The sequence below is a fragment of the Hetaerina americana genome, unplaced genomic scaffold, assembly GCF_022747635.1.
Source record: "Hetaerina americana unplaced genomic scaffold, ioHetAmer1.1.p SCAF_161, whole genome shotgun sequence".
In the NCBI taxonomy this organism is placed as follows: Eukaryota; Metazoa; Arthropoda; class Insecta; order Odonata; family Calopterygidae; genus Hetaerina; species Hetaerina americana.
In genome coordinates, this window is record NW_027286721.1 from 65,001 (window position 1) to 125,087 (window position 60,087).

General features: G+C 40.0%; 1 protein-coding gene across 4 annotated transcripts; it reads left to right on the top strand.

Moving 5' to 3' along the window:
* The first annotated feature begins 9,684 nt into the window (after positions 1-9,684).
* Positions 9,685-59,846, top strand: LOC139687080 (lysosomal-associated transmembrane protein 4A). 4 transcript variants are annotated; one of them, XM_071584184.1, is made up of 10 exons: positions 9,685-9,849; positions 21,721-21,833; positions 26,325-26,443; positions 32,822-32,930; positions 34,304-34,493; positions 40,541-40,679; positions 42,271-42,427; positions 43,563-43,908; positions 48,838-49,026; positions 58,209-59,846. In XM_071584184.1, the coding sequence occupies exons 2-9, from the start codon at positions 21,735-21,737 to the stop codon at positions 48,963-48,965; spliced, it is 1,287 nt and encodes a 428-aa protein (XP_071440285.1). In that variant the 5' UTR covers positions 9,685-9,849; positions 21,721-21,734; the 3' UTR covers positions 48,966-49,026; positions 58,209-59,846. The 4 variants fall into 4 exon arrangements, with proteins under 4 accessions (XP_071440285.1, XP_071440284.1, XP_071440283.1 ...); XM_071584183.1 differs by lacking the exon at positions 9,685-9,849 and adding an exon at positions 10,454-10,569 and having other exon boundaries at positions 34,304-34,472; XM_071584182.1 differs by lacking the exon at positions 9,685-9,849 and adding an exon at positions 10,455-10,569.
* The last annotated feature ends 241 nt before the right edge of the window (positions 59,847-60,087 follow it).

Below are 60,087 nucleotides of genomic sequence, written 5' to 3' on the forward strand. Positions count from 1 at the left end.
GAAGGGTAGTAAAATTTCATGGTTGTGAGCCTTGGAAATGACATAATTGTTGATAAAACACACAGCGGACATCTGATCATAATTCTCTTCAAGTATTTCATTCAAAATGACCGGAAAATCAACTAGAAGCAGATCGCAAACCATATTTGTCTAGTTTGCCATGTTAAAGGTAGCCTGGGGCCAATAATCTTGCAACATGCATTACAATGCTCATCCAAAAACCCCTTGCTCGCAACTCGAGAGGCTATGTCAACATGAGGAGTTTAAACAACATGCTGTAATCAAATTTCTGCCTTAAACTTATTGTCCGAGGTGTAATGATTACCCTTTGAGTTGTCTCTTGAGTTGAGAGGAAATAAATGAAAACCACAAGGCACAAGACCAAAAGGAAATAAGGAGGAGGGTGTGGAATTGGTTAAAATTATTTATTGGTTTTACAGAGCCTATCCAGTTGCGTGCGAATTTTGTGTGAGGAAAAGTGTTGTCATGTGGCTATATAATTGACGCCAGGCTGTCTTTAACATGATAAACTTAACCAATATGATTTGCGATACTTTTTTAAGTGTTTTGCCAGTCATTTTGAATCAAATCTTTGATGAATTTGCGATGTTTATCGTCTGTGGCAGTGATTGGATGTCCCTGCGTTTTTTTATCAACAATTCTCGCTTCCCCAGGCTCGCAACCACGAAATTTTACTACCCAATGATTCACAGTAGACCTATCAACAGAAACATCACCATAATATACAGCCTTAAACCTATGATGGATCTCACTTTTTAATAGTGACGCTATTTTACTAGTGTTGACAGAGCACTAGAACACATCTCCATGCTTCCTCCGCTTCTCAAAATACTACACTGGATGAATGTAATGACCTCAAACCTGAGCATGCATGTTGAGGGGGGAATGTTACTTCCACATGCCACCTGGAGTGCTTGTGAAGTTCATTTTTTATGTAATACTGGAACACGTCTCCATACTTCCGCCACTCCTCAAAATACTACACTGGATGAATGTAACGACCTCAAACCTATGCATGAGTGTTGGGGGGGAATGTTACTTCCACTTGCTACCTAGAGTGCTTGTGAAGTTCATTTTTTATGTAATACTGGAACACGTCTCCATACTTCTGCCACTCCTCAAAATACTACACTGGATGAATGTAACGACCTCAAACCTATGCATGAGTGTTGAGGGGGGAATGTTACTTCCACTTGCCACCTGGAGTGCTTGTGAAGTTCATTTTTTTATGTAATACTGGAACACGTCTCCATACTTCTGCCACTCCTCAAAATACTACACTGGATGAATGTAACGACCTCAAATCTGTTAATGTGTGTTGAGAGGGAATGTTACTTCCACAAACCAACAAATCTGATGATTTTGTTGTTGTTAATCAGATAACAGTGAAAAAGTTTCAAATGTGTTTCGTGGACGTCTGACTTTGTGGACTTGGATCGGAGGAAATGTTTTGATTATGTGCCAAAAACATGATTTTAACATAAGGGTTCTTCGATCTCACCCCTGAAAAAAAAGTGAACACTGCCATTTTGTGAACTAAACGCCATTTTGTGATAAGCTTTAGTGATGAAGTTGATATGTGAAGTTGATTATGATTTTAAATCAATGTTAAATGGATTTTTTCATTCGAATATCTGAGAAGATTCACCCAAAATGTATATTATAAGTGCTATTTTAATAAATGTTATGAAAATTTAATTTTTACATCACTTCATGCAAATTAACGGTAATTTTGATGTAAAATACCAAGTCTGTGAATTAACTAGATAGGAAAATAACATAGGAAAAGTAACTACCATCAAATACAGTTAGTTTTTTCCTGATTTGGTATTAGAATCAGTTATTATTTAAGCAACTAGTTTTCATAATTATATTTTAAAGTGGTTTTAGGATGAGTAAAGTTCAAATTTGAAATAGTTAACCCAAGCAATGTGTTATGTATGAGACTAGATTGCTGTATTCAATTTATATGGAGAGTTACCATATTAACTGAGCAGATAATGTTTAGTCTTCAAGATCTGTGCGATTAGTTCTATTATAAAACTCTTCAGAAGATATCTACAGCAGATTCAATACTGGAATCAAAAGAGTAAAACTAGTTAGCCAATCAAATATCACGCTCTAAGCCAACTGTGTGAGATTAAATTGAATTTTGAAAGAATTAACTCAAATTAAAAATATATTTTCACTCTATTGAACAATGTTCAAATTTTCCCAAATGGACATCTTAATGACCTTGGTCCTAATGGCTTTAGGGTATTTTATTACTTTGACTAAACACTTCTTCCAAATCATTCAAACGAGTGCGAATATAGATAAGAATATTTCAGAGGACTTCTTGAACCTAAAGGAGAATAGAAAAATATCCCTGTTCAAAAACAATAGAATAAATCATATATACAAGTTTGATTATGACTCAATATTAAGTATTGAGACTGATTTTTTTCTAAATATTTTCATTCTAAAAATTACAATTTTATATATTGTCACATCTTCAAAATGACTTCCTTCTGGAGTCAAACAGTGCTGGAAACGTTTCTTCCACTCCTTATAGGAGTGCTGGAACTCCGACATTGCTGAAATAGCCTCCAGCTGGTCAGTTACAGCCATTTGAATGTTTTCGACTGTCCCAAAAATGAGTTCCGTTGAGGTGATTTCTCAACTTTGGAAAGAGGGAAAAGTCACAAGGATTCAAGTCAGGTGAAGAAGGAGGCTTATGAGCAATCAGGAATGTTTTATTCTGGCCAAAACAAACTTCTACTGGTCCTTCTGGTCTTTATCGAAAGGTTTTTGGAACCATTTTTGCAAAGATTTCATCTCATCTCCAATTTATTGGTCAAAATCTGATGAACGGTGGTGGTTTGGGTCAAAATCAACTCTTTCCCGATCATTCGGACTGTCTACCGACAATCTGTAAGCACAAGATCCCGGATTCAGTCGACGTTTTCATCGGTTCTTGAAGATGAAGGCCTTCCGCTTTTTAGTTCATCTTCAATCGACTCTCTTTCCTTCTGAAAATGTCTCAAACCACCTGGACTCTTCAGACAAAACACCTTCTCTCCGTAGGCCTGCTGAAGTTTAGCAAGAATATCCATTGCACTGTGCCATCCAAGTCCGAAGCAACAAAACCTGATGTCATAACGTTAAATTGATATCACTCATTTGAAGAACGCAGTAGAAATAACTGTTTCACAAAAAAGATCACTAAGGGCAACCAAATGACTTGAGTGAGTTGAAACCCATACTGAAGGCAGATCACATGTTCCCTTGCCCCCCCATCCAAGGCCAGCACCTCCAGTGTTGCCAGATCGAACTCTACCTTGCCAGTCTCATTACTTAATTTACATACCTCGTGTTTCTCACAAAAACAAAAAAAAATCCATGCATAAATTTTGAGAAATGGTTTTAATTGAATTGCCGCTTGTCGTACCTCGACGAAAAATATTAATTAAGGTCTTAAAAACAATCCTTGATTTAAAAAGAGATTTTAAAGTAGATATAAAATTTTGGTCATCCATGATTCCCGCTGGAAAATGAGTACATGATTATGAATTTGAATCCCCATGAAGGCCTTCTGCTTCGTGATTCATCTTCAAGGGACTCTATTCCTTCTGAAAATGCCTTAAACCAACAAAAAACCTGGGCTCTTCGGACAAAATACTATTTCTCTAGGCCTGCTGAAGTTTAGCAAGAATTTCCGTTGAACTGATCCACCCAAGTCCGAAGCAAAACCTGATCTATTCTATTGTTTCAGGCTTCACTTCGTGGAAGTATTTAATATCCATACTAGAAGTACAAGTCATTCCTTTTAGTATGAATACAAAACCTGATCGATGGCACTGTTGCTTGAAATTGATGTCCCTCATTTTGGAGAACACGATGGAAAAAACTATAACAAAAAAATCAATACCAACAACCAGATATTTTTTACTCTTCCTTATGGTTTTGGAAGTCCTCCAAAAATATTCTAAACTATTTCCGCCCATTGGAATGATGAAAATTTGAACGTTGTTCGATAAAGTGAAGATATTTCATTGCCCCTGGTGTAATTTTATGGAATTTCAATAACATATTGGAATGAAATGAAATAATTGACTTTGTATTTCGCACACACTTTATTTTAAAGACACGACCAAGGATTTGACATTGAACGTCATCATCAGGTGGTCCCAGAAGCAAACTTGGTATATATATATATATATATATTTTTTTTTTTTTAAGGTAATCTACCGGTTAAGGTAGGTTTTTCGATGGACACAACTACCAAACAAATATTTTGTGACTACTAACAAAACACAACCCTAAATTCTACTCTACACCAGGTCCCTCTTCATCTCTGAGTACTTTCTTCCGCCCTTCATTCCGTCCAACATCCCTATCCTGTTCCTTCCCTTTCCTCTTTTGCCCAACATTCTACCCTCTATCACAGTCTTCAACATCCCACTGCCGGTCAACACCCCCTTCATCCACTTTTCCTGCCTCCATAGGATTGCTCCCAACAAACCCCTCTCTTCGCCCACCATACCAAGTACTTCCTCATTTGTTTTCTTCTCTGTCCATTTCACCTTCTCCATTCTTCTCCACACCCACATTTCAAAAGCCTCCAGTCTACGTCTATCCTCTTGCTTCAAAGACCACGTTTCCGCGCCGTACATAGCTACGCTCCATATCAAAGTTTTTACGAGTCTTTTCTTAACATCCTTACTCAAAGTCCCCGTCATCAACTCCCTCCTCCTCGTGAAAGCCTCTTTGCCTAGCGCAATTCTTCTCCTTACGTCCCTACTACTTTGACCGTGTTGGTCCAAAACACTACCGAGATACGTAAACTGTTCTACCTGCTCTAGTTTTTGCCCTCCTATTTTGATGTTAAGCTTGCCCTTTTTCTTTCTAGAAAATCGCATAACCTTTGTTTTATTAATGTTGATTCTCATCCCATACCTGTCGCACTGAATTTCCAATTCACTCAGCAATGCTTGCAGCCCCTTGGCTGACTGACAAACTAAAGCTTGGTCATCAGCAAACCTAACTGATTTTACGAATTCCCCGCCCACTTTCATTCCTACCTCGAGTTCTTCCCATGCCTCTTTGATCATTTCCTCAGCATACAGGTTGAACAGCAACGGTGATAATGGGCAACCCTGCCTTACACCCCTTCCTAACACTGCCCATCCTGACTCCCCGTTTCCCACCCGCACCTGAGCAGTCTGAGACATGTACAGGTTGCGGATTAGCCTCCTTTCCCTCCAATCTATTCCTATTTTCTGCAATATACTCATTAGTTTTTCCCAATTCACTCTATCAAACGCTTTTTCGAAATCTACGAAACAGGCAAATACCTCCTGGTTGTGTTCTATATTCCTCTCGATTAATAATCTCATTACTGCAATGGCATCACGCGTACCTCTCCCCTTCCTAAACCCAAACTGATCCTCCCCTAAGTAATCATTTGCCCTACTCTCTATCCGTTTGTTTATGATCCTGAGAACAACTTTAGCTGCGTGGGATATCAAACTAATTGTCCTATAGTCCTCACATGACGTGGCCTTTACCTTTTTCGGAATCGGAACTAAAACTGATCTCACAAAGTCTTCCGGCCAGATTCCCTCCTCATAAATGCTACGGATCAGCCCATATAGCCTCTTCCTCCCACATTTTCCTAAGCATTTTAAAAGTTCCACGGGAATGTTATCTACCCCCACGGCCTTATTTAGTTTCATCTCCCTTAATGCCCTTTCTATCTCATTGTCTAGTATGCCTGGACCTAAGCTGTCTTCCTCTACGTCATTTTCTTTTTCAATGTCTAACTGTGTTGGTCTGAGTTCTTTACTATACAGTTCTTCTATATACTCCTTCCATCTCTCTTGGATCTTTCCTGCGTCAACTATTACCTTACCCGCCTTATCTCTAACTATTAGCATAGCTCTTCCTTTCTTACTTCCCGATAACGATTTAACTTTGCTGTACAGCGCACCGATTTCACCCTTCCTCTGCAGACTTATATATATATATATATATATATATATATATATATATATATATATATATATATATATATAATTTTATATATATATATATACCTATAAATACATGTGTATATATATAATTATATATAAATATATAAATATATATATATGTATATATAAATATATAAATATATATATATGTATATATAAATATATAAATATATATATATGTATATATAAATATATATATATGTATATATAAATATATTTTTATATATATATATATATATATACACACACACACATTCAAACACGATATCCCACCAAACGGCGAACAAATATAAGGAAAAGGGATAGGAACACATATAAAGGACGAACACAGGAGAGGTGGGGAAGACGGAATCAAGCAGATCACGAATGCAAAAATAATTCCTAGACCGGGATTTGAACTCCGGATCTTTCGACTTGCCATTGGGCCGATGCTCTCTAAACCATTTGAGCTATCCACTGAGATCTGCGATGCTTTATGCAACCTAGTGCCCCGATTCACTTTGGCCAAGAAATGGCGCTAGGGAGCTAGGTAGGAAGATATATATATATATATATATATATATATATATATATATATATATATATATATATATATATATATATATATATATATATATATATATTGTGACATAATAACATATTGTGAGTGTCCTTTCTTTGTGTCTCTATATTCTACAAATCTACATCCGTGTTCATATATATATATATACCACGATTGTACGGAAAAACTTACATGAGCGGCACAATAATGGGCTGACACATTATAACACAAATAGAATAGAATAGCAACATTTAAAAGGACACTCACACGGTAAATTGTTCGAGCTTTTGGCCCTCTCAGAGGCCTTCTTCAAGAGAGACTGAAAGAAGGCCTCTGTCTCTCTTGAAGAAGGCCTCTGAGAGGGCTGAAAGCTCGAACAATTTACCGTGTGAGAGTCCTTTTAAATGTTGCTATTCTATTCTAATTGTGTTATATTGTGTCAGCCTATATATATATATATATATATATATATATATATATATATATATATATATATATATATATATATATACAGGTATATATATATATATACACACACCTTCTGATCAAAGGAGGGTGGGATGGTCCGAGAGGGAGGGAGGGTGGAGGGGTCAAAAGGTTACAATGTAGCTGGGAAGAAAAGAGAGTTACATCTTTCTGTGTCGATCGTTGACTTGGAAGAGTGATAGGTCTAGGAGTGGGAGGGATACGAAATTTTGTTGATAAGTTCATCTTTCCAACGGACGCATTTCAAAGTATCAAACTGCTCCAAAGCATCGAGCCTTTGACCTTCATTTTCAAAATGAATAATTTTAGTCACAAAGTCAATTTTGTGCTCACTTTTGATGAGGTTCTTTGCAAAGAGGGATGTTATGTCCTGATTCTTTATACAAGTTTGGTGTTCTTTTATCCTTTATATAAAAATTTCTATCCTGTTCGCCCGATATATACTTCGTGTTGCATTCTGAGTATTTTTATTCATACACTCCACTCCTCTCGTTCTTGGGGACTTTGTCGTTAGGCTGAGAGATATCAGGTTCTTAAGGCATGAATCACTGTTAAAGGGACATTTAATTATTTCTTTATGCAAAATTTTAATGGTTTTTTGAGGAATAATCCCTAGATAAAGTATTCTTTACCATTTGGCAGTGGAATCTTTTAAATGTTCGGGGTTGTAAATGTGGCTTAAGGCTATTTTTGTAAGTTTATACCCGGAAAAGTTTATTAATTAGATCTTCTGAATAACCATTGTTTCCATTTCAATTACATTAAGTTCCTTATTTTCATTGTATTTTGAAATAGGGATAGCAGTTATACGGTGGATCATTGCATGAAATGCTGGAAGCTTTTGTGTGAAGCAATGCCTTGAGGAGGAATCAGTTAATTGGTCCATATACATTTCTTTCCTAAAAATGGAATACTGTAACCCGCCTTTGTCTTTACAAATGGATAGGTCGAGGACATTTAGGGGAACCTTTTTCCTCTTATTCACCCATAAATTGTACATTAGAATTAGTAGAATCCAAATGTGCTAGAAACTTATCCAGTTGCCTATTGAAACCTGTTCATAGATAGAAGACATCGTCTGCATTTCTAAACTAACAAAATACATTATTAATGAGAGGGTGAGCTGAGGAGAACAAAACTTTTTTCAAAATTGTTCATATTAAAATCGGCCAGGAGTCGGGACAAAGGTGAGCCCATGGCTAAAGCATTGGGTTGTTGGAAATATATTTCGGTTACTTCTGTTTGCTTTGGTTAATGAATAAATATTTTTGTTTTCCACATATTCTTTCATAATTCAATTTAATCTCACACAGTTTGCTTTGCGTTTGATGTTTAATTGGCACAAAACTTTAATTTTTTGATTCCAGTATTGCATTCGCTGGAGATATCTTTTGAAGAGTTTCAATATAGTACTAATCGCAAAGATCTTGAAGACAAAACAGTATATACGGAGTTAATATGGTAACTCTCCGTATAAAATGAATATAGCAATCTAGTCTCATATGTAACTCATTGCCTGGGTTGACTCTTTCAAATTTGACCTCAAATCAATCTAAAGCCACTTGCAAACATAGTAATAACAGCTAGGTGCTTCTTAAATAATAACTGATTCTAATACAAAATTATAAAACTAATTATATTTGACGGTAGTTACTTCTATTATGTAATTTTCCTATATTTTTCCTTATCGATCACGTCTTGTTGTATTTAAAGTTCTTTTACTTATCCCTAGAATCTATGTTAAGAGAGCAGTGTTAATACACGTCAAAAACTCTCGTTTCAGTAGAAATGCAGGCTTAATGCAAATTATATAATTCAAATACTTTACTTAAAGATACAACTTTCCGAGGTATGTCCACAAACGTAAACTGAAGCCACAAAAACTTTATTTTGCTTTAATTCAGTCTAAATTGATTTTGTTCCCTTCTTCAAAGTACTCTACAATCGTAGGGTACATTTCCATCTTCTTTTCCTCCATTTAAAGCACCCTTTGGAAGTCCTCTTGGCAGTTAGGCTTCTTAGTTTTCTCGTCGTTTCTTGCTCTATTGTGTGTCTTCTACATCTTGTGCCCAATAATACAATGTCCCCTCATCACATTTTTGTATTTTTTGAATAGAGAAAGTCGCAGGGGGGCGAGATCTGGTGAAAAAGGAGGATGACCAAGGAGCAAGATGCTTGAATTTTTTGCGAGAAACTGGAGAACATTCAATGCTGAATGTGCAGGTGCATTATCATGAAGAATCCATCAATCATGTTCGGTTAAAATAGTAGTGCGGACTGTTATGACCTTTATCCCTTATTTTAGGGGCACTGTCCATATTATTTCATCACGTAAGTCTAAAGCTCACCTTTTTCAAACACAAATAATGTGCGGGAAAGTATTGTCAACCTTGTATAAGATAAATATATATTTAAGGAGAGCCATAATGATACTTTTCAATGGATAGTTGTAGGGAAAGAAATCAATAATTGTTTTATGTAATGATTTAAGTGTATTACAGAAGCACATCCTCGTTGTTTTTGTCAAAATCTTTAATTTACCGAGATACAAGGGAAATGTTAATTTTTTATTTTGTGTTGGCCAAAGTGCTCATTTCGCTCCTCAATTGTTCAAAGAAAGAAACGTCGTTAGAGTGGTTGGTATCGTAGTGATGCAGTTATCGGTCTGGGCGGAGGACGTAAAGATTTTCGACTAAGTGGGCAGTCTTATTTGGTTAATTTAGGAATCCAACTCAAAATTTTACACTGCCGTGTGCTGTCAACCTTTACTCTACAATCGGCGTTCAGGTAGGTAAATAATTGTCTTTCTATAAATGTATGATGAGAGTAGCCTTGAGAAGTGTTGTTTTCAATGCATAGTCGGGTGCTTACTGCCCATTTCCCGTGTATCTATTCCATAAGCTAAACATACAGACGGATATTTCATTACCTCTCGTTACAGGTTATTAACATGTTCTATCGGCATTTTCCTCCGCATTATAAATAAGCATTCCGCCATCTTAGTTCATCTTCGATCGGTTCATTTCATCAGGCAAAGGTCTATTTGAAATGCCTTTTTAATCGTATAACAGCCCGTTCTCTGAATTATTACAAATGTCTATGTACTTTAAACGAGTCTGAATGAAGTGATGTGTATGGTGAAGTGCATTTGGTGCGAATTTTTTGTTGTATTTAGTCCGTCGCTTGTATTTATTGATTGCAATGTCAATGTTTATTCCTGAGTGGGCGATAACATTCAGGCGATCCGGAAGTGTTTGTACGAATTATGTATTTTGTGAATTCAGATGTATGTTTCTTTATGTTACGTAGAGTATCGATTATGTGATGTGCCGCATTAGTGGTCAGTTCAGTTAGTATATTCTCACTCGATCGCTAGTCTGAATCAGTGAGTGTCTTATCGCAGTTTTATTGTCTTCGTAAGTCACGAGTCTGACCTGGCTGAATTGTTCGGGACGAACAAAGCTCGCCCTGTCGTCAAGTAATCAATAATGTCGTTTCCTTTGCGGGGTAAGTTATGTCAGTGCGTTTTATCTTACCGTATTCCTTGGACGTTTTATCAAATAGCATTAAATTTATCGGCAGCTTAGCGTGACGTTTAATTAGGTGTGTTTTTTGGTTACGTAATCTTATTTTTCATTCCCTGGGACGAATTCGGAGGAGAACTTCAGCACTCGTGATAATTAGTCGACGTATGATTCATTTTGTTACGACTTTCAATTTAATGTTTCATCGGGAAGTATTCAGTTTATTCTTGCGTTATCTCCGATATGAGTCACCGAATAAGGTAAAGTCAGATGGTTGTTTTTGAATGCATTTGGTTTAGTATTTGTCTTTCGTTGCAGTGACTCATGAGGCGTACTGATGTTGACACTTTATTAAAGCCTTCAGTGGTTTTGCACAACATTTCTCTCTGGACAAGGCATAGTTTTTGTTTCGCGATCTAGGACGACGATATGGCAAGTCAAGGTCATTTGGACGGACGATGTCGCGAATATTCTGAGTGAGGTTGTAACTTATTTGGGAAGAACCGAAGGGCTTTTTAGGGTGCTTGAATGGTTGGATTGACGCGTATTTTTTGTGCTATTTTATTGTGAATCACCAGTGCGTCCATTTTGTCGATATAACATTTCAAAAAGAAACTTAAACCTTTTCTCGAATGCACACCTAATTGGTTTGTTCTATGCGAATTTCGTTCTGTGTGATTCTGTTCTTATGTAATTTAATTGGCTGTGCTACGATATGAAAATGCAATGATCAAAGGTGGAACTTTCTTTTTTATTCGCTCGAATAATTCAAGTAGAGCAATTAATCTATTTTTTTAGCAGTCCCTACCCTTTGTAATTTCTCGTTTAATCGTAAACATTTCGACTTAGACCGATTATTTACTGTTTGCTTCGCAAATATTGAGAACTTAAGTCTCCGAATTACGACTTGATTGCTTTAATTCGGGACATTGCATTATTTTACTGGTCAACACTATAACATAACGTAACATCATAAGGTTGTACGTGGTCAGCATGTCATTGGAAATAAAATTAATTGCATTTGTGTGTTAATGTAATGACTGGCCCTCCTAGAACTTAATGATATTCATAAAATCGTATATTTATAAAGTAACCTTGTGAAGAAAATAAATACCGGTTCGTTAGTACTTAAAATATGACGCAATCAAGGTCGTTAAACATGGAAAAGGGAAATGAAGACAAAGCAATATTAAAAGTTGTTTTCTTCCTCGCTCATCATGGCAGACACAATACTGCAGTGAAAGTTTGCAAGCCAGGCCGATATAGTAATTATACTTAGTATCTTTGTGATTATCCGGTTAATTATGGCGAACTAGACGATAGCGTTTTAAGCTTGACTGCCGGATTTTTATCTTCGTAGAGATTAAGGTCTGTTGTGGGGTGATTACTTCCGCGGAAGGAATATATTTCATCTTTAAATCTTCGAAGTGTACTTCTTCACCTACTTTCCCGGAAATGAGTTCTTGTGAAATATTACTAAACGAATATTACGTAGACGATTCGGCCATTAACCATTTGGATTTCACGCAATAAGCTAGGACGTTTTATACTGTGCATACGTATAGGTAATTATTGATCGGGACATGTTTATTCATTGCGCATTTTGCTTTTCAAACTTTGTACCTTTTGTTATCTCTCCCACGATCGTGTTTTAATCCGCGAAAACAACATGGCAGCCATTAGCTTAGAATATTTTAACAATGTACCAGTTTAATGTTTTGGATATTAACCCTCTTAGTGCGGCGGGCCGATATATCGGCTCTTGCGTCGGCTATTGTTTAAATCGTTGTAACTTATGGTTTTTTCTTTAATAATTTACGGTTTTTGTGCTATCGATAGGTTGAATTCCATAGAATTACCTAACTAATTTTTTAATTTTTTATTTGCAATTTTAAATGCTTTTCTAAAAGTATAATTCTTACTATAATTTTTCGTTCAGTTTTGTACATGTCGGGAAGCTCAGCCTAATTGTTTGCTCGTTTTTTTTCTGAGTGGTCTTTCCACTATGAAAAGCCATTGAAAGGCTACTAATCTGTTTTTATCTCTAATCTCTTGAATGTGTTATGGTGTGGTGGTGTTGATATATAGCCGCTTATTCAGACTTTGTTGAGACGATGGAAATGAGAGCACTGCTTTGTAATTATTTTGGTTTCATTGCCGTTCATCCTATCTAATCAATTGTGCCCTGTGTATTGGATTACATTGTCAGCAGTTCTCTGTGAGTTAGAACTTTGTTTTTTTCTGCCTTTAGATTGTAAGCACATTGCCGCAGTCTCAAGGAAAGGGGAAAAGTCCCAAAAGTTGACCTAGGTGAGATCAGCCTTTTTCAACAAAATCGAACTATGCAGAGGCTGACAAAAAAATTTGCATTTCACTGGTTTTTCTTTATTTATTTATAATATTTTCTACATGTCTTTTTGATTCTTTATTATATATAAATAATGTAGTTTTATTGAAAAATGTTTGAACAAAATATTAGTATTGTCTAAAAATTGAAATATTATTGCTAAAAAAATATTCTTCAAGTTTATAATACTGATATAATTACATTTATTTTTCAGATGATGTAAATGTATTACATCATTATTAACTACAATATTATATTTTAAAATAAAAAAACTGCATATGGATATCCAAACAAATAACTTCATAATGTTTTTTTTTCCTAAGGTGATACATTTTCTTAAATTACCCTTCGCACTTCTCCCTAGTACCCCTGGAATCCCCACTGCACTAAGAGGGTTAACTGGAAATATAATAGCTCCTGCGGTTTTTGAGGAAACATGATTATAGGTTACTCGTTCAAGTTTTCGCTCAGTTGACAGATATCTGATGGTGAAGTAATGCGATTCTTGAGTCATGATAACATTTGTACGTATCCGGGAAATGTCGGAAGGAAGGCGGAATTAGTATCGGGGGCAGTATTTTGAAGGAAATTAAATTGGGAATGATGATATAATTAATAATTTATACCGAGCATGACCTGTTCCTTCGGCCTGTTGCTTAGTAATCTAGATTCAATCTATTTTTGCAATTTTCTGGCATGTTGTGTGGAACGTATTTCACCTGATAATTAAAAAAATAATCGACGACCGTTATTTAAACGGTACCCACTTTTGGGAAATTGTAAGTATTGTCCTTTTTCATTGAAAAAGATGAAATATTATTCTTTTGTTGACCTAAACATAAACTGGTCACCATGTACAGGTTGCGGTCCGATTGTTATGCAATTATTTTTTTATTGCAAGTAATTTATTGGACAGATTTGCACAGGAACTTAAAATTCTTTAAAGTGGGGCAATGGGGCAGCTTTGGGACCTGGTTTTTGGTCAGGAACTCGCGGGCAAAAGGCGTGTTGTCGTGATGGGAGGGGCCAGGTAGCGGAGATGTCTTTTCTCGTCCCGATGACACATTTTCGGTGTCTTTCAAAGCACATCCGCGTAGTGGGGAGCGTCAAATGTCGGTCATTGAGGCACAAACTCCTTACGGACCACTCCTTTACTGTCGAAGACGACAATGAGCATTGTTTTCACTTTAGATTTGATCATTCTTGTGTTTTTGGGCTTGGGAGGCGTGTCAGGTGTGCCACTCGGAGAGCTTTTGGGCATTTTGTTTCCAGGTCGTATGAAAAAAACCCAGGTTTCATCACCAGTGATTGCGCTGTCCAAATAATCAGGTTTATTCTCAATACGTTGCAAAAGTTCACATTGAAATTTCATCTCGGTTGGTCCTTTGGATGTCTGACAACACCTTAAGGCACGAGCTTGGCGCCAACTCTCCTCATCGCTTAATTTTCAGTAGCAATGCAAAAAACACGACAGTAGATGACAAGTTCAGTTCTTCATCAACGATCTTGATACTCAAACGACGGTCTGAGTCCGACAGTTGTCGAACACAAGTGGTATTGTTGTCGGTTTTGCTGTTTGACGGCCACCCAGATTATTGTCTGTCTTGTGAACCTCTTCCCAGCCCTCCTTAAAGGTCTTTAACCACCTCAAACCTCACGAGTTGAACAGAGAAGAGTCCCCCCAAAGTAAGCCTCACCATTCATTCTGTTAGTCTCCTATCGAGAGATTTTATTTCAGTCTAGCACATAACTTGGTCATTGCATAACATGGCTCAATCATCTATTCCATTTTTTCATAACACATTCGGAACGCGGAGTTTTATAATAACTGATGTATTTACACACATTGTAACACAGTTTGAGACATAGTGGACATATTTTGAGAGATGGGGTAGGTTGATATTTTGTGAAAATCCATAGGTAAATCCCAAAGAAAGAAAGTCAACACTTAATACATTCCCATGAGAAAGAACCCGGCAAGTTGAAAGACCCACTGTTCAAATCCCGGTCTAGGAAATGATTTTACACTTGTGATCCGTTCGATTCCGCTTTCCCCACCTCTATTGTGTTCGTCATTTATATGTGTTCCTATCCCTTTTCCTTTTATCTATTTCTATGTGAATGAGTATTTATTTGCCGTTCGGCGGGATTTCCTGTTTGAATGTGTATTAGGCCAATGTGGCTCGTCTCTTTCTTCTGGCTATGCGTGCCAGGAAATGCACTGTTCCTATCCTTTATATGGTGTTGTATGATTGCTATACTACTATCATTTCCTCTTGTGTGTTGTCTGTTTCTCCTTTGGTGGGTCAATCAGCTCCCTAACTCCATCTCTTCGCCAAAGAATCGAGGCACTAGGTTGCATAAAATCTGCAGATCTCAGTGCAAATTATGTTTCATCGACCGCTCAAGTGGTTAGAACATTGGCCCAATGGCAAGTCGAAAGATATGGTGTTTTCAAATCCCGGTCTAGGAAATATTTTTGCATTCGTGATTCGTTCGATTCCGCCTTCCCCACCCCTACTGTGTTCGTACTTTATGTGTGTGTTCCTATCCCTTTTCCTTATATCTATTTCCATATGGAGTATGATGTTCTATTACTGATTTACACATTTCCATGAGAAAGAACCCAGCAAGTCAAAAGACCCACTGTTCAAATCCCGGTCTAGGAAATATTTTTGCATTCGTGATCTGCTCTCGATTCCGCCTTCCCCACCTCTCCTGCATGCATGATTGCTATACTACTATCATTTCCTCTTGTGTGTTGTCTGTTTCTCCTTTGGTGGGTGAAACAGCTCCCTAACGCCATCTCTTGACCAAAGAATCGGGGCACTTGGTTGCATAAAACCCACAGATCTGAGTGTAAATTACGTTCTAGGAAATATTTTTACACTTGTGATCTTCTCTCGATTACAACCTTACCCACCTCTCCTGTGTTGGCCTCTTAGCGTACACTTTCATCTTTGCTAAATCATCAGGAACAATGCGAATTATGGAAGTACGCAACTAGTCCAGTTCATTGCCAACCATCTTGATACTCAATCCACGGTCAGAGTCCAACAACTGTCGAACCCGAGCCAAGTTGTTGTCAGGTTTGCTGGTTGACGTTTGCCCAGAGCATTTTTCATCGTGAACATGTTTCTGGCCTTCCTTAAAGGCCTTAAACCACGTCAAAACTACTGAGTAGGACAGAGCAGTCTCTCCGCAAGCCTCACGAATCATTTTGCTTGTCTACTCAACAGATTTTTTCAGTTTAGCACAAAATTTAATGGCATGAGGTTGCTTGATGGTAGACTCCATTTTTTCCTGACACGGCCAGTGAGCAGAGGTTTGCAATAACTGTTGTCATGCCACTTCCACAGCTTGGAGAGCACTGAGACTGGTTCCGAGGCAAAGCTTAGTGTTCCCCTCACTTGCTCCAAGTGGTTCGATCAAGCTCCGATCAATGGGAGCGTCATGGGAAACTCAGTTGCAATGCTATTGAGAAGCACCCTGTATGAGTGCAGTTCAATAAGCACCCGTGTTATAAATGAAGAAATCATTTTTTCAAAAATATTTTTTTTTCAGCATAGTTCCCTTTTAGAAAGATACACTTCTCCTAACGTTCCAGCCATTTTTTTAACCCCTCCGAAAAATAGGATTTGTCAAACTCTCTCCAAAATACGACTCTGTCTCTTGGCGATAACTTCCTTATTTGAGCTGAATTTTTATCCCCGCGAGCCATTTCTTCATTTTAGGGAATGAGAAAAAGTCGCAGTCAGCCAGATCGGGTGAATACGGGTGACAATTGTCTCATTTTGCCAATCTATTCATGTAAAATATTAATTGGCGTTCCGGTCGACACACCCCCCACGGCCTCTGCTACTTCATGCACTTTTGTTCGTCGATCAGCGAGAATCATGGCGTGGATTTTTAGAATGATTTCCTCGGTATAACCACGTCTGCCTTGGGCATCCTGGTCGCTCCTCATCAAAAACAGACGTTCGCCCACGTTTAAATTTGTCGAACCAATATCTAACCGTGGTCATAGATGGCAAGAAGTGTCCCCATCCAACAGCATCCAACTTTGCTTCCATCTCCTCACATTTCTTCCCATCCAAAAAGAAAACAAAAATAGCAAATTACCAAAAGATACTGCTCTTTTTTTCCATCTTCAAGCGAAAATCACAAAAAAACACGTCTTACACTTGAATGGCTACCAAATCCAAACTAACCTTTTTAAATCATTCTGAAATTAGTTACACCGTCGTTTGATAGATGGCAGCACACGTTGATAGCATAAACTTCCCTAAGGAAAACGCCCTTTGTCGTCAAACACGGGTACTTATTGAACTTCCCTCGTATATCAGATTAAGAGTTAGGTCACGTTGAAAGATATGTTTGATAGCCTTTAAGTTAATAAAACGAAAGAGAGATGGTAATTTTTTCCACACTTTATTTTTAAGTCGACCGGTTTGGTCGCATAGGCGACATCATCACGTCTGATGCAATGTCTTTGATTGCCTTGATTTCCTTGGCGAAGTTCTCGGTGGACATGGGGATGTTGAGAGATCTGTCTACCATGGAATAGAAAGCGGCCATCTTATGGGAGGGTTGGTGCCGGGAGTCGGAGGGGATGACTTGGTCTGTGGTAGTTTCTTTCCTGTAGATTGCGAAGTCGTAGCCTTTTTCCGTGGTTGTAATTGTTAAGTCGAAAAAGTTAATACTATGCTTGGTTTCTTTTTCACAAGAGAACTTAATATTTTTGGATTGGGAATTTAACTTATTCAAAAATATGTCCAGTTGTCTCATCGTACCAATCCACACTGCAAACACGTCGTCAACGTATCTGTACCAACAACAGGGTTCGTCCGGAAAATAAGTGTCCTGAGCTCAGGAAAACAAATTTATTGCACTTTTACATATCTTAAGCTAATATTCCTCAAAATAGGACCCTTGTGAGTCGATACACTTGTTCCAGCGGCGTTCCCATTCCTGGAACGCTCCCGCGAAGGCATCATCGGGAACCTCGAAGACACGTCGTCACGGCCTCTTCTCTGCCCTCCACGAACATCTTGTGCCACCGAAAGATCATGTTTCTGGACATGGCTGACTCCTCGTAAGCCTGGTTAATCATACCGACAGTTTCGGTAGACGATTTCCCAAGCTTTACCGCAGATTTGATGGAATAACGCTGCTCCAAAAACTTCGGCATCGCGTTCCGTGACGTGGGTCGAGGGTGGAGGCTCGCGTTAACAGAGCTCCTCACTACACCACAGCTCAGAGCCGACTGCCTTTTTCAGCGAAGCTTGCCAACATACCCCCCTTCAATCGCAGCCCGTCAGAGCGGTGCTGGGTGCGCCTGGAGCGGCGCGCCCAGCCCAGGAGTCAGTACACTTAGTTTCCGGACGAACCCTGAATGTATAAAACTGGTGTTCACTGAATGATCACTGAATATAACCTTTCCTGAAAGTCATTCTTGTATAAGCCCGCCAAAAGTGGTGAAAGAGGTGACCCCATTGCTAAGCCGTCCTTTTGTTGGAAGAATTTGCCATTGAATTTGAAGTAATTCTCTTCCACACACCCTCTTAGTAGTGCCAGAAACTCGTCGAGGAAGGGTGGTTCAGCTCTGGCGTTCTTCAATGTTTCTTCGGTTACTTTAACGGTTTCGGAAATTGGAATGTTGGTGAACAGGTCTTTCACGTCGAAAGACACTAGGATGTGCTTGGAAGACGGGAGCTCTCTCTGGGTAAGATGTTGGCATAGTTCCGTTGAGTTCTTAACCCCGTATCTTGGTTTGAAACCTGTGACTTCTCTGAAGAGTGAATTTAGATGGGAGGCTAGTTTCCTTGACGGAGGGGCAACACTGGAGACTATTGGTCTTATTGGCACATTTGTTTGATGTATCTTTGGGAGACCAAAGAATCGTGGAGTTTGCAGGTTCATCACTGTCACTGTGTACGTCTTACTTGGTTTGATGATACTTGGGGCAGAAGTGAGGGCCTTTTTCACTAATTTTTGGAATTTGTTTGTAGGGTCACATGGTAGCTCCACTATCGGGTTGTTGTCAATAAAAAATTCGTTGCACTTATTAACATATTCGGTCTTTTCCATCACTACGACTGCATTGTCTTTATCCGCTTTTTCTAAAATTAAATTTTCTTCCTTTAACAGCTTTTGAACAGACTTTAAGGATTTTTAAATAGTTCGAAAAATGTTTTTCGTAGTGGTTACTTCGCTTGATTAATATGGAAATATTATGGGAAAGGACAGTTTTCTATCTTCTATCACTTTTAAAAAGGACTGCGTCACAGTCCACGATTAAATTTTCCAGCTCTTTTATGCCTAAGGGGAAGGTTGGGGATGTACTTTAATCCTTTCTGCAAGAAATGGATGTCTTGCTCTTTAAATTGAACGTTGGATAAGTTCACCACTCTACAGGGTTCATCTGGAAAATAAGTGTACTGAGCTCAGGAAAAAAAATGTATTACACTTTTACATATCTTAAGCTAATATTCCTCAAAATAGGACCCTTGTGAGTCGATACACTTGTTCCAGCGGCGTTCCCATTCCTGGAACGCTCCCGCAAAGGCATCATCGGGAACCTCTCGAAGACTCGTCGTCGACCTCTTCTCTGCCCTCCACGAACATCTTGTGCCACCGAAAGATCATGTTTCTGGACATGGCTGACTCCCCGTAAGCCTGGTTAATCATACCGACAGTTTCGGTAGACGATTTCCCAAGCCCTACCGCAAATTTGATGGGATAACGCTGCTCCAAAAACTTCGGCATCGCGTTCCGTGACGTGGGTCGAGCGTGGAGTTTCGCGTTAACAGAGCTCCTCACTACACCACAGCTCAGAGCCGACTGCCTTTTTCAGCGTCTCTTGCCAACATACCCCCCTCCAATCGCAGCCCGTCAGAGCGGTGCTGGGCGCGCCTGGAGCGGCGCGCCCAGCCCAGGAGTCAGTACACTTATTTTCCGGACGAACCCTGTATATTGGCTGCCCATATACAACTCTCTCAGCGTTAGTTATAGCTTTCGAATGCTGCCTTGAGCACTTCTTTCAGAATAGACTCTTTAGTCGTATGCCGTGGTGTGATACGGTTGGATTTCTTTTCTGATTGTTTCAAATCTGGGTTCTTTCATGGTGGGTTTTAACTTAGGGGGATATAGGGAAGAGCTTGCTGGAGAATGACCGTGGAGGGAGTGGTGTGGTTGTGTTGTTTTTGATCAAAACCCCTGTATCAATCAATCATCTGTTTATCGCCAGTACGTTGTCGTGAAGAAAGCACAATAATCTGTGGAAAAGTACGAGTCTTTCTTTTTAGTATGGATATTAAATACTTCCACGAAGTGAAGCCTGAAACAAAGTATGTAGCAAGACCTGGCAAAAAGTACATCAAATAGCAATTATTTAAGTTTCAAAACCATGTATTTATTTGGCAACATACTCACCGTTGTTAAGGCTAACTCACATTTTATCTCCCAACGTGTATAAAAAGTTTTATTCATTCTGTCACTGAAAAACGAACTCTTCCGGACTTTTCTCGGATTCAGGACTTGACATCTGCGCCTTCGCCTCGTCGTCTGGATGTGTTACGATTGACCCTTTGAGGTTGACCCTTTGAAGGTTGAAGGTGACCCTTTGAGTTGAGAGGAAATAAATAAAAATCGTGAGGTCAGGGGAACTAAAGAGGGTGTTGAATTGGTTCTAAGTTCAGGTTTCGCAGAGCCTCTTCCAGTTGCGCGCAAGGTGTGTGGCAGCAAGCATTGTAGTCATGTTGCAAAGATTATTGGCTCCAGGCTGCTGCCTTTTGATTCGTGTTGAGGTGGGGAATGTTACTTCCACGTGCCACCAGACCAGGAGTACTTCTGAAGATCATTTTGTTTGTAGTACTAGAACACGTCTCCATACTTCTGCTTGTCAAAATACACTGGATGAATGTAACAACCTCAAACCTGCACATGTGTGTTGAGGGGGAATGTTACTTCCACATGCCCACACTAGGATGGCTTATGAAGGTCATTTTGTTTGTAGTACTAGAACACGTTTCCATACTTCTGCTTCTCAAAATGCACTGGATGAATTTAACGACCTCAAAACTGTTGTTGAGGGGGAATGTTACTTCCACATGCCCAGACCAGGAGTGCTTGTGAAGGTCATTTTGTTTGTATAGTCTACAAGCATTTGATTGCATTAGTTTTCAACCTACCCCTTGTATATAACTCATGCAGTCCTATACTTGTGGGGGAATGTTACTTCCTCTTGCGACTATGTGGCATGTGTAAGTAACATTCACCTTTTCCATCTTCTAAAGGTAAATTTGTTTGTGGTCTACAAGCATGTGTGCATTAGTTTTCGACATGCCCCGTGTGTTAAACTCATGCAGTGCTATACTTATGGGGAAAGTTACTTCCGCATGCGACTATGTGGCACGTGGAAATAACATTCCCCTTACTCCCCCCTTCTAAAGGTCATTTCGTTTGTGGTCTACAAGCATGTGTGCGTTAGTTCTCAACCTACCCCATGTATAGAACTCGTGCAGTGCTATACTTGTGGGGGAATGTTACTTCCGAATGCGACTATGTGGCCTGTGGAAGTAGCATTCCCCTTACTACCCCTTCTAAACATCTTTTAGTGTGTGGTCCACAAGCATGTTTGCATTAGTGTTCAGTCTTCCCTGTGTGTATAACTCTTGCAGTGCTCTACTTAAAGGGGAATGTTACTTCCACTTGCGACTATGTGGAGTGCCACTTAAAACGAAAGCAGTCGTTAAATCCCCTCTCTCTCTCCTCTTTTCATTCCAGTGAGCGATTCCAGGATGAGGTTTAAGTTTGGGAGCGATCGACGGAATGATTGGCGTTGCTGTTTCTGCTGCCACGTCCGTACCGGGACTATATTCCTCGGTTTGTGGCACCTGGTATGTATAATCAATCCTGTGCGCAAAAGCAAACGTCGGTATTTTTGGACGTATGGGACAATCCTGAAAGAGTTCTGTGATTTGTTTCAGAATGCAATCAACCTTGTCTTAATAACATTAGTAGTAATGATAATTTTTTTATATTTCCTGATAAGAGTATTGTATGGGTTGTACAAGGTTACAAGGGGTTTGTACAAGGTTACAAGGGGTTTGTACATGGTTACAAGGGGTTTTTACAAGGTTACAAGGGGTTTGTACATGGTTACAAGGGGTTTGTACATGGTTACAAGGGGTTTGTACATGGTTACAAGGTATGTACAAGGTTACAAGAGGTTTGTACATGGTTAAAAGGGGTTTGTACATGGTTACAAGGGGTATGTACAAGGTTACAAGGGGTTTCTGCATGGTTACAAGGGGTTTGTGCATGGTTACAAGGGGTTTGTACAAGGTTACAATGGGTGTGTACATGGTTACAAGGGGTTGGAACAAGGTTACAAGGGCTTTCTACATGATTACAAGGGGTTTGTACATGGTTACAAGGGCTTTGTACAAGGTTACAAGGGGTTTGTACATGGTTACAAGGTATGTACAAGGTTACAAGGGGTTTGAACATGGTTACAAGATTACAAGGGGTTTGTACATGGTTACAAGGGGTTTGTACAAGGTTACAATGGGTTTGTACAAGGTTACAATGGGTTTGTACATGGTTACAAGGGTTTTGTACATGGTTACAAGGGGTATGTACATGGTTACAAGGGGTTGGAACAAGGTTACAAGGGCTTTGTCCATGGTTACAAGGGGTTTGTACATGGTTACAAGGGGTTGGAACAAGGTTACAAGGGCTTTATACATGATTACAAGGGGTTTGTGCATGGTTACAAGGGGTTTGTACATGGTTACAAGGTATGTACAAGGTTACAAGGGGTTTGTACATGGTTACAAGGTTACAAGGGGTTTGTACATGGTTACAAGGGGTTTGTACGTGGTTACAAGGTATGTACAAGGTTACAGTGGGTTTGTACATGGTTACAAGGGGTATGTACATGGTTACAAGGGGTTGGAACAAGGTTACAAGGGCTTTGTGCATGGTTACAAGGGGTTGGAACAAGGTTACAAGGGCTTTGTACATGGTTAAAAGGGGTTTGTACATGGTTACAAGGGGTATGTACAAGGTTACAAGGGGTTTGTGCATGGTTACAAGGGGTTTGTGCATGGTTACAAGGGGTTTGTACAAGGTTACAATGGGTTTGTACATGGTTACAAGGGGTTTGTACATGGTTACAAGGGGTTTGTACATGGTTACAAGGGGTTTGTACATGGTTACAAGGGGTATGTACATGGTTACAAGGGGTTGGAACAAGGTTACAAGGGCTTTCTACATGATAACAAGGGGTTTGTACATGGTTACAAGGGGTTGGAACAAGGTTACAAGGGCTTTATACATGATTACAAGGGGTTTATGCATGGTTACAAGGGGTTTGTACATGGTTACAAGGTATGTACAAGGTTACAAGGGGTTTGTACATGGTTACAAGGTTACAAGGGGTTTGTACATGGTTACAAGGGGTTTGTACGTGGTTACAAGGTATGTACAAGGTTACAGTGGGTTTGTACATGGTTACAAGGGGTATGTACATGGTTACAAGGGGTTGGAACAAGGTTACAAGGGCTTTGTGCATGGTTACAAGGGGTTGGAACAAGGTTACAAGGGCTTTGTACATGATTACAAGGGCTTTGTACATGATTACAAGGGGTTTGTACATGGTTACAAGGGGTTGGAACAAGGTTACAAGGGCTTTGTACATGCTTACAAGGTATGTACAAGGTTACAAGGGGTTTGTACAAGGTTGCAAGGGGTTTGTACATGGTTACAAGGGGTTTTTACAAGGTTACAAGGGGTTTGTACATGGTTACAAGGGGTTTGTACATGGTTACAAGGGGTTTGTACATGGTTAAAAGGTATGTACAAGGTTACAAGAGGTTTGTACATGGTTAAAAGGGGTTTGTACATGGTTACAAGGGGTATGTACAAGGTTACAAGGGGTTTGTGCATGGTTACAAGGGGTTTGTGCATGGTTACAAGGGGTTTGTACAAGGTTACAATGGGTTTGTACATGGTTACAAGGGGTTTGTACATGGTTACAAGGGGTTTGTACATGGTTACAAGGTATGTACAAGGTTACAAGGGGTTTGTACATGGTTACAAGGTTACAAGGGGTTTGTACATGGTTACAAGGGGTTTGTACGTGGTGACAAGGTATGTACAAGGTTACAGTGGGTTTGTACATGGTTACAAGGGGTATGTACATGGTTACAAGGGGTTGGAACAAGGTTACAAGGGCTTTGTGCATGGTTACAAGGGGTTGGAACAAGGTTACAAGGGCTTTGTACATGATTACAAGGGCTTTGTACATGATTACAAGGGGTTTGTACATGGTTACAAGGGGTTGGAACAAGGTTACAAGGGCTTTGTACATGGTTACAAGGTATGTACAAGGTTACAAGGGGTTGGAACAAGGTTACAAGGGCTTTGTGCATGGTTACAAGGGGTTGGAACAAGGTTACAAGGGCTTTGTACATGATTACAAGGGCTTTGTACATGATTACAAGGGGTTTGTACATGGTTACAAGGGGTTGGAACAAGGTTACAAGGGCTTTGTACATGGTTACAAGGTATGTACAAGGTTACAAGGGCTTTGTACATGGTTACAGGGGTTGGTACAATGTACAAGGTTTGTTTTAAATGATGAGGTCTCCCAATTGTTTTAATGACAGACAACTTGTGTGAGATAGTTTGAATTTTATCGTTACTTCTCTCGAAATAATCTCTGTTGCTGTTAGAGAGGTTCTTTCCCCTCGCTGGAAGAATGTTGTCGTTTGTAGGCAAGGCTCCCCTAGGTTTATCGTCGGCTTTCTTTAAACTATTGAAGAATGGTCAAATGTATTGTTTTTTCGAAGAGTACCCAAATATTTTGGGCATGACCAAATACTTCTGTCTTCTCCCTGTGGCGTTAAAAGAATTTTTTGACTTAAAAAACAAGAACTCTCTGAATAATCCTTAGTTATTCAACCAAGGCAAAGGGCATTTAGATTACAGGCCCTGAAGCAAGTGTGTCTAGTCTGCTGTCGGAAGCACAAATGCCCAAAAATGCAAAAGTATCGAGTAGGTAGGAGAATAATACTTCGCTGAGTGGATGCCAGGAATAAGTGTAGCTGACTGTAAGAAGTTTTTGGTGACATGTGTGTAGTTGTGTGGTGGAAGAAATAGGAGTAGATTGGAATAGGGATAGGGGGCTAATCCCCAACACGCATGTATCTATCAGACTACTATCAGGTGTTACCTCATGTTCGTTAAAACACGTCTAACCTTAGCGTCTGCCACGGACAAATAAACAGTGAACACTGCTGAAAATTTTGTCATACTTAAGGGGCATGTATTGTAATGTACAGGAAAAGTGGATGAAGGGGGTATTGATTGGCAATAGTGGGATGTTGAAGACTGTAATAGAGGGGAGAGTGTTAAGCAAATGAGGAAAGGGAAGGAACAGGATAGGGATGTCTTGGATAGGGGATGAAGGGAGGAAGAGAGTACTCGGAGATGAAAAGGGACCTGATGTAGAGTAGGATGCTGTGTTTTTGTGTATTGTTAGGAGTAACTAAATATTTATTTAGTTGCGGTGTCCATCGAAAACCTACCTTAAAAGTCAAAGTAGTAGGGACGTAAGGAGAAGAATTGCGCTAGGCAAAGAGGCTTTCACAGAAGGAGAAGGGAGTTAAGATGAGAGGGACATTGAGTAAGGATGTTAAGAAAAGACTCCTTAGAAAACTTTGATATTGAGCGTATTTATGTGTGTGGCTATGGAAACGTGGTCATTGAAGCAGTAGGATAGACGTAGACTGGAGGCTATTGTAGATATGTGGGTGTGGAGATGAATGGAGAAGGTGAAATGGACAGAGAAGAAAACAAACGAGGAAGTACTTGGTATGGTGGGCGAAGAGAGGGGTTTGTTGGGAGAAATCCTATGGAAGCAGGAAAAGTGGATGAAGGGGGTATTGACTAGCAGGGGGATGTTGAAGACTGTAATAGAGGGGGGAATGTTTGGCAAAGGAGGAAAGGGAAGGAACAGGATAGGGATGTTGGATGGGATGAAGGAAGTACTCAGAGATGAAGGGGGACCTGATGTAGAGTAGGATGTTGTGTTTTGCTAGGGGTCACAAATTATTTAATTAGTAATTACGTCCATCCAAAAACCTACCTTAACCGGTAGATTACCTCACAATAATACCAACGTAACAAAACAAAATTTGGACAATCAGACTGTCCAACCCTGCAAAATTTAAAAAGTCCCCTTATTTTTTTAACACACCTCATGGGTGTGGTTAGTCTGTGTACGTCAGATACCCGCTAGAATATCTCGTTGAAGAAACCGGTGTCGTGCGATGAGTTTCCCCTGAGCTGGTGCAGGAAGTAATGTTTTGTTCTCTTTCCAGATGCTGCACATATTGGCGCTGTTGGTGATTGCCGTCATCTTGAGGAATCCGGAAGTGGTGATTGACTACGGGGATGACTCTTATGCCGGAGAGGAGAACTCGGTCAGCAGTCAGAACAAGTAAGGGAAGCTTGCTACCCTGTCCGATAAATAAGCTGAGGCCATAAATAGGTTAATTTGCATAATTTAGTCTAGTTCACATTTTGTTCCCTTCAAAGTACCCTCCATTCGTGTGCCTATGCCTTCTTATTCCATCTTCTTCTGTTCATTCGCTGCTTGAAGCACTCTCAGGAAGTCCTTTAAGGCAGTTAGGCTTAATTGTTACGAGACCATACAAGCTGTCAAGACGAGTGTCACATTGGTCGATCAAATGAGGTGAAAACTCAAGAAACGGTGAAGAATATCCACAAAGTGATACTGGATGACCTTCTACTGGGAGTCCACGAGCTAGTGGACATAGTAGGCATTTCAAAAAGTCCGGGACATCGCATACGAGGGCGGTTCAATAAGTACCCGTGTTATAAATGGAGAAATCATTATTTCATTAATATTTATTTTTATATTTCAACAGAGTACCCTTTATTAGAAAGATACACTTCTCCAAACGTTCCGGCCATTTTTTTAAACCCTCCAAAAAATAGGATTTGTCGAACTCTCTCCGAAATAGACTCTGTCTCGGAGATAACTTACTCATTTGAGCAGAATTTTTATCCCGCAAGCCATTTCTTCACGTTATGGGGAATAAGAAAAAGTCACAGGCAGCCAGATCGGGAGAATACGGGGGGTGCGGCAGCAATTCATACCGTGGTTCGTGCAGTTTGGTGGCGACAACTCCGGGATCAGTTTGTTGTCCACCGTGAGCAATGGCAACACCCATCGGGCCTATAGTTTTCTCATTTTGCCAACTTATCATGCAATAAAATATTAATTGCCATTCCGGTCGACACACCTCCCACGGCCTCTGCTACTTGGCTCACTTTCCGGGACATCGCATACGAGGGCAGTTCAATAAGTACCCGTGTTATAAATGGAGAAATCAGTTTTTCAGAAATATTTATTTTTATTTTTGAAGATAGTCCCCTTTATTAGAAAGATATACACTTCTCCCAACATTCCATCCATTTTTTTAACCCTTACAAAAAATAGGATTTGTTGAACTCTCTCTCCAAAATACGACTCTTTCTTGGCGATAACTTCCTTGTTTGAGCTAAATTTTGTTCCGGCGAGCCATTTCTTCATGTTAAGGGGAATAAGAAAAAGTCACAGGCAGCCAGATCGGGAGAATACGGGGGGTGCGGCAGAAATTCGTGCCGTGGTTCGTGCAGTTTGGTGGTGACAACTCCGGGATCAGCTTGTTGTCCACCGTGAGCAATCACGGCACCCATCGGGCCGACAATTTTCTCATTTTGCCAACTTATCATGTCGAATATTAATTGCCGTTCCGGTCGACACACCTCCCACGGCCTCTGCTACTTTGCACACTTTTGTTCGTCGATCAGCGAGAATCATGGCATTGGACTTTTTGAATGATTTCCTCGGTATAACCACGTCTGCCGTCTGGCGTCCTGGTCGCTCCTCATCAAAAACAGATGTTCGCCCACGTTTAAATTCGTTGAACCAATATCTAACTGTGGTCATAGATGGAGAAGTGTCCCCATCCAACAGCATCCAACTTAGCTTTCATCTCCTCGCATTTCTTCCCATCCAAAAACAAAACAAAAAGTGAATTACCGAACAATACTGCTCTCTTTTTCCATCTTAGCATAAAATCACAAAAAACACATCTTACACTCGAATGGCTGACAAATCCAAACTAACCTTTTTAAATCAGTCTGAAATTTGTGGTTTCACGGTCGTTTGATAGATGGCAGCACACGGTGATAGCATAAACTTCCCTCAGGAAAATGTCCTTTGTCATCAAACACGGGTACTTATTGAACCGCCCTCGTATTAACTGAAAATTTGCAAACTGAAAACGAGCAAAACCAGTGTTGTGAAGATGTTTCAATTGAGTGTTTGGCGAAGATTCACAGCAGCAAATTGGAATTTTTTTGTGATGTTTCATAGCAATGGATGAAACATGGGTACATTACTTCGTACCCGAGACAAAAGAACAATGGAAAGAATGGATTCAAAAGGGAGAACTGACTCCAAAGAAGGCAAAGACCGTTTCATCTGCAGACAAGGTCAAGGTGTTGGTTAATATGGATGTGTGTGGGATAATTTTCATTGACTACTATCTAGAAAAAGGAAAAACTATCCCTGGAGAGTATTATGCAAATTTATTGCAATATTTGAGCGAAAAAATCAAGCAAAAGTGGCCACATTTGGCTGTGCAAATCTGCTCTGTATATTACTTTAAAATAATAAATGCATTACTTTGAGAAAACACGGAAAAATAGAAATATTTCATCTCTCTAATCTTATATTTGCGATCTCTCTGCCCGTAATACGTTGGGGTTTGTATTAATGTCCTTGATGTCATCGGAAAAGGACCCATCTTCTAAGTGTACTTAATAAGTTTAATCTATATTGTAAACGCCACTGTGTAAAGGGAATCCCAGCCTAAATATTCTAGCCAAAGTACTCGTTGAAGACGACCATCGCTCCGGACGGCAAGAACCGACATGAATGTGGACAGAGTGAGGACACTGCTGAACACAGACTGATGCTTAACCAGTCCAGAAGAAATTGCAGGCCAGTTGGGTCTGTCTGCATCCAACGCATTATTTCACAGGATTTGGCCATGCGCAAGGTGTGCGCCAAGATGGTGCCGAAAATTCTGCCATGGCGCGCTTGTCATCAGACAGCTCCTGGCCATATACGGCATTGCCACATAGCCGTACCCGCCCTATTCTCTCGATCTGGCACCACCAGACTACTTCTTCTTCCCCATGATGAAAAGACAGCTCAAGGGACGACGTTTTGACTCGATAAAGGCCGTTCAAGAGGCTTCGGCGAGGGTCATCAATGGCATCCCCAAAGAAAATATCCAGCGGGCATACGGGGAATGGGAGCAAAGGTTATACTAAGTGTGTAGCAGCTCAAGGAGCATACTTTGCAGATTATTAAGTCCATGTAAGTATATCGTCAATAGAATTCTTGTAAAAAAGTCAGTCATACTACTTTTGGGTGCGATCCTGTATGTCCTTGATGTCATCGGAAAAGGACCCATCTTCTAAGTGTATTTAATAAGTTCAATCTATATTGTATACACCTCTGTGTAAAGGGAATCCCAGCCTAAATATTCTAGCCAAAGTAGTTATGCTACTGCGTTGGTCATAGCGATGTTTTTGACAAATCTAACCCCACAATCCCAGAAATATTATTTATTATTTATTTATTTTATTTACACAATTACGTTGCAATTAGGCGAATTTCCTGGTGGCAACGGTCAGGTTAAGTCAAAGATAACTCTTATGACGAAAATTACAAACGTACACATATAAAAACAGATAAGAGACAAAATATTTTTACATACAATGACACTTCCACATCACATACAAACAAACTTCCACGTCTAAGATTTGATTCAAAATGACCAGCAAAACAGTCAAAGGCATGCCGCAAACCATATTGGTGGATTTTGTCTTGTTAAAGGTGGGTTAGCATCAATAATTATCTTGCAGGATGACTATACAATGCTTGTCTATACACAAAATTTGCACACAACTTGAGAGGCTATTGCGAAACTTATAGAAATTTGAACGGGTTCCAAAACACCCTCCTCCTTACTCCCATATGCGATCTTGCGATGCCTTGAGATTTTTATTTATTTATTTATTTACACAATTACGTTGCAATTCGGCGAATTTTCTGGAAGCAATGGTCAAGTTAGGCCAAGATAACTCTTACAACAAAAATTACATACGAGCACATATAAAAACAGATAAGAGACAAAATATTTTTACATACAATCACACTTCCACATCACATACAAACAAACTTCCACATCACATACAAAACACCGTCCACATCACATACAAACAATATTTTTACAACTACAATGAAGTTTATTACCCAGTGGATGCTTTACATTTCAACTTAAAACTTCTAAAATTGGATGGAAAGGGCTCAAACAAACCTCCAGGCAGCTGGCTCCAATCAAACAATAGTTCTATTTAAATAAAGAGTATTTTCTCTTATTTGTTTTTTGCGTCCTCATTTTTATTTTGAAGCTATGGTCGTTTTTTCCCCTTTTAGAGCTAGGCTTTTCTATCTCTTTCCCCATAAATCTTCCCACGTTTCGTCCTCTTTAACAATTCTATACATCGCACTTAACCTACTCCTTTTTCTTCAATTTTGTTCAAACTCTCCCATCTCGGTGTATCAAACATTTCTGTGACACTATCCGTTCTTTTGTACCTTCCGAGTACACACATATCTTTCGCTGCCTTTCTTTGAACTTTTCCTATCTTTTTAATAGGTCCCATCTCATATGGATCCCTTATACTATGGTGGAAAATCCACTTAACTCGATCTAATTCCTGAAATGAAATTTATCTCTTAAAGGATCCCATATACAGGCGGCATACTCTAGGCGGGGCCTGACTGGGGCAAGAAAACATTGCCTTCCATTCCTTCACTTTTTCATCGCATTTACCCAACACTCTTTATACAAATCCCAATTTTTTATTAGCACGACGGTATATTTCTTGTATGTGGAATGTGGAAGTAACATTCCCCTCCTCTCCCCCCTTCTAAAGATCATTTTGTTTGTGGTCTACAAGCATGTGTGCATTAGTTTTCTACCTACCCCATATATTTAAGTATTGCAGTGTTCTACTTAAAGTGGAATGTTACTTCCACATGCGACTCCTCGTAAAGATAATTTTGTTAGTGGTCCATAAGCATGTGTGCATGAGTTCTCAAACTCATGCAGTGCTATACTTGTGGAGGAATGTTACTTCTGCATTCGACTATGTTGCATGTGGAAGTAACATTCCCCTTTTACACCTAGACCCATGACAAAGGTCATTTTGCTTGTGGTCTACAAGCATGTGTGCATTAGTTTTCTACCTACCCCGTATATTTAAGTATTGCAGTGTTCTACTTAAAGGGGAATGTTACTTCCACATGCGACTCCTTCTAAAGATAATTTTGTTAGTGGTCCATAAGCATGTGTGCATTAGTTCTCAACCTACCCTATGTATAGAACTCATGCAGTGCTATACTTGTGGAGGAATGTTACTTCCGCATGCGACTATGTTGCATGTGGAAGTAACATTCCCCTTTTACACCTAGACCCATGACAAAGGTCATTTTGCTTGTGGTTTACAAGCATGTGTGCATTAGTTTTCAACCTAACCTGTATATTTAACTCTGGCAGTGTTCTACTTAAAGGGGAATGTTACTTCCACATTATATTTCTCGTATGTGCTTCCCCCGGGACAGATCGTGAGAAGTAATTGTTATGCCCCAAGTATTTAAAAGAAATCTACCCTCGCGATATCTTACTTAGGTGTAAATTTAACCACGAATTTATGGTGGGGCCTAACCGTGGATTACATTGTCAAGAAAGCTTCCAAAACTCTTCATTGGGTGATGAGGAACCTGAAAGGGAGCGTTAGAGCCACTAAGGAATAGGCGTATAAGACCCTGGTAAGACCGATTTTAGAGTACTCATCGCTTGTATTGGAACCCCATGAAAAATCCATCCACTTCACATTCTAACCATCCTTTTCCACACCCACATCCCCACAAAAGCCTCCAATCTAGTCTCTTCTCATCCTGTTCCTTCAATCAACATGTTTCCAATACTTAAATAACTACACTTGATATAAAAGCTTTTACGAGCTTCTTAACAGCCTTTCTCAACGTACCTCTCATCTTAATTCCCTCTCCCTCCTAGTGCGAATGCTTCTCCACCTTCAGGGTCACACCCAAAAGTGGTAGGACTGATTTTCCCTGGCGCGAACGGAGCAGTGGAGGGGGGTCTGCCTGGCAGGGTAAGGTGGAGGGGGCTCTTAGCAACAGACCGACACCAACCTCAGTCACCTGCTGGCTGTTGTTGAGTGAGGACACAGTTTTTAGTGAAGCAAGTTTTTGTCCGCGTCGAAAAAACAAAATGAATCTGAATTTAGAGCAACGTTATCCCGTGAAGTTTTGTGCAAAACTCGGGAAGACGGCAACCGAGACCCTCGATATGATCAAGCAGGCTTATGGGGACACTGCCTTACAGGGTTCGTCCGGAAAATAAGTGTACGGAAAATAAGTTTCATAGAGTTTGTTTTTTGTTTGTTTTTTCAAGAGCGGTTTCTGTTTGTTTCCGTTTGGAACTAAACGGGTGGGAGTTACTCTTTTCCCAAAAATATATATCTACGCATTGTTTCCAGAATTGCATAAAAATATATTACTACGCATTTTTTAAAGTTCAATTCCAATTGTCATGTTTTGCTCTGGTTCTGAATTGCATCTATGTCATAGCCAATGCGACTTCAAATGTCCCGTTAAGTTAATTCTTTGAGTATCTCACTTAGTACTCTGTATCCTCTGCAGGTTGAACTTGGCCCCGGCCCTGCCCACTCCCCTGAGCAGCGAACTGGGCCCCAACGCCCCGGCGGAAGTCCAGACAATGGAACTGGAAGGAACATCCGACAGGGAAAAGGTACGTCGTCTCTAGACTGGGTCGGAGAAACTCTGCAATTCTTTTTGCTATTTTGATTTGGGAATCTGTGTGGATTTGAAAGCCTAAAGAGAGAACATTACATACAGGGTTCGTCCGGAAAATAAGTGTACTGATTTTTTCCCGCCGCTCCAGGCGCGCCCAGCACCGCTCTGACGGGCTGCGATTGGAGGGGGGTATGTTGGCAAGCGACGCTGAAAAAGGCAGTCGGCTCTGAGCTGTGGTGTAGTGAGGAGCTCTGTTAACGCGAACCTCCACGCTCGACCCACGTCACGGAACACGATGCCGAAGCAGCATTATTCCATCAAATTTGCGGTAAAGCTTGGGAAATGGTCTACCGAAACTGTCGGTATGATTAACCAGGCTTACGGGGAGTCAGCCATGTCCAGAAACATGATCTTTCGGTGGCACAAGATGTTCGTGGAGGGCAGAGAAGAGGCCGTGACGACGAGTCTTCGAGAGGTTCCCGATGATGCCTTCGCGGGAGCGTTCCAGGAATGGGAACGCCGCTGGAACAAGTGTATCGACTCACAAGGGTCCTATTTTGAGGAATATTAGCTTAAGATATGTAAAAGTGTAATAAATTTTTTTTCCTGAGCTCTGTACACTTATTTTCCGGACGAACCCTGGACGCTATATAGCTAGAGAAGCTTGACAAATACTTTCATAGGAACATACGAATAGGGACCCAGAAATAAGAGGAATGTTTTCATTGATTCTTTAGTTCTCATTATACAGGAACTACTCCATACTACGCTCCATATCAAAGTTTTTACGAGTCTTTTCTTAACATCCTTACTCAACGTCCCTCTCATCTTAACTCCCTCCTCCTTGTACGAAAGCCTCTTTGTCTAATTGCGCAATTCTTCTCCTTACGTCCCTACTACTTTGATACCGTGTTGGTCCAAAACACTTCCAGAGATACGTATTAAACTGTTCTATCTGCTCTATTTTTTGCCCTCCTATTTTAATGTTTAGCTGAAGCCTTTTTCTTTCTAGAAAATCGCATAACCTTTGTTTTATTAATATTGATTCTCATCCCAGACCTGTCGCACTGAGTTTCCAATTCACTAAGCAATGCTTTTGCAACCCTCTATTGGCTGACTGACATTAACTAAAGCTTGGACATTCAGTCAAACGCAACGGATTTTGAATGGATTCCTTGTATGCGCCACGCACAGCTCAAGGATCTGCCTAGATCAAAGACTGCTGATTATTTGGTCTCTCTAGCTTCATGCTTGTGGGCCGGGCTATAGTCTGCGCAAGGGCCACCAGATTTGTGCCAGTTTGCGCATTTGTTGTAAAGATGAAATGGCTTCCTCAGAGTTGACATGTATGTGCGCTGTTTGTTTCAGACGCTGCTGTTGTTCAGGACGTTGGAGGCGATGACTGAACAGCCCGCGCAGACCAGCAGTCAGGAGGAACTGATGCGCAAGGAGGGGGAGGAGTCCGAGAAGAAGAAACGTCCTCCACCCAAGAAGTACAACTCCTTCACCTCTGGTTCAACATTCCGGGACATTCTCGGTACACGGACCATTAGCACCCGTAAGCAAAACCAAATGTCTGCCTCCCCTTCCTCCGCGTGCCACGTCTAAAACCGTGGGGAGCGGGCCGAAATGGTGCTCGGTTTGAGTGTCCTCTATCTGGTACAGTGAAGCCCCTCTGACTACACTCTCGAAGGAGAGACGTTTATGACTGCAGCGCTGTTCTCTCGTGCGTTACAATCGCTTTCTTTATCAACACCAACTCGTGAGTTGTTTTTCTACAATTTAACGGCTTAAAGCTGCTCACAGATGGCGTTAGTAAGCCATTAAGTTAATATGGACACGATATTCTGTTGATTTAATGAAACTGACGTCTGTAAACGAAATAATCAGTGAACATTATAAGGAAATTCCAAAAGAGAAACCCTTCTCTTTCAATGCAAACGATTCGTCAAGCCAGTCTGCGTTTAGTATCGATTCTCCTCCCCTGGTTTCCTCGGAAATTAGTCTTAATTTTGCAATATCATGGTCGCTAATATAAAAGCTGACTTTGATTTGCCATTTTAAAGTTTGAGATATTTATAAAAACAATAGTTAAATTGCTGTTGGTGATTCAATAGAACAAGGGTGCATTGTTACAGGTGTAGAAAATGGTTGCTTTCATTACAAATTACGATAGCATCAAAATAATAACAGAGTAAGCAATGAATTATTATAATTATTAGTTAATCTACTGGTTAAGGTAGGTTTTTGGATGGACAAGACTACCAAATAAATATTTTGTGACTCCTAACAAAACACGGAATCCAGGAACCTAGTCTACATCAGGTCCCTCTTCATCTCTCGAGTAATTCCTTCCTCCCTTCATTCCGTATCCAAGACATCCCTATCCTGTTCCTTCCCTTTCATCAACTGGCAATAACATGCTCCCCTCTATTACCATCTTCAAAATCCCACTATTGCCAATCAATATCCCCTTCATCCACTTTTCCTGCCTCCTTAGTAATATCTCCCAACAAACCCCTCTCCTCGCCCACCATACCAAGTACTTCCTCGTTTGTTTTCTTCTCTGTCCATTTCACCTTCTCCATTCTTCAGAACAAACCCACATTATATCTACAATAGCCTCCAGTCTACGTCTATCCTCCTGCTTCAATGACCACGTTTCAATAGCCACACATAACTACGCTCCATATCAAAGTTTCCTTACGAGTCTTTTCTTAACATCCTTACCCAAAGTCCCTCTCATCAACTCCCTCCTCCTTGTGAAAGCCTCTTTGCTTAGCGCAATTCTTCTCCTTATGTCCCTACTACTTTGACCGTGCTGGTCCAATACACTTCCAGAGATACGTAAACTGTTCTACCTGCTCTAGATTAAATACCTTCCTATTTTAATGTTTAGCTTAGCATTTCTCTTTTTAGAAAATCGCATAACCTTTGTTTTATTAATATTGATTCTCATCCCATACCTGTCGCACTGAATTTCCAATTCACTAAGCAATGCTTGCAGCCCCTCTATTGGCTGACTGACATTAACTAAAGCTTGGTCATTCTATCAGACCTATCTGATTTTAAATGAATTCCCTGCCCACTTTCATTCCTACCTCCAGTTCCTCTTCCCATAATGCCTCTCTTTGATCATTTCCTCTGCATACAGGTTGAACAGCAACGGTGATAATGGACACCCCATGCCTTACACCTCTTCCTAACACTGCCCAACCGGACTCCCCGTTTCCCACCCGCACCTGAGCAGTCTGAGACATGTACAGGTTGCGGATTAGCCTCCTTTCCCTCCAATCTATTCCTATCAAACGCTTTTTCGAAATCTACTAAACAGGCAAATACCTCCTGGTTGTGTTCTATATTCCTCTCGATTAATAATCTCATTAATGCAATGGCATCACGTGCGTACCTCTCCCCTTCCTAAACCCAAACTGATTATCCCCGAAGTAATACTTATTAGGCCTACTCTCTATCCTTTTGTTTATGATCCTGAGAACAACTTTAGCTGTGTGGGATATCAATATATATATATATATATATATATATATATATATATATATATATATATATATATATATATATATATATATATATATATATATACACACATATATATATGTGTATATATATATATATAAACACACATACATATATATACATATAAATATATATAAATATATATAAATATAGTATATATATATATATATATATATATATAAACACATACATATATATATTTTTATATATATATATATATATATATATATATATATATATATATATATATATATATATAAACACATACATATATATATTTATATATATATATATATATATATATATATATATATATATATATATATATATATATATATATATATATATATATATATATATATATATATATATATATATATATATATACATATATATATATATATACATATATATATATATATATATATATATATATATACACACATACATATATATACATATAAATATATATATATATTTATATGTATATATTTTATTTATTTATATATAAATATGTTCTAAATAGAACGCTCTGCGGTGATGCGCAAATATATAGAAACAATGATATAGATTTTTAAAACATATAAACACAAAGAAAGGACTCTCCCATATTTAATTTTGACGTTCCGATGTCACGGCCGTCGTCTTCAGATATATACACATATACATACATATATATATATATATAAATGTATCTCCAAATTTTTATTTGTAACAATTTCATTTTCCTTATTTATGTAATGAAATCAAGATACTCTGATCCTTTTCTACATAAACCAATTAATGTTTGTAAATTCTGACCCAAGAAATTAGGTTTTTTCTAATCTGATGTTTTAAATTCAGTGTCTTATATGTGTCGAGTACCTTTTCATTTGGGGTTTCACTGTATGTCGGAGGAAGAGCACATGTAAAAGAAAAAAGTGTTCTTCTCGTAGCGAAGTGTTACCTGTTATCCGTGGACTAATTGAAATTAACGGAGAGGCTACACGTTACCTGTTCCAAAATGTGACTTGGAGCAGTCACCAGTAGTTAACTGTTCCTCGATGTAGTCACGACTTGTTAATGTCACGAGAACAGATACGTTTGGTAACTGTTGACCCGAATGAATTGGGGTCAAAGTGCTTGGTTATGGTTCCTCGGAGGGGAGGTGGCCAACTGGGATATGAGATTTGGTTCTAATACGGATTAGATCGCTCAAATCTCACATCTCACAATGTTATATGTAATAAGTTAGTTGCAGATGATATAATAGATATTAATCACAGTTAAACCCTTGATTATCTGTATGTGTGTGGAATATAGATTTTACAGTTTTTCCTATGCAGTTTTAAGTTAAACGAAATCAAAAGTTTATGATATTATACGACATATTAGATACAAATGTTTCATTTGGTGCCTATTCTTAAATGTTTCCTTTTGCATTCAATATCAGCCCCTGGAGAATTGCAAGTTTCCTCCTTAAACTGGAGACTGAATGCATATTCCAAGTTATTTTGCAACAAAGAATCCGTCAAATGTTTTCACTGCATTTTTACAATTGAAATATGAAGCAGAAGATGTGATTCTGCGTTTAACGAGGGTAGGCTGACAACTAATGCACATCTGCTTGTAGACGATACAGACAAAATGACTTTTAGAATCATTCCTGGTGTGGCATGTGGAAGTAACATTCACCCTTAACACGCCTGTGGCACGTGGAAGAAACATTTCCACCTCAACATGCCTGAGACACGTGAAAGTAACATTTTTTCCCCTCAACATGCCTGTGGCATGTGGAAGTAACATTCACCCTTAACATGCATGTGGCATTTGGAAGTAACATTTCCCCTTTAACACTCATTTGGAAGTAACATTCCCCCTCAACACACCTGTGTCATGTGGAAGTAACATCCCCCCTCAACACACCTGTGGCATGTGGAAGTAGCATTGCCCCTTAACACGCCTCTCATGTGGAAGTAACATTTCCTCTTTAAACGCCTGTCATGTGGAAGTAACATTGCCCCTTGACACGTCTGTGTCATGCGGAAGTAACATTGCCCCTTAAAATGCCTGTGGCATGTTGAAGTAACATTGCCCTTTAACATGCCTGTGGCATTTGGAAGTAGCATTGCCCCTTAACATGCCTGTGTCATGCGGAAGTATCATTGCCTCTTCACACGCCTGTGACTTGCGGAAGTAACATTGCCCCTCAACATGCCTGTGGTATGTGGAAGTAGCATTGCCCCTTAACACGCCTGTGGTATGGAAGTAACATTCCCCCTTAACACACCTGTGGCATGTGGAAGTAACATTGCCCCTTAACACGCCTGTTGCATGTGGAAGTAACATTGCCCCTTAACATGCCTTTTGCATGTGTAAGTATCATTCCCACTTAACACATCTGTGGCATGTGGAAGTAACATTCCCCCTTTCCACGCATGTGGAAGTAACATTCCCCCTTTCCACGCATGTGGAAGTAACATTCCCCCTTAACACGCCTGTGGCATGTGACGTCCGATCACTGACCAACTGACAGTATAAGCATTGCAAATTCGTCTTTGGAGATTCTATATGACCAGTAGATCACTGTAAAGCATGTGGCAAACCACATTGGAAAATTGAAAGAGAAGAGTTGAGAGTGAATGTTACTTCCATATGCCAAGACCAGGAGTTCTTCTGAAGGTCATTTTGTTTGTATAGTCTACAATCAGGTGTGCGTTAGTTGTCAGTCTCCCCTCGTAAATGCAGATTCGTGTTTGCTGCTTCATATTTCAATTGGAAAAATGCTGTGAAAACAGTCAATGACTTTTTTGTTGCAAAATAAGTGCGAATATTTATCCTGTCTCCAGTTTAAGGAGAGAACATGCAATTCTCTGGAGGATAATATCGAATGCGTGAGGGAATGTTTAAGAAAAGACACCAAAAGAAATGTTTGTTTCAAATATGTTATATACAGGGTTCGTCCGGATAATAAGTGTAGTGATTTTTTCCCGCCGCTCCAGGCGCGCCCAGCACCGCTCTGATGGGCTGCGATTGGAGGGGGGTATATTGGCAAGCGACGCTGAAAAAGGCAGTCGGCTCTGAGCTGTGGTGTAGTGAGGAGCTCTGTTAACGCGAACCTCCACGCTCGACCCACATCACGGAACGCGATGCCGAAGTTTTTGGAGCAGCGTTATTCCATCAAATTTGCGGTAAAGCTTGGGAAATCGTCTACCGAAACTGTCGGTATGATTAACCAGGCTTACGGGGAGTCAGCCATGTCCAGAAACATGATCTTTCGGTGGCACAAGATGTTCGTGGAGGGCAGAGAAGAGGTCGACGACGAACCACGGCCTGGACGCCCATCAACGACACTCACCGACGAAAATGTGCGAAAAGTTCGCGATGTACTGAACTCTGATCGTCGTCTTAGTGTTCGGATGATAGCAGAGCAGTGTAATCTTCGAAAATGAGTCGCCCGCGTCCGGCCAGCAATCAAAAACAACTGGCGGCTGCATCACGGCAATGCGCCGTCTCACACCGCGCTTGTCGTGTCGGACTTCTTGGCCAAGCACGGTGTGGCAACTCTGCCGCACCCGCCCTACAGCCCGGACTTGGCACCACCGGGCTTCTTTCTGTTCCCGAAGATGAAGAGGAGTTTGAAAGGAACACAATACGGGACTTTGGACGCCGTCAAAGAGGCCGTGATGACGTGTCTTTGAGAGGTTCCCGATGATGCCTTCGCGGGAGCGTTCCAGGAATGGGAACGCCGCTGGAACAAGTGTATCGACTCACAAGGGTCCTATTTTGAGGAATATTAGCTTAAGATATGTATAAGTGTAATAAATTTTTTTTCCTGAGCTCAGTACACTTATTTTCCAGACGAGCCGTGTAATATCGAAAACTTTAAATTTCTTCAACGAAAAACTCTACGGGAAAAGCATTGAAATGGATGTTCCACACACATCTACAAGCAGGTGTGCATTGGTTTCTTTACATCAGTGATGATGGATTTAAGGGCAAAGTTAAGCCTGAGAAGACAAGGAATGGAGAAGAGTAATTGTCTGGGATGTGCTCTGTTTATCTCTGTGTTGTTTTTCCCTCTCACAGATGATCTCAATGCCGGAATAGTGGTGACCTTCTGTACGTTCATCATCACACTGCTGATGATCTACGGTGCGATGAGGAATAAGCCCTCGTACCTCATGCCCTTCTTCTGCCTGCAAGTGTTTGATTTCTGCATCGCTTGGTGAGTATTCCATTCGGTGGCATTTGTCGCAAGGCCGGTTCAATAAGTACCCGTGTCAGAAATGAAGGAACCATTTTCTCAAGAACATTTTATTTATTTTTCAACACAGTCCCCTTTAATAGAAAGATACACTTTTCCCAAAGTTACATACATTTTTTTAAGCCCTCCGAAAAATAGGATTTGTCAAATTCTCTCTCCAAAATACTTAATTTATTTACACAATTACGTTGCAATTAGGCAAATTTCCTGGTGGCAACGGTCAGGTTAGGTCAAAGATAACTTTAACAACAAAAATTACATACAAGCACATATAAAAACAGATAAGAGACAAAATATTGTTACATACAATGACACTTCCACATCACATACAAACAAACTTCCACATCACATACAAAATTCCGTCCACATCACATGCAAACAATATTTTCATAACTACAATGAAGTGTATTACCCAGTGGATGCTTTACATTTCAACTTAAAACTTCTAAAACTGGATGGAAAGGGCTCAAATAAACCTCCAGGCAGCTGGCTCCAATCAAACAATAGTTCTATTTAAATAAAGAGTATTTTTTCTTATTTGTTTTTTGAGTCCTCATTTTTATGTTGAAGCTATGGTCGTTTTTTCCCCTTTTAGAGCTAGGCTTTTCTATCCCTTTCCCCATAAATCTTCCCACGCTTAGTCCTTGTTAACAATTCTATACATCGCGCCTAAACTACTCCTTTTCCTTCTATTTTATTCAAACTCTCCCATCTCGGTGTATCAAACATTTCTGTGACACTATCCGTTCTTTTGTACCTTCCGAGTACACACATATCTTTCGCTGCCTTTCTTTGAACTTGTCCTGTCTTTTTAATATGTCCCACCTCATATGGATCCCCTATACTATGGAAGAGTATTCTAGGATAGGGATAACCAATGCCTTGTAATGCTTATTTTACTTTTGTGGCTACGCTACTTCCTTTTAAATTTCTCATCACCCAACGCAATACTTTAAATGCCTTCCGTGTTGTCAAATTAGAGTAGCAGAGGCCGTGGGAGGTGTCAACCAGAATAGGCAATTAATATTTTATTACATGATAAGTTGGCCAAATGATAAAATTGTCGGCCCGATGGGTGCCGCGATTGCTCATGGTGGACAACAAGCTGATCCCGTAGTTGTTGCCGCCAAACTGCATGAACTATGGCATGAATTGCTGCCGCACCCCCCGTATTCCCCCGATCTGGCTGCCTGTGACTTTTTCTTATTCCCCAAAATATGAAGAAATGATTCGTGGGGAAAATTTTTAGCTCAAACTCGGAAGTTATCTCTGAGACAGAGGCGTATTTTGGAGGGTTCGACAAATCCTATTATTTTAGAGGGGTTAAAAAATGGCCGGAAAGTTGGGAGAAGAGTATGTTTCCAAAAAGGGGACTATGTTGACGGATAAAAAATATGTTTTATGAAAAAATGATTTCTTCATTTCTAACATGGGTACTTATTGAACTGCCCTTGTAATCAAAACTATGTGATACTACCACTTGTTTGTTGTTGTTGCGTACATAGATGTGATGGGCGGATGAAGTGACGTTGGTGTTGTCTTTCCGTTTCAGCTTGACGGCCGTCGGATACCTCTGCTATCTGCCGGACATCCGCAGATTGGTGGTGGAGAGCAAGCATTTGCCAATAGCCGCTCAACTGAACGACATGCACCCTCAAAGCCTCTCGTACCTCCTCATGCTAATGTTCCTGCTTGCGATGGCCCTCAAGGTACGTACTCGGAGATATAGTGCTCTGGGTAGCCTTCATTGTGCAGTCAAGAATGGATGTAAACCAATCACCATATGGAATTTTTAAAATACGAGGGGAGACCCAAAAATAACAGTTATATTGTCATAGATTCTTCAGTTCTCAATATATTTACATTAAATTAAGTTGCAGATGTAAATGAAGTAACGGGACGCTTTCATTTCATGTCCCTTTTTTGAGTCTGGGGAAGGAAAAGAAGTAACAGGACGCTTTCCTTTCATGTCCCTTTTTTGAGTCTGGGGAATGGAAAGAAGTAACAGGACGCTTTCCTTTCATGTCCCTATTTTGAGTCTGGGGAACGGAAAGAAGTAACAGGACGCTTTCCTTTCATGTCCCTTTTTTGAGTCTGGGGAACGGAAAGAAGTAACAGGACGCTTTCCTTTCATGTCCCTTTTTTGAGTCTGGGGAACGGAAAGAAGTAACAGGACGCTTTCCTTTCATGTCCCTTTTTTGAGTCTGGGGAACGGAAAGAAGTAACAGGACGCTTTCCTTTCATGTCCCTTTTTTGAGTCTGGGGAACGGAAAGAAGTAACAGGACGCTTTCCTTTCATGTCCCTTTTTTGAGTCTGGGGAACGAAAAGAAGTAACAGGACGCTTTCCTTTCATGTCCCTTTTTTGAGTCTGGGGAACGGAAAGAAGTAACAGGACGGGAATAGTCCCATTTGAAAGCTGGAAAGAATGCTGTCTAGAACGTTTTTTGTGGGATAGCGTTTCAGTAAAATTTGCTTGGAAATCTTTTTCAATAGTTTCAAATCTGTGTCCTTAACAAGGACGACTTCAACTCATTGGGGAAATAGGAATTAATCTGCTGGAGCAAGATCTGTAGACAGATTAGAGAGGCTGGGGGATCAGTGGGTGTGCGGATTTGGACCAAAACATCAGTGTCAATCACCGGTATGCTTTTATAACGACGTCAATCCATCTTTGAGGTTCTCCCCTGTCATTTTATTCATTTGGAACAGAACAGAATCTTGTGTGTCGTCCTGGATGAGAATCGGAACAACGCAATCCCCTTTGGGCATCAATCAAATAGGTTTACAAGCATTTCAAACAAGTTCCTGACCCTCCAATGTTTTCACGAGTGTATTCCCCACAGGCCTACTTCATTGGGGTCGTCTGGCGCTGCTACAAGTACCTAGCCCTACGCCGTGTGGCACAGCTGAGGACGGTACACTTCATCGATTCTCCGCCGGAGACCCTCGGCACGGCAGTTGCACCAGACTCGCCCCTGTCTCACCAGGAAGCTCTGCTTTTGCTCCCGGACTACGAGACAGCCATCAGTGATCCGCGGTACACGGCTGTGGTGCCATCAAAGGGGTCGGAGAAGGCCAAGGGAGGCCCGTCTGTCGGGTTTGACAGCCTGGTGCTCATGGCACCACCCCCGGCGTACTCTACCGTGGTTCAGGATGCCAATCAGGTGGTCCCGGAAGAGGAGACCAATGGTGAGTTTGTGGTTTATTCAAGGAGTTACTTTGGGAAAGTTTGAACTATAGCTGTCCGTTGCATGGGATGTCAAATTTCGTTGCCCCTGGGCATCCCTGTTAATTAGATGGATGTTGATTGGTGGACAGGGTTGCCCTCTGCACTTGTCCCTCCTACCAGTGTCATTCTAGTGTCATGTTTCCCTAAAATTAGCTACCTATCCGAGGAAATCCTATCACCTATCAGTGTTAAATGGTTGTATCCCAGGAAATAGGATGCACAAAATAGATGTATTCAAGAAGTGATTCTGCCTGAATGAATAGTTGATGTCATTAGTTACCATTAAATCATCCTTAGATGACGTCAGTCCAATAAGTACGTGAACTGAGGCATTTTAAAACTTAATATTTCTTTAAATATAGAGTCTGCATCTTAGATTTTGCTGTCCCCATCTTATTCAAAGACGGCATAGCGTACTACATTCGTAGTAGGCTATGCCGTCTTCTTATATATTCCATTTTCTTCATCTTTTCATTCACTTTAGCAAGAAATAATGAGCTCTACGGTCTCTCAGTTCAAATAAGTGGGGGTGGTAGATACTCCGATGGCCGTAACGATTACTTTCAACCTTGTGTTGGAGGTGTTTTCCCTTTGGTTTGCTGAAGAGGGCCACTTTGTGGCCGAAACACGTGTTCAATGCATATCCCCGTTTGCGCTCTATACCTTTGTCCAGATTCTCCCGGAAGCTGGGCCCTTTTGAGTGTGTGTTTCTTGAGTACTTTAGATTGGTCTGTCCCAGTCACAAAGTCTGTGTGCTTGAGAAATATCCTGGAGTCTTTAACGGGGCCTTCTCTACAGTCTGGTGAATGACTCCCATTTCCACCTGAGATTCTTTAACAGGGTCTCACAGCCTTGTGAAGGATTCCAGTCAGTAGTAGTAGTTTTCAGGGGAGGCGACTGACAGCTGAGGTCAATTGCGCCACTAGGGGATAGACAGAAAAGGATGAAGGGTGGAGAGAAACCTGGCGTCGGCATTAGCCTACTACTCTTTACGAAAGGCGCCAATTAATTTAATTATTTAATTAGTAATTACGTCCATCCTAAAACCTACCTTAACCGGTAGATTACCTTATAATAACACACATACATATAGACTAAATAAATTTAAAAAAGTACATTACAATGCCTTTTTAAAAATTAATAACAGTATTTAATTGAGGCGACCGGCAGGTGAGAGAACATATGCACCTTTAGGGATAGACAGAAAAGGATGAAGGGTGGAGAGAAACCTGGCGTCGGCATTAGCCTACTCTGTCAACAAAAGGCCCTAAGTGGTCCGCAGTTTAACGTCCCATCTGACGGACGGCGTACTCACTCAAAGTGCCCTCCACAAAGCAACTCAAGTGGGGATACCCCTGAAAAATATTCAACACCGCCACAGGGATTTGAACCAGGACCCTCTGGGTGGGAAGCCAGTACGATAGCCACCACCCCATCTTGATTCCCTCAGTTATCGTTCAGATAGTTTTTTGACGATTGAAAAGGACAAGGGACTACACATGATCAGTGTTGTCTACGTCAACACAGGAGGTGGTTGAAGGCCTTGATGGGCTTTGCATTATCCGTGGTGTCTTGTCAGTTATCTTTGAAACACTCAATCCATTTGAAAGTGGACGTTTTCTTCTTCAGAGCAATATCACGGTAAGCAGCTGCTGTCAAAAATATTCAACACCGCCACTGGGATTTGAACCCGAGCCCTCTGGGTGGGATGCCAGTACGATAGCTAACACACCAGTCCCAATCCCACAGAGGGTATTCTGGTGGAGAGGTTGTTGTTGGTCCCTGACGTGGTTCCCGTTAAACCGACACAACAGTTGATCTGACGAGAGAATTGTTACGGCCTTTGGAGTTTCTTCCCCTCCCTCCGTCTTATTTTCATTCACCGGTTAAAAGAAAGCACCCTCCTTTGAAAGTCCTCCTCCGTTAAAGGCAGTTCTGTTAGGCTTTTTAGTTTTCTGTCGTCGTTTCTGGCTTCTTAATTGTGTCTTCTCCATACATCTTGTGCCCAGTGATGTATATGTCCCCTCATCATCGCATTTTATGGGAGTATTGGAGTAAGTCTCAGAGGTGGCGAGGCGAAGGGGACCAAGCAACTTGCCCGCGCCAGTAATCACCGGCGTGGGCATATACCAAGTCCCGTGTGCCTACGGGGAGGTCTACATTGGAGAGACGGGACGGACCACCAAGACGAGGTTAAAGGAACATAAGAGACACTTACAACTAGGGCAGTTGGAGAAATCAGCCATCACCGAACACAGCATTGGGATGGACCGCTCAGTTGATTTCAACGGGACCGAGCTACTTGCCCATGCCGGTGGTTACTGGGACCGTATTATCAAGGAATCCATTGAAATTAAGAAGGCAGGACGGAATTTCAATAGGGATTCCGGCTATTCCGTCAGTCACATGTGGAAACCTGTGCTGATGGAGGTTAGAAGAGAAAGGATTAAAGTACAATGACCCGGCGACCAGAAACAGTGGCAATCATCATCCCTGGGAACAATGTACAAGTCAGGCATCGGAACGCTGGCCAACATGGAACCCCTTACCCCGTGGAAGGCCCGATAAAACTTCATATACGCACAGAATATACGCCGGGAAAGCACCAGATCTTAATCCATCCATGTCCATCAAGTCATTCGGTATTAAATTATTAGTGTGTGCACTGTTGATATTCCATTGAAATTCAGTTCATCAGTTATCATTCGGACAGTTTCTCATTGATCAGTGAGGACAAGGGACCATTGCACACACGATCAATGTTGTATCAACGTCAAACACAAGTGGTTTAAGGTCTTGTCTTGGCAACTTTATAATGCTTATTCCTCTTAGAAAAAGGATGTTTTCTCTTCTTCAGGGCGTTATCACCGTTTAAACAGCTGTCCGTGTGCATTTCTCAGTAATTTCATGTTAACTTAAAACACCGGACTTCAACAAAAAACTTGAAATGTTGATTTGTTGCTCCGTGATTTCAAACAATTTCAATTTTCAGAAGACGGACAGTAAAAACAGGACGACAGAAACTAACAAACTATAGTGGGCGGTGCTATAGTCCACGTCATCTCCGCCAGATAGAACCAGTTTGCATATTATTTGCACAGGCCACATACAGGGTCGCACCCAAAAGTGGTAGGACTGACTTTTTACAAGAATTTTATTGACGATATACTTACATCGACTTAATCGTCTTCAAAGTATGCTCCTTGAGCTGCTACACACTTAGTATAACGTTGCTCCCATTCCCCGTACGCCCGCTGGAAATTTTCTTTGGGGATGCCGTTGATGAACCTCGTCGAAGCCTCTGGAACGGCCTTTATCGAGTCAAAACGTCGTCCCTTGAGCTGTCTTTTCATCTGGGGGAAGGAGAAGAAGTCCGGTAGTGCCAGATCGGGAGAATAGGGCGGGTGCGGCAACGTGGCAAAGCCGTATTTGGCCAGGAGCTGTCTGACGACACTCAGAATTTTCGGCACCATCTTGGCGCACACCTTGCGTATGGCCAAATCCTGTGAAATAATGCGTTGGACGTTGGATGCAGACAGATCCAACTGGTCTGCAATTTCTTCACTGGTTAAGCGTCGATCTGTGTTCAGCAGTGTCCTCACTCTGTCCACATTCGTGTAGGTTCTTGCCGTCGATGGCCGTCCGGAGCGATGGTCGTCTTCAACAAGCTCCCTACCCTCTTTAAACAACTTGTGCCCCTCAAATACTGTGGAACGGCTTAAGGCAGTGTCCCCATAAGCCTGCTTGATCCTATCGAGGGTCTCAGTTGCCGCCTTCCCGAGTTTCGCACAAAACTTCACGGAATAACGTTGCTCTAAATCCAGATTCATTTTGTTTTTCGACGTGGACAAAAAACTTGCTTCACTAGAAACGGTGTCCTCACTCAACAACAGCCCACAGGCGACTGAGGTTGGTGTCGGTCTGTTGCTAAGAGCCCCCTCCACCTTACCTTGCCAGGCAGACCCCCCTCCACTGCTCCGTTCGCGCCAGAGAAAATCAGTCCTACCACTTTTGGGTGCGACCTTGTATATGAAGGAGTCTACCAAGTGCCTTGTTCATGGGTGAAAGCCTACTTTGGGGAAACATGCCGCTCATTGAAAGTTCGGATGAAGGAACACCTCCGGGCAACGACGAATAAGCAGTTTCACCGGTCGGTCATCTCCGAGCACAGTTGGAGTGAACCCGGTCACGAGATCTCATTCCAAGAAGCAAACGTCATAGCAAAGGAGAGTAGATATTACCCACAACTAATTAGAGAAGCAATTGAGAATGCCAAAAACCCGGAGAACATGAACAGAGATGAAGGCTACCATCTACACAATGAGTGGAAGAGAGTTCTCCGGGAACGGACCAATCAGCAAGCAGACACTAGACGGGACCACCCATATATAGGTGGCAAAAATCCGAGTCCCACACCTTCGGCGAAACTGTTGTCAGAATTTATTTATTTTATTTATTGACTTAATTGGGCGAGGTTGAGACTAATAGTCTCCTCTTCCACCTAACCCTACATTACAGACATTATATTGAAGACAATCACATACAACCAAGCCCTAGATGGAGGGATATCCACCTAGGCGGGAATCGAACCCGCGACCTTTGGACTAGCAGGCGAGGACGTTACCCCGCCGCCACCGAGGCCGGCATCAAACAAAGATGCGTTGAAACCCCGAGAATGCAGAATTCTTCAAACCACCCCCGTGAAAACCTATGCAGCCATATACAGTATTATAGATATTTCGAATGCTTTTTCATTCATCTTAAAACGTATTGAATTGCAACAATGTGTAATATCGGTTTGAGTTTTTTGCAATATGAATTGTGCGAATTAACGGAATGACTTTTGGCGAATAACAAAATGCTCTGTTCCTTCCTCTCTTTCCAAACAGCAACTTCGCAAACTTCCCAGGAGAGGGAGGTACCTGAATCTCCGGTTCAGAGCCCACCTGCAGAGGGCACTACCGCCGAGGCCACGGCATCGAGCAGCAACAGCAACACCACTCCAACGTCTACTTAAGCGGAGAGGGGGAGATGAGAACCGCACTGCTAGCCTTGTGCCGGATTCAGTCTCTTTTAGTGTGAGTCCCCGGTTTGCTCTGTTTAACCCTTATAGTGTTGGCAAGCCGATCTAATGGATGGTGGGGCTGTGCCAAGAATGCCACGGTCCAATCTATCGGTAGGGTGTTCCTTCACTTTCACCTTTGCTTGTCTGTGTACCGCAAAGCTTTGTAGATATGTTTGAGTTAGTCTTTTAATGCTTTCTTATCAATGCTGTCAAATTTTAATGGTGAAAATGAAGCAAGAAATATCATATTATATTAAATACTATCAATTAAAACCAAAATAGGGAAAATTGCCGAAGACGTCCAGTTTTTTAAAGTGTTGTAAACGAAACAATATTTATCCCAAGTTCATCTTCATTATGCATGCATATGATGCGTTTTGCACCGTGTGTATGCCTACGACTGTTTGTGTGTATATGAGCAAACAAATACAACAAACTATTGCCAATAATGGTACCAAAATTACGTTACCTATTTATCTATAATTCAAAATATAAAAGAGATTGTATTTGTAAGAATTCATGTGTTTAGGATATTTCAAGACAAAATATATGATAGATTTGAACGGAAAATTAAAGAAAAATCTTACTTATGTCTAGATGTTGGATACGAATGGAGGTAAAATGCATCTACTTACTTTCCTAATGACCTTTCCTTCATAGGTCGTAGGCGTGTGGGCATGTGTAAGTAGTTCTAACGTAGGGATTTTTTTGGAAATCATACACATGATGCTATAACCTTGGAAGTCGGGATTTACAAATTACCGTAATCACTTAATGTAAATGAGGAGAGTGGGTGCATTGTGATTCCTTGTTATAATAAAAATCTGCTTTGTTTTGATTAATTACCTAAATATGAATGAATATAAAACGTGGAGCTTTGAATTTTAGTCTCATCCTTCGTCGAAAAGGCATTTGGTAAGAACGTACACCGCTTCTCAGTGATTCATTATAAATGTTTATGATCATTTAACCCTCTTAGTGCGGCGGGCCGATATATCGGCTCTTGCGTAGGCTATTGTTTAAATCACTGTAACTTATGGTTTTTTCTTCAATAATTTATGGTTTTTGTGCTATCGATAGGTTGAATTCCATAGAATTACGTAAGTAATTTTTTAATTTTTTATAAGCAATTATAAATGCTTTTCAAAAAGTATTAATCTTACTATAATTTTTCGTTCAGTTTTGTAAATGTCGGGAAGCTCAGCCTAATTGTTTGCTCGTTTTTTATTTTCTGAGTGGTCTTTCCACTATGAAAAGCCACTGAAAGGCTACGTATCTGTTTTCATCTGTAATCTCTTGAATGTGTGTGTCGTGGTGTTGATATATAGCTCCTTATTCAGACTTTGTTGAGATGATGGAAAGGAGAGCACTGCTTTGTAATCATTTCGGTTTCTCTTGCCGTCCATCCTATCTCATCATTTGCGCCCTATGTAGTGGATTACATTGTCAGCAGTTCTCTGTGAGCTAGAACTTGGTTTTTCGCTGCCTTTAGATTGTAAGCACATTGCCGCAGTCTCAAGGAAAGGGGAAGAGTCCCAATTTATGACTAAGGTGAGATCAGCCTTTTTCTACAAAATCGAACTATGCAGAGGCTGACAAAAAAATTTGCAATTCACTGGTTTTTCTTTATTTATTTATAATATTTTCTGCATGTCTTTTTGATTCTCTATTATATTTAAATATCGTAGTTTAATTGAAAAATGTTTTTAAAAAAATATTAGTTTTGTGTCTAAAAATCGAAATATTATTGCTAAAAAAATATTCTTCAAATTTAAAATACTGTAATAATTACATTTATTTTTCAGATGATGTAATTGTATTACATCATTATTGACTACAATATTATATTTTAAAATAAAAAAACTGCACATGGATATCTAAACAAATAACTTCATAATGTTTTTTTTTTTCTAAGGTGATACATTTTCTTAAATTACCCTTCGTACTTCTCACTAGTACCCCTGGAATCCCCACCGCACTAAGAGGGTTAAATAGATTTATATAGCCCTATGAATATGCTTTTAATGCACTTTAGTGAAATTAAGTTTGAATTGAATTAAGGAGTGAAATTAAGTTTGCCCTTCTCTTAATAAGATAAGAATATTTAAAATGTTGTAAACTCATAAAACGCTCCAAAGAAGCACATATATGGCATATAGAAATTTTTTTACTCCTCTCGGTCTGAATTACATCCTTTTTGGATTCCACCTTTTAATTTTCATCCTCGTTTAATTTCCTTACCTAGGTCACCCAAGAAATCTTACGATCAATGAATCCTTCACCTCAATCAGGAGAAAATATGAAATGAGTACAGGTTGTTACGAACTCAGCACTTCTGATATTTACCTCTTCGAGTTCCCATGGCAATAACGAGTAAATTAGGTTCAAATTTACCTTTTATTGTGAAAGAATCTATCCATATCATCCGAACTTAGCTACCACATTCATCACTGAGATATAATGAAACCATTTCAAAGCAAATGACCAACGATAATAAATTTCCAGCAAAATAAATTGGTGGCGGTGAGATGGGTAGAACCAAATTGGCAAATAAAAGTCATTTCAAAAAGCAGAGCTCTCTTCCGTTAGCATTGTTTCGATTGAGTCTTTGCAAGGAGAATGTACACAATAAGAAACAGAGATGTGATTGATGGTTGAGGCCGAGACATTGTGGAAATCCAATTGCGAACAGGAGTTTCAGAAATAAATTTGCAGCTTCCACATAAAATAACTTATTTATTTTCTACTAGTTTCGCTACACTGTAGCATCTTCAGGAACGTACAAAGGTACGTTCCTGAAGATGCTACAGTGTAGCGAAACTAGTAGAAAATAAATAAGTTATTTTATACACCAATTTAGTGAGAGGGGAACCTGGAGAGGGGAACCTTCAGGAACGTACAAAGGTACGTTCCTGAAGATGCTACAGTGTAGCGAAACTAGTAGAAAATAAATAAGTTATTTTATACACCAATTTAGTGAGAGGGGAACCTGGAGGGCGTGGAGGTGTACTAGTTAAGGAGTTGACGGGTTAAGGAGAGTGAGAGAGCGATGGGGATGGCTTAAGAAGAAGGCAAAGGACGATGGAATAACACACGAATCTGGTCTCCCGCAGCTACGAGCATCTGCTTTTCTTATATTGGACTCGATGAGAGATAAAATCGCGGCGGAATGCCGACGCTCTTATTGGTCTCAGGGTTTGGTGGATGTGCATGAAAGCCCCCAACCTGAAGTTTTGAGCCAGGGAGAAAGAGAAAAGAAATCTAGATATCAAAGAAGAGTTGCGACCCAAAGCCCTTCACTCTGAAATCGTATGTCTCTACGCTAAAAGCAGTTACCTGGAAATGCAAACTGTAGGTTTGCATTTAAAACTGACTCTGAGATTATCCGTCCATGTTTTTCAAGGCTGGTTAGAGTTTGACGGAAGAATTTACATCGTAGTTCTTAGGAAATGAGAACAGAAAGCCCGTTGCGTCAATTGTAAGCTAGCGAAACTTATCAAGTGAGTCCAAAGCTCTTTCGTTCTCTGACGAAGAGTTTGTCCGATGGTACGTTCTCACAACAAGAGTTAAAATTGCTCAATTATGGTCGAAACTTTAGCATTTCGCCGTAAAAAAAGCCCTTTGGAGGATTTATTATTTCACACAGAAGGATCTCTGTATCCATTTGACTTTCCCACAAAAGATTTTCAATGGAAAAACTGGGAAAATCAGATAAAAAATAACCTCAACCACCATAGATGAAAAAACTAAATTTTGACTTTGTGTCAAATCCAATTTTACCAAGATTACAGGGTCGCACCCAAGAGTGGTAGGACTGATTTTTTTACAAGAATTTCATTGACGATATACTTACATCAACTTAATAATCTTCAAAGTATGCTCCTTGAGCTGCTACACACTTAGTATAACGTTGCTCCCATTCCCCGTACGCCCGCTGGAAATTTTCTTTGGGGATGCCGGTGATGACCCTCGTCGAAGCCTCTGGAACGGCCTTTATCGAGTCAAAACGTCGTCCCTTGAGCTGTCTTTTCATCAGGGGGAAGAAGAAGAAGTCCGGTGGTGCCAGATCGGGAGAATAGGGCGGGTGCGGCAACGTGGCAACGCCGTATTTGGCCAGGAGCTGTCTGACGACACTCAGAATTTTCGGCACCATCTTGGCGCACACCTTGCGGTTGGCCAAATCCTGTGAAATAATGTGTTGGACGTTGGATGCAGACAGACCCAACTGGTCTGCAATTTCTTCTGGACTGGTTAAGCGTTGGTCTGTGTTCAGCAGTGTCCTCACTCTGTCCACATTCGTGTCGGTTCTTGCCGTCCGGAGCGATGGTCGTCTTCAACGAGCTCCCTACCCTCTTTAAACAACTTGTGCCACTCAAATACCATGGAACGGCTTAAGGCAGTGTCCCCATAAGCCTGCTTGATCATATCAAGGGTCTCAGTTGCCGTCTTCCCGAGTTTCGCACAAAACTTCACGGAATAACTTTGCTCTAAATTCAGATTCATTTTGTTTTTCGACGTGGACAAAAAATTGCTTCACTAAAAATGGTGTCCTCACTCAACAACAGCCTGCAGGCGACTGAGGTTGGTGTCGGTCTGTTGCTAAGAGCCCCCTCCACCTTACCCTGCCAGGCAGACCCCCCTCCACCAGAGAAAATCAGTCCTACCACTTTTGGGTGCGACCCTGTATGTTCATAACAATTTGGTTATTTCAACAAAAGGAGTTCTGTAATGCGGGGTGTCTTATTTTCCTGTGTAGTTGATACCGTTTCAACATTAGCTTATGTAAATACATAAGCTCACATTTTATCATACGTCTCTGTGTTATTGCCCAGCTCGTCTTCGTACTGTGGTAAGGTTGTCTTTAATAGCAAGCACTACCAGTGCCTCTCGTCCCAAACTTTTCAGATGACCCTAGATAATTCATCTCAATGGAAACGAAAGGTTTTAACTCTGTTCTCTGGTGTGGGATTCCCTCTCATGGCTAAGTGCTGTCCCTTTTATGGTCGTTGCTCAGGAAAGACTGAAGTAGTGGGGATGATTACCCCATCATTTATTCTCTTGGACGTACTCAAGTCAAAGGAACAATGACTATCTCCTTCCCAGAGCTCCCTCTGAAGATTTTGGCTAGAGGAGAAGTAGTAGCGGATTCCAAGAAAGGTTACGTGCCCGGGACTAGAGTACATATGTCAGTATATTCATTGTAACTATTTGAAAAATAATATGAAAGTAATGGATGGGAATTCGTTTCAAATCAGTTAGCTTTGATAGAATGTCCAAGCTTTAGTTTGTCAGTCAGTCAGCCAAGGGTTTGCAAGCATTGCTGAGTGAATTGGAAATTCAGTGCGACAGGTATGGGATGAGAATCAATATTAACAAAACAAAGGTTATGCGATATCCTAGAAAGAAAAAGGCTAAGCTAAACATTAAAATAGGAGGGCATAAACTAGAGCAGGTAGAACAGTTTAATACGTATCTGGGAAGTGTTTTAGACCAACACGGTATGAAAGTAGTAGGGACGTAAGGAGAAGAACTGCGCTAGGCATAGAGGCTTTCACAAGGAGGAGGGAGTTAAGATGAGAGGGACGTTGAGTAAGGATATTAAGAAAAGACTCGTAAAAACTGTGATATGGAGCGTAGTTCTCTGTGTGTGGCAATGGAAACGTGGTCATTGAAGCAGGAGGATAGACGTGGACTGGAGGCTATTGTAGATATGTGGGTGTGGAGAAGAATGGAGAAAGTGAAATGGACAGAGAAGAAAACAAACGAGGAAGTACTTGGTATGGTGGGCGAAGAGAGGGGTTTGTTGGGAGATATTACTAAGGAGGAGGCAGGAAGAATGGATGAAGGGAGTATTGACCAGCAGTGGGGTGTTGAAGACTGTAATAGAGGGGAGAATGTTAGGCAAATGAGGAATGGGCAGGAATTGGTAATAGGGATGTCTTGGATAGGGGATGAAGGAATTACACAGAGATGAATAGGGACTTGATGTAAAGTAATTTTCTGGATTGTGTTTTATTAAGAGTCATAAAATATTTATTTGGTAGTTGTGTCCATCCAAAAACCTACCTTAACAGGTACATCCACATGAAGGTAGAGTACAGGAAATGATTAAAGAGAGGCATTATGGGAAGAACTGGAGGTTTGAATGAAAGTGGGCGGGGAATTCATTTAAAATCAGTTAGCTTTGATTGGATGACCAAGCTCTAGTTATTGTCAGTCAGCCAATCGAGGGTTGCAAGCACTGCTGAGTGAATTGGAAATTCAGTGCGATATAATACTTTGAAGGTGAATTTAATTTAATGTAAATACCTGTATATCGAGAGCTTAGGAATGAAAGTGGGCGGGGGATTCGTAAAATCAGTTAGGTTTGCTGATGACCAAGCTTTAGTTTGTCAGTCAGCCAAGGGATTGCAAGCATTGCTGAGTGAATTGGAAATTCAGTGTGATAGATAAATGGGATGAGAATCAATATTAATAAAACAAAGGTTATGCGATTTTCCAGAAAGAAAAAGGCTAAGCTAAGCATTAAAATAGGAGGGCAAAAAATAGAGTAGATAGAACAGTTTTTACTTATCTCTGGAAGTGTTTTGGACGAACACGGTATCAAAGTAGTAAGGACGTAAGGAGAAGAATTGCACTAGGCGAAGGAAGTACACAGAGATGAAGAGGGACTTGATGTAATTTAGGTTGCTGGATTGTGTTTTGTTAGGAGTCACAATATATTTATTATTGGATATAATATACACAGATATTGGATTAGAATCAGCATTATTAAAACATAGGTTATGCGATTTTCTAGAAAGAAAAAGGCTAAGCCTAACATTAAAATAGGAGGGCAAAAACTAGAGCAGGTAGAACAGTTTAATACGTATCTCGGAAGTGTTTTAGACCAACACGGTATCAAAGTAGTAGGGACGTAAGGAGAAGAATTGCGCAATTAGGCAAAGAGGCTTTCGTAAAAGGAGGAGGGAGTTAAGATGAGAGGGACGTTGAGTAAGGATGTTAAGAAAAGGCTCGTTAAGAAACTTCGATATGGAGCGTAGTTATGTGTGGCTATGGAAACGTGGTCATTGAAGCAAGAGAATAGACGTAGACTGGAGGCTATTGTAGATATGTGGGTGTGGAGAAGAATGGAGAAGGTGAAATGGACAGAGAAGAAAACAAATGAGGAAGTACTTGGTATGGTGGGCGAAGAGAGGGGTTTATTGGGAGACCAAGCTTTTAGTTTGTCTGTCAGCCAAGGTTGTTGCAAGCATTGCTGAGTGAATTGGAAATTCAGTGCGACAGGTATGGGATGAGAATCAATATTAACCCTCTTAGTGCGGTGGGGAATCCAGGGGTACTTAGTGAGAGGTGCAAAGGGTAATTTAAGAAAATGTATCACCTTAGGAAAAAAAGATTTTATGAAGTTATTTGTTTAGATATCCATATGGAGTTTTTTTTATTTTAAAATAAAATATTGTAGTTATTAATGATCTTGTACATTTACATCATCTGAAAAATAAATGTAATTATTACAGTATTATAAAATTTGAAGAATATTTTTTTGTTAGCAATAATATTTCGATTTTTTGGAAACAATACTAAAATATTTTTTTTAAACATTTTTTTCAATAAAACTACCATATTTAAAATATAAGAAAGAATCATAAAGACATTAGAAAAAATTTATATAAATAAATAAAAAGAAAAACCAGTGAATTGCAAATTATTTTGGTCAGCCTTTGCATAGTAGCCGACGTGTTCAAAACTGAACCTAAAAGTATGGTAGGGGTTATACTTTTTGAATAGCATTTAAAATTGCTAATAAAAAATTTAAAAAATTAGTTATATAATTGTATGGAATTCACCCTATCGATAGCACAAAAACCATAAGTTATTAGAGAGAAAACCATAAGTTACAGCGATTTAAACAATAGCCTACGCAAGAGCCGATATATATCAACCCGCCGCACTAAGAGGGTTAATGAAACAAAGTTGGATTCCAAGAAAGGTTACGTGCCCGGGACTAGAGCGCATACTTCAGTATGTTCAATGAACTATGAGTGCGGTTCAATAATTACCCGTGTTTGACGACCAAAGGGCATTCCTGAGGGAAGTTTATGCTATCATCGTGTGCTGCCATCTATCAAATGATGGTGTAACTAATTTCAGACTGGTTTGTAGGTTAGTTTGGATTTGGTAGCCAAGTTGGATGTTGTTTATGGGGAAACTTCATGCCATCTGTGACCATGGTTAGATATTGGTACAATTTGAACAGCCCTCGTTTAGATGCTGATTTCAAATGTAACTACTCAGTTTTCTTAATATATCTAAGTGTCAGCATCAGAATTAGACCTTGATCTTTTCCATTTTGATCGTAAGCAGCTTATTTTAAGTTTCAACATGTAAAATCCGGGTGGGTTTTGGGGAATGGGGTGACACGGTAATAATAATTATAGTAGTACTCTTTCAAATCTCGTGGAATTGCAGTTTTAATGTCGTTAAATTGAAGCGGGGATGTTTTTAAATCCTATTTTTCCAGCTTGAAAGAGTTTATTTGATATCATTCACGTTTGTATACAGGGTTCGTCCGGAAAATAAGTGTACTGAGCTCAGGAAAAAAAATTTATTACACTTTTACATATCTTAAGCTAATATTACTCAAAATAGGACCCTTGTGAGTCGATACACTTGTTCCAGCGGCGTTCCCATTCCTGGAACGCTCCCGCGAAGGCATCATCGGGAACCTCTCGAAGACTCGTCGTCACGGCCTCTTCTCTGCCCTCCACGAACATCTTGTGCCACCGAAAGATCATGTTTCTGGACATGGCTGACTCCCCGTAAGCCTGGTTAATCATACCGACAGTTTCGGTAGACGATTTCCCAAGCTTTACCGCAAATTTGATGGAATAACGCTGCTCCAAAAACTTCGGCATCGCGTTCCGTGACGTGGGTCGAGCGTGGAGATTCGCGTTAACAGAGCTCCTCACTACACCACACTTCAGAGCCGACTGCCTTTTTTCAGTGTTGCTTGCCAACATACCCCCCTCCAATCGCAGCCCGTCAGAGCGGTGCTGGGCGCGCCTGGAGCGGCGGGAAAAAATCAGTAGTCAGTACACTTATTTTCCGGACGAACCCTGTATGTTTGTCATTGGTTTCAAATTGCTCTCTTGTTCCGTGTCATGAGTGTAATGTCTTTTTCTCTCCGTCCAGGTTCCGATTAAGGGGCGAACGGCAAGCTTTTGACTGGCAAGCAGAACTAAATCCAAAAAAAGAAGAGTATTTCTTCCGTCTTTAATGTTTCTATATGTGTAGTCAAGTTGAAGAAAGGGGTCTTGAAGAAAGGGGTCTTTGCCATTCCATTCCAAAGCATTTTGATGGAGTAGAACATTGGTTGGATTATTTCAAATGGCATTTTCACACAGACTCCCAAAAAAATATCTTGTATTATTGTATATGCGTACAATCAAGCTATACATACAGTATCTATACATAACATATGTAATGATATAATTGTTTTTTTGAAAGGAAGAAAATGTACAGTTTTTTGTGTTGAAAAGACGGTAAATTATAAAGTAATGGTTTTTTGAACAGAGTAATTTTTCCCCCGCCGTACATAAGCTCGTTGTGACAATGTTTTTTTCTCACAAAAAGGACATTTTTTAAAAATCTGATTCGTGGTTTTTTTTGATTAGATTATATTTTTCTTCTGTTCTTAAAAATATAAAAAATTCGCAAAAGTCTAAATGGCAAAAATCGCTCAAATAGTTTCATTTTCATTCATAGATCCTATCGTAGCGGTTTCTTTTTTTTCATTCTCATTTTAAACGGGTCTTTAAAAAGAAATTTCATTAGTTTGTACAGCCATGTATGCCGTGTACGCAAACCGCGGTTTTGGTATTTCAATTCGTACCGAACCGTTGCTTCTGTTGGTGTACGGTAGACTATATATACAGAGTTTTTACATTAATATCACTTAAAGATTACTTTAAAGAAATGCATTTCTCTTTGCTATTTTTAAATATAAAAATGTTACCGTTGATTCAGAAGAAACACCCACCCCCCTTGCTTAAATCTAGTGATTTTGAAGAAAAAAATGTATTAATGTTAATTTTGATTGGTTTAAATTAATTATTAATACTAAATAAGATGTAAATAATGATGTTAGGATGTGGAAACTTTAATGGAATCCGTATTGAAGATGTTTTGAAAATAGTTTTGTGATAATTGATCCAGTATTTTTCAATGTTCTTAATGTTTTAAAATGAAGAAAAATAGTCCGTTTAATCCTCCCAAAACAAACCACCACCCAAAGATTTAAATCTGAATCTTAAAAAAATGCTTAAAAAAGTTACAAAATTTGCATCTCTGTTCGTCAATCCATAGAAGTTGGAAAGGAAATATAATCTCAATAAGTGTAATAGAGGGAAATAAAACAGTTGTAAAACATTGTAAATTATAAACATTGTTAGGCTTAGACATAATGGCCTACGGTTTAATTGATGGGGTGTTTGAAGATAGTGGAAAAAAAACCGAAAAAAAAAATATCAGAAATGTTTGCCAATTTGTTGTGTTTTAATAGCGGAAAAGAATGGAAGGAAAAAGAAATAATGGTTGAATCTATTTCCTTTCGATTGCCGTGTGAACGCATATTATTATATGCATCTGTTTTCCATAATTTGTCGACTGATTTTTGTTTATTTGAGAGTGTTGCTATCCAAAGTAACTATTATTCAGTGAGAGATTATTTAATGAAAGACATTTGTTGTTAAGTGACATATTTTCTGTGTATATTGTTAATACTTAACCTGAATCTATTAATTTACATAAATAAATGTATTAGCAAAGAAGTATTGGTGCTTATTATTGTGTGTTCTGGAGTGAAATAAATGTGTGTGAAAATGTGTATATATATGTATATATATATGTATAAATATGTATATGTATATGTATATATATATTTATAGGTATATATATATATATAGGTATATATATATGTATATATATATATATATATATATATGTGTATATATGTATATATATGTATATATATGTATATGTATATATATATATATGTATATATATGTATATA

Coding starts and splice junctions, on each gene's coding strand:
- LOC139687080 (XM_071584182.1), top strand. Junction 32,931..34,303: donor GAACATCCGACAGGGAAAAG/GTACGTCGTCTC, acceptor TGTTTGTTTCAG/ACGCTGCTGTTGTTCAGGAC. Junction 43,909..48,837: donor CCCGGAAGAGGAGACCAATG/GTGAGTTTGTGG, acceptor CTTTCCAAACAG/CAACTTCGCAAACTTCCCAG.